A 69,579-nucleotide genomic window follows, 5' to 3' on the forward strand; every position below is an offset into this window, starting at 1 on the left:
ACGCTCTTCCACTAACAAGGCTGGTCCTGCAGGCCTTCAAATTTATTGCCACACAGTGAACTCATGTCATTCACTTATTTTTGAATCTCTTCCTGTCAAGTTATAACTCCTTCCATGTTGCATATTTTGCTTTGGCTGCCACGCCCCCTTTTTTTCTTTATTAGGCTTGCCTGAGTTTTATCTACTTTGTTGGTCTTTCAAATAAATAATAATAGTTTTGTATACTATCCATATGGAAGAGTATTTCCTAATTTTTCAAGTCTTTGAGTATTTGGGGTCATCTTTTTTGGTTATTTTTTTGTTGTCTTAATTTTTTTATTGGATTACGATCAGGGTGGCAGCCTGTAAATTTTCTACTTTTGGCATCAAGATTTGCAGCCAAACACATAATTGATCTTTGCTTACATTTTGTGTACATAAATGAAGATAGAATGTTCATTAAAAGTAAAACATTCTGACAAAAACCAACCAAACAAAAAAAGAAAAACATTCTGTAAATGTTAAGAACAGGTTATTGTTTTGATAGCTCAGATTTTCTCTGTTTTTGCTTATTTTTTTGTGTTGAATATGCAAAACTTGGGAAGAGGAGCATTGAAGTCCCCCAGGCTAGTTGTGGTTTTATAGAGTTTCTCCTTGTCTTTCGTTTTTGTTTCTGTGTTTTGCTGCCCTTGCTCCCAGGCATCAGGGTCCCTGACTCTCAAAGGTTCTTTGCAGCTTCATTATTAAACAGTCCTGGACCCTCTCTCTGCCTTTAGCCCTAATTCTGCTTCTCTTGATGTTAACAGTGCCGCTCCATGTTTGGTTGGCTCACCCCCTGGTCTTTTTTCCACTTAGTTGGAAGTCTGTTTTTTCACTTATTTTAGGTATGCTTGTTATAAACAGTAAATAACAGGCTTTTGTATCTCTTTAAACTCAGACGCAAACTCCTTGTTTTGAAATGGGGTAACTGTGCTATTTGGATTTTCTTTCATTTGTAGTTTTATTGTCCCTTGTTTTCTTCTTTTCTGTTGGATTTATCACATTTCTTTTCTTCCCTTTTTTTTTTTAAATTAATTTTATTTTTGGCTGGGTTGGGTCTTCATTGCTGTGCGCGGGCTTTCTCTAGTTGCGGCAAGCGAGGGCTACTCTGTTGCGGTGCGCGGGCTTCTCATTGTGGTGGCTTCTCTTGTTGTGGCGTGCAGGCTCAGTAGTTGTGGCGCACAGGCTTAGTTGCCCCGCAGCATGTGGCATCTTCCCGGACCAGGGCTCGAACCTGTGTCCCCTGCATTGGTGGGCGGATTCTTAACCACTCTGCAACCAGGGAAGTCTCTTTTCTTCCTTTTTTTTTTTAAACCTCTGTTAATTTGGAAGTACTGCTATTCATCTTTATTCCTTTGGTAATAATATTATCTTTAAATGATATCTGTTTTTTTCCCTGAGTTAATAACTATCAAATTTTTAATAGCATTAAATTAATAATCTTCTCCCTTATTATTAACACTGGTATTTTGCTCACTCTCCTTCCCCCCTCCCTCTGAGATGAGACCTTTAAAATATTTCTTCTTCTGTACTTTCCTGTCATTTCTACCCCATCTCTTGTGTCTGCTGAGATAGTTTAGAATTTTAGTTCCAGATTGTTAATTAACTACATTGTTAGTTATGTATAATTAAATTAATTAATATTAAAAACACACTAATGTAGGTGTCTTTTTGTTCGGAGAATCTTTTCCTCACACTTGGATTACAGATGCACTGTTATGATTGCAGGCCACTCGGATCTCACAATAGACGTGACAGAGTCCAGTGCTAATCTTTCCATCCATCCTTTCCATCTCCCCTCATCTTGAGATCCTTGCTGATTTAATTTCCGTTGGGATGTACTTTTCCTTGAGTAATTACCTCAGGTACTATGCGTAGGTGTTTTTCTGAGTCCTGTTCCTCTCAAGTTGTCCCTTTACTTTCACATAAGATACCACCCAGGTCAGATACGTGAGTCTTGGAGTCCAGCTGCAGCCCGAGTCTCTCCCCTTACAGAGTAACCCGTTATTGCTTATCAGGGTTCATGAGGTTTCTCCTGTGTCCCTGGAATTCAGGAAGCCCGGGGAGGGGCGGTGTGTGTATGTGTCTTTCTTGGTAGATCTTGCCTGGGACTGGGAGAGGTGCCTCCTTAGCATCAGTTTCTCTGTCCTCCTTCCTTAACAAGCCCTGCTTTGTGCCATAGCCACACCTCCTGAACTTGAGACTTTTCTGTACGTCCCAAGTTGCCTTCTGCCAACACGTATTGTTATGATCAGAAAAAAGGAGAGAGTATACATTTTCTTTCAATTACTCCATTTGGCCGTGAGAGTTTAACAATTCTGGCAGAGCCATCCCTTTTCTCCTCTGGGACCTTAGCTTCCCCAGATTATCCTGAGCGGAGTGGGAGCTGTGTGTGCACGTGTGACCTGATGCTACTGTCATAGCCCTGTGCACTGTGACCTCTCCTCTCTTCCCAGGCTGGTCCTGCACTTCGGCGGGGGCGGCTTCTTGGCCTTCTATAACTGTCAGATGGTGTGGAGCTCCTCTTCCCCGGCGGTCAGACCCACCTCTGACATCTTGTCAGAAAAGTTCCATCGAGGACAGGCCCTGGAAGCTCTGGGCCGGGAGCAGCCCGTCTGCTATACACTGTTGGACCAGAGATACTTCTCAGGCTTAGGTATGGCTGATGGCAGAGGGTGGTCCCACTGACCGACTTAATGAAAAAGTCCCTCGTCCAGGAGGCAGGAAACTGGCACCCACCGCAGGTGTCAGTGATGCTGGACGATCACCTGGGCTCCTCGGCTCCACTTCCCTCGTTTTTAAAATGAGGGAGTAGATCAGGCCACGTCTAACTTCTCTCCTACACTAATTACATTATCAGTCGTAGTCGGCCTGATAGCCACACTGGAGCATGACCTTCTAGAGTGCAGGGGTCACGTCCCCGCCATCCTTTTTTTTTTTTTTTAATTTATTTTTTAATTTAAGTACAGTAGGACAAACGCAGACCCTGCACCCAGAGGAGCACAGGCTTCCAGGAGCGGCCTTGGGGGTAAATTAGCAAGAGAAATGCTGTGTAACCAGCTGTTGTTACAAACGATAATCAGAACAGCTGACATTTTTCAGGTGACTCCACTGTGCCAGGTACGTGGGTTCATCCTTACTGCTCTTCCCCAGGATGGCCACTTTACTAGTTTTCCCTTCATTCAGATGAAGAAACGAAAGCAAAAGACACATTGCTCTAAGGGCACAGCTGAGATATGAAGCAGGTAGTCTGCTGGCGAATTGTAGAGAGAAATTCTGTGTGACTGTGAAGCTCTTGGAAAGAGCAGCCTTTTCACCCGTCCATCCATCTGCTGCACACGTGCCGAACGCCTGGCCTCCACCGAGCCTCTTCTCTCCTGAAGGAGAGTGTTGTTAGTGACCCAGCAAGCATGGACTCAGCCCCCTGGAGCTTAAGATAGACTGTGATAAATGCCTGGTAGAGGTTAAAGAAAGTGCACTGTTGGGATATTTTGAAGAAACTTACTGATTCTGGAAGGAGAGGTCGAGGTTGACTTCACAGCAAATGAGGCAGGAGTAGGAAAGTAATATAATAATACCTCCTAAACACTTTCTATATTTCAGGCGTCATGCTTGACATTTTAAATAATCGTAACAGCTAGTATTTATTGATTCCTCTCTACATACCAGCACGGTGCTCAGCATTTGTATGTGTGTGTGAGAATTCTCATTTACTGCCCACGAAAACCAGGGAACCTCCCCCGCGCTTTACAGACCAGGAAACGGAAGCCTCAAGAAGGCAGGGAATTCACCAGGGTCAGGTAGCCGGGATTCACAGCCAGGCACTCGGGTCCGGAGCCCCTCTTGTTAATCTCTTTGCTGTAACATGGGCCACGCGTGAGTTGTATGTCATTTCGTCTTCACAACAACCTAAAGGGTAAGTGTTAGCAAATACTTCGCAGACGGGCCGGCTGATTCAGTACGTGACTTGCCCGAGAGCTTCTCAGCCGCGCTGGATCTTCCTGAGATGCTCCCCGCTGCCATCGTATCAGCTGTGCTCTGTTTTGTTAATTTTGTGGCCAGCTTTCCTTATGGATATGTCCTTTTTCCTTCCCTTGTCCCCTCCCTGCCTTCTTCCAGGGAACATCATTAAGAACGAGGCCCTGTTCAGAGCTGGGATCCACCCGCTTTCTCCCGGCTCGCTCCTGGGTCTTCCTCGCCTCGAGGCCCTGGTGGACCATGTGGTGGCCTTCAGTGCAGGCTGGCTGCGGGGCAAGTTCCAGGGCAGACAGCAGCACACGCAGATCTACCAGAAGCAGCGGTGCCCTGCTGGGCACCAGGTCGTGAAGGAGGCACTGGGGCCTCCGGGGAGCTTCCGGAGGCTCACGTGGTGGTGCCCCCAGTGCCAGCCCAGGTTGTCACCGGATGAGCCAGAGCAGGTGGAGCCCTCCTAGGGCGCTCGGGCCCCTTCTACGCAGAGCCTTGCCCTCGAGGGACCGTGAGGCCTGAGTGTCGCCCGAGGGGTTGTGGGCGGGGTTTGGGACTGGGGACAGGAATTGGGGGGGTGGGGTCGGGACGCCAGTACTGTTGGTGTTCATCTCACCGGAGTTCAGGCTGAGGCAGTTTCCACAGGGTCCGATTTTGTTCTTTTCTAGTTTTGGTTAATTGTTCCTATCTAATTCCACCACTGTTGACAGATGAGGCAAATCGTGATGGCAGTTAAGGGGAAACCTCCCGGAATGACAGTGGGGCAACGAAAACGAGAGCCAGTGGAAGAAAGCTGTGCCAGCATTGCTTTGCAGGTGTTTGGTTTGGTTTGGTTTTGGTTTTGAAACACTGGCTGGTGTTAAGACCCTCCATTTGAGAACCAGGAAAAGGGAGTTATCCTTCTTGGTTCCCCAAGAGGGATCCAGGGATGAGGAGGGAGTAACAGGAGAGTAGCGCTCGGATTCAGCCTCCTGCCTGGACCCTTCCCACGGGACAGAGACGCCAGGCGAAGGAGGGGGAACGGGGGGACCAGGGAGCTGGCCACCTTCCCGGTGTGTCCATGGGCTTTAGAAGAAAGCGACTTGTTTCCTCCCCAAGGTGATGTGTTTGTGACTGTTGACGTGCTCAACAGTGCAGGAGTCCAGGTTGTTAGCAAAACCTAGAAGAAACCAGGACATGAAAATAAAGCTCTTTGTTACTTTATGTTGTCATCTTTATTTGGCAGTAAAGGTTCTTTCACCGTACGTAACTGAGCTCTTTGTGAAGGTGCCGTTTAGGACTTGTTGGGTTGGTTGGATGGATCCATTTAAAAGGAGCAGGTCAGGGAGAAGGGTGAACATGCGCCCTTATACTTGTCTGTCTTAAGTCACCGGGAGTTGTCCACAGCGGGGAAAGCCACCTTATGGCAGGCATTAGCTCAGGGCCAAGATGGTACCCAGACAGGCCATTTCCCGTAAGTCAGCATCTGCCAGGGTCTGGAGTACAAGAGGGGGGTGGGCTGGACAGGCATCACAGCCTGCGTGCGGGTGGACACCCACTGCGATTGGTAGAAACGGGGAAATGCTGTTGCAGTTGCTGAGAAAAGCAGCGACAGGACTAGAAACAGCCGTGGGTGTGGAAAGAAGAAGAGATGGAAGGGTCACCATGGTGATGGGCTCGTACGCATCATCTGACTGGATGTGGAAACGAGGGAGGGAGGGGGCTGAGAGCTGGAGGAAGCTGCCCCCACCTCGCCATTGAGACAGAGAGTCACGGGAGCTGAGCAGGTTCCATGAGGAGACAGATCCTGAGTGCTGAGCTTGAGGCACCTGCACCTAAGTGGGGGGACAACACAGCCAGGAAATGGGCCTGGCTCCCCGCAAGTGCAGGCTTGCAGGTATGGATTTGGGAGCTTTCCTCAGAGCTGAGGGTCGGTTCGAGAAGGTTAACAAGGTGATCATGCGGCATGAGAAGGATGGAGATCACAGGGGAACCTTTAGAAGGTCTTTTGTTCAAGGGGCAAGAGAAGACAAGCCAATGGAAGATCAGATAAAACAGGAGGAAGGAACTTCGGGGGCAGCCAGTGGTGCACACGTCAGAGAAGAGGCCTTCGAGTTTGACGGTTGGTCGAATTTGAGGTCATGACCTCAATTTGGTCGAATTTGAGGTCATGACCTTAAAGAGCCATTTGTGCGGAGTGGCAGCCGGTCTGCAGGGGCTGAGGACTGGGTGGGAGCCCAGGGGGCAGTGAGTGTGCTCTGCTCTTCAAGAAGGTTGTCCTTGAGGGACTTCGCTGGTGGTCCAGTGGTTAAAACTACGAGCTCCCAATGCAGGGGGCCCAGGTTCAATCCCTGGTCAGGGAACTAGATCCCACATGCATGCTGCAGCTAAGAGCCCACATGCCACAACTTAAAAAAAAAAAAGATCCAGCGTGCCGCAACTAAGACCTGGCGCAGCCAAATAAATAAATATTTTTTTAAAAAAAGGTTGTCCTTGAATGAAATGAGAAAGGGGGTCAGGGAGGGAGAGTGATGAAAGGATGGATGTGATGTGAGGATTCGTGTGTGATCAGGTGAGGGGAAAACCAGGAGGGAGAGAGACACCAGCGCCAGCACTTAGAGATGCCTGGGCTCCGGTGGGGAAAGAAAAGTAGACCCAGAGAAAACCAGCTGGCACAGAGTAGGAGTGGGGAGGTTTGTAACAGCTATGAGGGGAAGTTAGAGCCGCTTAGGGCTCAAGGGAAGGTTATAGAGCCACACTAGAGACCAGAGTAGTCGCTGCATTTCCCAACTTTGTCCAGCAGTCTCCAGTAGCTTAGGGTCAAAAACAAAGAGGGTTGCTGGATGAACCCACAGTTGAAGGTCGTCAGGGTATGAACAGTAGAAGGCCAAGAGGGCAAAGGAGAATCCTTATTAAGTTGTTTAAAATTATTTTTAAAAATACATCAAAAGATTCAAGCCATACAAAAGATTATAGAGCAAGACATGGAAGAATAATCCTCAGTCTCCTCTGTCCTCTTGGGAGCTGACTTACCATTTCTCTGACTTCAGTCTGCATTGGGGAAAATAGCAGCACCTAGCAGTTGAGTTGTAAAGGCTGATGGCCGCACCATGAGTTCTGCATCGGAACTGCATAGACTGGGTTCCGCATGGAAGCAGCGGGGACTCGGAAACGTGGATTGCCGGCGGAAAGCACAGCTACTGCAGCCCTCTGCGAGGTTATCGTTCATCCTGGCAGGAGGCTCTCGGCAGAAAGTCTCAAGTTAGTTCTGCAAAGGGGAAAGGCAGGGATAGCAGAGGGACTGAATGAAGGTTAAGAGAAGAGGATGGTGGTACAGAACCTACAGGGCTGGCGAGGTGAACAGTGGGAATGACTCCTGTGGCCTGCGTGCCTGCCTGTTGGACGTAAGGAAGGGCTGCAGTTGAGGGATGGGGTACAGAGTCAGCGAGTCCCGGTTTCACTTAGAAGAGAGGTGAGGCATTTGGACTCAGCAGATTCCAGGGTAAAGAGCTACTTATGAGCTGGAGTTTCATGATAACTAACGTTGTAAAAAACTTGCAATTTTGTGTGAGGTTTCAGTGGCCTTAGCCATCTAATAAATATTTTTTAATGCCTCCTAAATGCTAGTTCTGAGAATACAATGATAAACAAGACAAGAAAACTTCTGTACTAGTAGGAGGAGGCCGGCTTGTTACAACAGAGTGTTAGAAGCATTTTAGTAGGTTATTGTAAAGTGCTTTTTTTTTGGGGGGGGGGGGCGGGGAGGTTGGATAAGTGACTGCCTGTCTTGTGTTCTAAAAGTTCCAGTACAGTCCCTATTTCAAGCCCTGATATTTAATAAGAAGTAATGGAGACTTCTTAAGTGGCAAGTACTGTGCCAGGTGCCCTGTTTAGACACGGTCCCTGATCTTGAGGGGTTCAAGGTGAGGTGAAGAGTCAGACAAGGGATGATTAGCATATAGAAAGTTCAGGCTGAGAGTGACCACTGAACATCATTGAAGTACTGAGGTTTGTGGAAATACCACCAAAATAAGAATAAGCAAGCGAGGCCCTTTATTCAGAGCTTGCTATAGCAAGGGCATCAGCCCCCATCACTTGCATGTGGCAGAAACTCAGAGGCAGGCAGGGAGTGGGAAGGCTTTATCGTCAAAAAAAAAAAAAATGAAATCATTGTGCTCTGATGGGAGGAGGTTGACAAGGGGATGCTGGAAGCAGACTAACTCGAAGTGGGCTGTCTTACGTGATTGGTTTGGGGAGCATATTTGGCTTTCTGTGGTTGGTCCTGAGTTGGAAGTGGAGGCAAAGAATACAGAAGTAATTGATCAAGTCCTGACCATCCCAGGCCAGTTGGTGCAGAGGCTGTGGGACAGAACTGTGATACTGTATATGCTCTGGACACTGTCCGTTTGTCCATTCCCACAGTCTCTGGCTGGGCACCTAGACCCGACTCCGGAGCTGGAGGAGGCTCCAGCTGTGCCTAGTAAACAGCAGCACCGCGCCAGACGCTTCTGTCTCTCCCTCTTTGGGATGGAACCTCATCTACTTTGTTATTTCCAGTGTCTGCCACGTTGTCAGTGCTCAATGGGTGTTTGTTAAATCTGAAGAACAGATAAAGGAGAGGCCAGGGAGCTTCAGAAAAGGGTTCCTGAAGCAGGGGAGTCCACCTGAGCTGTAATGAAGGTGTGGCAGGTAGCTTGGTGAGGACGGAGGAAGGGCATGCAGGGCAGGTGAATTCCTTGAGTCCTGGGGTATGAACTACTGTGGCCTGTGTGGGAAGTGCTGCCAGGGCTGGATCAGGGTTTGAGAGTTGTCAAGTGACTGAATAGGAGGCTGAAATCCAAAGGGAATGTAGGTGACAAATGATGGGAGGATTTTTATTCTGTGCCAGAATTCTCAGATTTTATCTTGAAAGGCATTTCCTTTGTGCAATTTAAAATTGAAAGAAGGGAATGTTTTTTTACGGGGTCCTTTTAACAGGCAGGGGAGTGCTAAAACTCTTAGCTTTATGTCTTCTGGCCAAAAGCAGTATGCAAGTAGAGATATAAAGTTATAACTTGACAGAGTTTTAAAAAGGACCAAACATCAGATACAACGAAAAGAAATTGTAGGTAAATGAGTCAGTTCTCAGTGAAGCTTCTTTCAGTCTGTTTTTCTGTGTTGCCAGACTGGACTCATGGAACCAAAGTCTAGAAGCCCACAGGGCCTCACCTTAAGCTAATTAAAATCATAATACCTTATAAAATAAAATAAAATTGAAAGATTGAGATTACTTGAGATTACTCAAGCTGTTACATTGGAATGGATGGAGAGAGAGAGATGGGAAACTGACTTTTAACAGTTTGAGAGAGAAGGTGGGGCTTGAACCTTGATGGAGCAGAGAGGAGAGATTAAGAGGAGAGATGTTTGTTTCTTGGATTCCAGAGAATTGATGAATGACTTACAAAGGGCAGGTGTAGGGAGAGCAAGGAGGAGTTAGGGATGACATTTGGATCTTTTAATTAGGCAACTGGGAGGCTGTTACTGCCATTCGCAGGAGAAGCAGTCTCAATGGGAGAGAGATTCCAGTTAGGGCAATGTTAAGTTTGCAATGCTGAAGGGACATCAAAGAGTTGCACTGTTCTGGAGGCTTGGGGGTATGTGAGCAAACAAAACAAAAGGTCTGTCGTCATTGAACTTACATTCTAGCAAGGAGAAACAGACACTAAACATCGTAAGTAAACTATGTATTTTATATCAGAACGTGATCAGTACTGAGATAGGCTGCGACCTGAGACCCTTTACTGTAGTTTTGCACCTGGACAAATGAGCAACAGAATACAAAGAAACTATAAGGGACTAAAAATAACTGCCTGCGTGGGCAGTTGGGGCAAATTATGAACAATAAGATACAAAAAGACCAAAACCCAACTGGCACTTCTGAGGTGCCAGGAACAAAAGCAGGTACTACATGATCCCTGCACGCAGTACCACCAAAGGGGTGGGCAGACCACCTAAGCCACCCCTCCGGCCCCACCCACCACCCACAGATCTGCCTCTACCTTACCCCCATTTAAGGGACAAGCTCGCCCCCCCTTCAGAGAGTGAGCAAGGGAACCTGTTACTTGTCTTCACTCCCTGGAGTCCCAGTAACGCCTTGCCTGAATTGCTGATCTGGCTTCATCAATTTCTACTGACTAAAGCGTCCAAAGGCCTTAGTAACAATAGGACGGGAAAAACTAGAGCAGGCTGGGGCGTCAGCAGTGGTGAGGGCGGCGCAAGCTGTAGCATAAAACAGTGTGATGGGGTGGAGAAGGTGAGAGTTCAGCAAAGACATGAAGGAGGTGAACGAGTTAGCCAACTGCATATCCGGGGGCAAAAACATTGCAGGAAGAATGAAGTGTAGACAACAAGTCCTGGGGCCAAGGAGGGAGGGATTGAAAATGCAGGTGAGAGAGGTAATGGGGATGGAGGGCTACTCGTGCAGAGCTTTTAGACCCTCGTGGGGACTTTGGCTTTTACCGAGTGAAATGGACAGATATTGTAGGGTTTTTAGGCAGTGATCTGAGCTGCCTCTATTCTTAAAAGGATCACTGATTGCGGTGTTAAAGTAGATTTGGGGGTTGGGGTAGCACGTATTTTTCCAGGGCTTGTGAGAGCTCTAGGATCGAGATAAAAATTAACACATCGCCCTTTGATAGGCCGTAGAAACGCTTCAGATCCTTTTTTGGGACTAAATTTACGTGCTCGGAAGCCTCAGACTGATTGCACCCACTCGAGGCGCGGCTGTGAGCCGAGCGCGTCCCGGAAGAGCTAATCTGCCTGGCAAGACAAACACGTGGAGGGCTTAGCGGGCTCTGGCCCGCTGGGCTCTCAGCGAAAGCCGGGCCGGAGCGAGCCTCCCACGCACTGAGCTCCGCCTCGGGGGTGCTTCTCAAAGTCTGGGTTCGCTCCTCCAGCCCCGCACTGGGAAAGCACAGGAAAACGAAGGCCCGCCTCCATTAGGAGCACCAATCCCGCTCGCCTGCCTCTTTCTCTTCTTCCAATTAGCTTCTAGGATGTGGCCCTCACGCCAGACACATCCCACCGCCGATTGGCCGGCATCTTGCTGGTGCGAGCGGCCCTGGCCAATCAGCGCCCGTCAGTCCACCCCGCGAGCCCGCGGGCAGCGGCGCGAGAGACTGAGGCCCGTTGAAGTTGGTGGGGAAGTGGGCGCGGCGCCGCAGCGCTGGGCTCGCCTCCGCCGCGCTGGGCCCGCCTCCGCCGCACTGGGCCCGCCTCCGCCCCGCCCCGCCCTCCGCCTAATCTTTCTTTGGTTGCGGGTAGGGGCCAGCCCAAGGTATCCGCGAGGTGAGCTCCGAGGTCCGACGGTTCGCTGCCGCCAGCATGGAGTTCGTGAAGTGCTTGGGGCACCCCGAGGAGTTCTACAACCTGCTGCGCTTCCAGATGGGGGGCCGGCAGAAGGTGATACCCAAGATGGACCAGGTGGGCCGAGCATCCCTGCATCCCGGCGGAGCGGGGAGGCTGCGCGCGAGCGCCGGCTTCTGGGCCTGGCCGGCAGGGCCCAGAATCGAGGGACAGGGTTGCGGCCAGCGGGTGCCAGACGCCTCGGGCTCCCTCCTTCCCTCGGGGGAGCAGACCCCTGACCCCTGTCAGGCGGCCCCACCCTCCCAGCCTGGTTCCCCTCTCCTTAATCAGATGTCGGGCCCGGCTGCCCTTGGTCTCCTAGGCATCCGCCCCCATCCCCAAGTTGTCTTGCTGCCTAAAATGTTTCTGTTCGTTCACAACATTGGTTTTTAAGTAGTTTTGCTTCATATTGCGTTCTGTCCCTGAGATTGATGTTTTTCTGGGTTCTAATATGTGGGTTACAAAACTGAGACCGCATGGGTAGATTAAGTGGGAGAGGACGTGTGAAAGAATTTTGTGAACATAATGAACTATGCACATGTTGTCACGAATACCTTTTCTGGAATGAAACCTTATTCATTCTTCCAGTTTTCAGTTACATCACCTCCATAAGCTTCTCCCCCTTTCCTGCAGTCTGATCAGTCCCTTCTTTCTCAGTGCTCCCTGAGGTTTTTAGGACACTTGTCTACTCTTGCAAGTTCTTATTAATTTTCTCTATGTCTGTTGATTAGCTACCCTGTTAGCTGCTTGAAGGCCAGACTTGGTTTTATTTATATTTCATCTTCCTCACTCCTGTACCCTTTGTTAAATGAATGCTTACAAAGGTATTTATTCCAACAAGAAAATCATTAAGTGATTATTGAATGAATAGACACATTCAACTGAATTAGTGGGGTTATATCAAAAGTTCTAAATTCTTTTACCCAATGGAAATAACACAAATACCGTCCTGTGTTTAAATATACTCTTAGTTGTTGTCCTTTATTAAAACACTTTAATTTCCCATCAGAAAGAAAAGTTCTCCCTTTGTCTTATAACTCAGAATCCTTCTCATCCTTCAGGGTCTGGCTTCTGTGAATGCCACCTCTGTTCACCATTCAGCAGGTATTTATTAAACATCTGTTCCACTTTAGGCTTTATACTGGGTGCAGAAGGGCAGGATAACATGTATAGACAAATAAGACACCCAAAGAGCTCATTGTCTTGTCAGTCGATAAAATGTTATAAAATTGTTCATAGAAAGCTTAGGAAGTCACCGTAACGAGATGCCTTTTAATGTTAACCTGTGACCCTCCCTCGACCATTTTCTCTAGCACTGTTTTACCTTATATCAGTCCCATAGTCTTGTATTGTGGTTATTTGTCTATGGGTTTTATGTTCCCAAAGTCCCTTTCAGATTTAAGATTCTATGTTTGATTCTGGACTTTAAGCTATTTGAAAACAGGAGTCTTGTTTGATGTACCGTTAGTGAGTTAATGAACAAAAGGTGGATGCAGTGCCCTCGAGATACCTCTAGGTTTTTAAACAAGAGAAACTTAAGTATCTGTGGCAGAATATAGTAAATGCCATAAGGAAATTCACAGAAGGGAAAAATCACCTCTGGCTGGGATAGGGGATTAATCTTTTGAGAGATGCCTAAAGGAAATACAGCCTTAAATTTCTCCTGTGCCTTGATCAATAGATATTTGTTTAATTAGGAGATTCTGGCTAAGAGTTCTTACTTGGCCCTTTCCTGAAATTATTTGCAGATATTTATATTACTGTATATTTGTGTGTTTTGGGGGGAAAAGAGTTCTGTTCACTATTATCAGATGCTTCCAGGGATCTGTGACCCAAAACAGAAAAATAGTCACTGCTTTACAATCCAGGATATACAGTTTCCTGAACACCTCCTGTGACAGGTAATTCACTACCTCTGGAGACCGCCCATCTCCAGACAGTTCTGGTTTTTAAGAGGTGTTATCTTACAATGAGGGAGGGAGCCTGATTCCTCCAGCTCCATTTTTCTTTCTCAAGATTGCTTTGGCTATTCAGGGTCTTTTGTGTTTCCATACAAATTGTAAAATTTTTTGTTCTAGTTCTGTGAAAAATGCCATTGGTATTTGATAGGGATTGCATTGAATCTGTCGATTGCTTTGTGTAGTATAGTCATTTTCACAATATTGAGTCTTCCAATCCAAGAACATGGTATATCTCTTCATCTGTTTATGTCATCTTTGATTTCTTTAATCAGTGTTCTACAGTTTTCTGAGGACAGGTCTTTTGCCTCCTTAGGTAGGTTTGTTCCTAGGTATTTTATTCTTTTTGTTGCAGTGGTAAATGGGATTGTTTCCTTAATTTCTCTTTCTGCCCTTTCGTTGTTAGTGTATAGGAATGGAAGAGGTTTCTGTATATTAATTTTGTATTCTGCAACTTTACCAGATTCATAGATTAGCTCTAGTAGTTTTCTGGTGGTATCTTTAGGATTTTCTCTGGATAGTATCATGTCATCTGCAAACAGTGACAGTTTTACTTCTTTTCCAATTTGTATTCCTTTTATTTCTTTTTCTTCTCTGATTGCCATGGCTAGGACTTCCAAAACTATGTTGAATAATAGTGGCGAGAGTGGACACCCTTGGCTTGTTCCTGATCTTAGAGGAATTGCTTTCAGTTTTTCACCATTATGAATGATGTCTGCTGTGGGTTTGTAGTATATGGCCTTTATTATGTTGAGGTAGGTTCCCGCTATGCCCACTTTCTGGAGAGTTTTTATCGTAAATGGGTGTTGAATTTTGATGAAAGCTTTTTCTACATTTATTGAGATGATCATATGGTTTTTATTCTTTAATTTATTAATATGGTGTATCACATTGATTGATTTGCATATATTGAAGAATCCTTGCATCCCTGGAATAAATCCCACTTGATCATGGTGTATGATCCTTTTAATCTGTTGTTGGATTCTGTTTGCTAGTATTTTGTTGAGGATTTTTACATCTATTTTCATCAGTGATATTGACCTGTAATTTTCTTTTTTTGTGATATCATTGTCTGGTTTTGGTATCAGGGTGATGGTAGCCTCATAGAATGAGTTTGGGAGGGTTCCACCCTCTGCAATTTTTTGGAAGAGTTTGAGAAGGATAGGTGTTAGCTCTTCTCTAAATGTTTGATAGAATTCACCTGTGAAGCCATCTGGTCCTGGACTTCTATTTGCTGGAAGATTTTTAATCACAGTTTCAATTTCATTACTTGTGATTGGTCTGTTCATATTTTCTATTTCTTCTTGGTTCAGTCTTGAAAGGTTGTACTTGTCTAAGAATTTGTCCATTTCATCCAGGTTGTCCATTTTATTGGCATAGAGTTGCTTGTAGTAGTCTCTTAGAATGCTTTGCATTTCTGCGGTGTCTGTTGTAACGTCTCCTTTTTCATTTCTAATTTTACTGGTTTGAGTCCTCTCCCTTTTTTTCTTGATAAGTCTGGCTAAAGGTTTATCAATTTTGTTTATCTTCTCAAAGAACCAGCTTTTAGTTTTATTGATCTTTGCTATTGTTTTCTTTGTTTCTATTTCATTTATTTCTGCTCTGATCTTTATGATTTCTTTCCTTCTGCTAACTTTGGGTTTTGTTTGTTCTTTCTCTAGCTGCTTTAGGTGTAAGGTTAGGTTGTTTATTTGAGATTTTTCCTGTTTCTTGAGGTAGGATTGTTTTGCTATAAACTTCCCTCTTAGAACTGCTTTTCCTGCATCCCATAGGTTTCGGGTTGTCGTGTTTTCATTGTCATTTGTTTCTAGGTATTTTTTTATTTCCTCTTTAATTTCTTCAGTGATCGCTTGGTTATTTAGTAGCGTATTGTTTAGCCTCCATGTGTTTGTATTTTTTACAATTTTTTTCCTGTAATTGATTTCTAATCTCATGGTGTTGTGGTTTGAAAAGATACTTGATACGATTTCAGTTTTCTTAAATTTACTGAGGCTTGATTTGTGACCCAAGATGTGATCTATCCTGGAGAATGTTCTGTGAGTACTTGAGAGGAAAGTGTATCCTGCCACTTTAATTATATAAATATCAATTAAGTCTGTTTGGTTCATTGACTTTTTTAGTCAGTCTCACCATGCTGTGGACTTAGAATCGTGGTCAGCCCAGATCCCTTCAAGGTCTGTTCTTCCATCTCGATGCCCTCCTGAAAGACGTTTTAAACGTAGATCTTTACCTTTTAGGTAAAGGGTGTCATAATAATGGCTAACATTTATTGCGCTCTTACTGTGTGCCCAGCGCCTCCTAACGTGTATTATTTAAACCTTCCAGTAACCCTGTGAGGAAGCTATTATTATTTTCCCTGTTTTTATAGATGAAGAAACAGGCACAGAGAGGTTAGTTATTGCCTGAGGTCCCACAGCTGTTCACTGGTGGAGACCACCTTTGACCCTGGCAGTCTGAGTCCAGAGCTCACTCTCTTGACCCCATCATGCTGCTGGTCATTAAGGTGATGGGCCAGAGAGTCATATTAAGCAGAGGGTCGTCCAGATTCAGCTAAAAGCTGAACACGCTTTGTACGATGGACACAGACTGGAAACTGTGTATCCTCAGTCGGTTCCCAGCCTGATGGAGAGCAGGTGTACAAAAGATACCTAGGAAGTGCCAAGTCATCTTAAGTACATTGAGATTTCAGGAAATTTTAGTGAAGTAGAACTGTTTTACAGTGAAAAGTTTTTAGAAAGCACAGAAGTGCTTTGCAAAGTGTAGGGCCTTGAAAAGAGGTATTAGATTTAGATTAGTGGGGGAGGATCCTCTGTGGGGAAAGCCAGTATGAGCCAAGTCATGTAGGTAGGACTAAGCACAGTGTGTGTGGCTGGAATTGAGTGCAAAGTGCAGTGGGTGCATGTGGGAGTCCAGGAGCTGAGCTGTATTCCGTGAAGCAGGCAATGGTCAAATGCACCTGTAGCACTATGAAAGCAGTATTTTTGGAACAGTAGTTTGGAAGGTGAATGGAATTAGGGGATTAAACTGTGAGAATAATCAAATTAATAACGATAATAGTAATATTAATAGACAGCATTTATTGAGTTCTGTGTTCCAGGCACTGGCGAAGCTCTTGAAGTCTGTTATCTCAATGTTATCAGTTAGCTTTCGTTGGGTAACCACCCCAAAACGGAGTGGCTTAATTCTGGAGACTGGATGCACAACAGTGTGACTTAACACTCCTGAAGTGCACGCTCACAAATGGTCAAGATGGTCAATTTCATGTTATGTATATTTTACCACAATTAAAAAACCAAACTCAGTGACTTAAAATAACAACTGTTATTTAGTTCACAGTTCTCTTGGAGAGCTGGGGAGTTCTGGTCTGAGCCAACTTGAGTGATTTCTACTGGGTTTGCTCAGCTGGCTGGTTGGCATGTGGCTGGACCATCTGATTAGCAGGCTATAGGCTGGAGCGTTGAGGGGAGGTTGGGCCCTGTGTGTCTCATCCAGCAGGCTAGCCTGGGGACTCTCCGCTCTTGACTGGAATCATGCAAACCCCAGTGTGCACGCACTCGTCCGCTTTCTGCTTGACTCACAGTTGCTACTGTCTAGTTGGCCAAAAAAAGTCACAAGGGGAGCCCAGATGCGAAGAGGTGGAGATAGACTCCACCTCCTGATGGGAAGAGCCGCAAACTTTATGGCCATTTTGTAACTTACCATACTTAGTCGATCTTGACAACAACGCTAAAGAGATAAGTGCTATTATTACTGCCATTTTACAGATTAGGAAACTGTAGCATAAAGGAGTTGAATTTGGAAGCTCTCAAGTGGTGGTTCCATGATGCCATCCCTGGCCTGTCTGAAGACCTTCATGCTTCCACCCTGGAGGCCACCCAGAATAAAGAGCACAGGCTTTGACTGGCCCCAGAGAGCGATCACATTCCAGTGCTGTCACGTGTGCACCAGACACATCACAGGCTCACAGCAATTTCTGGCTTCTGTCTGCCCTTCCCAATTCTGTTGTGCACTTCCTCCCTCCCTCCCTCCTTCCTATCCTTCCTATATTCATTGAACAAACATCTGGCCACTGGTTGCGTGCTTGATATTGTTCTAGGTGCTGGGATAAAACAGTGAACCAAATAGGTGAAGACCTTGCTTTTGCTAATCGTACATTCTAATAGAAGAGAGAGAGAAGGAAAAAAAAGCAAATATACAATATTTCAGGTGGAGAGAAGTACTACAAAGAAAAATGATAGCAGGGCAAGGGAGCTGAGTGTCTGAAGTCAGGGGACACAATTTATAGGGTTGTGATTTGGGTCCAGAGACTTCTCTGTGTCACATTTTCTTCTCTATGAAATGAGACTTGGAAAAAATGGTAGCATCGGATACCTCTAGAGAGGCGAATGGGTGGCCACAGTAAGGGGTAGGGGTGAGACTTTTCACAGTATAATCTTTTTAATTTTTTAAGAAGTGAGACCTGGGCTACTCCCTCTCCTAGCTCTAAGATTTGATGAGCAATGCAGTACAGTATTATTTTGTTAGTTGTAGTTTTCCTGAGCCGTTTTTAACCCCCATGAACCATTTTTTAAAAATAGCTGAGTATACCTCTAGTTAGAGGAAACATAGGAAAAACTATTTTCCTTCACTTAACATTATCTTAGTTTCTCTCTTAGAAACAAAGAAGCTGGGGGAATAAATTTACACTTAGCAGACATGGAGGGCTGAGATTATTTCAGTCACAGAAGGATTTGGCTGTAGGAGTTCAGGGTTCCCTAAATTGACTTATCCTGAATTTTTAGGAGCATATCAGTAAATCTGGCATCATACTGCCACCTGCAAGTTGTGTGACATCACTAAGAGAGCACATAATGGAAAAACTCGGTGTTTTGTAATCATGCAGTTCTGGCTTCTATCAAGTCTAAATCCTATTACTTAGACTAATGTCTATGAAGTTTAATCCTGACTCTATTCCTTTTGGTGACTTAACCTCCAGCAACAGGTTCTTCCTCCATAAAATAGAGACAGTGGATCACAATCTGTCAATCACAATTTCCCAACTCCAAAATGGTCTGAAAACAAAGAGGTTTTTAATAAGTCTGGCTCAAGGTCACTTGGCAGTACAATGTGCTCTGATATATAATAAAGTGATCCCACTTAGTATAACTATTCAAATGTTTTGCTGAAGAAGTGTCGATAATCAGTTACAGGGAGCCATTCCACAATGACAGGCTGTATGTGCATTTCATTGCCTGTCTTCTAAAACACTACGATTCTGAATTCTGCTACACATCTGGTCATGGAGACCTTGGGTGGATTGCATGTCTGTATTGTGTCATCTTTAAAAGGTTGCATAATGTTTGTATTGTGCTTGGCATGTAGTAGCTGCCCAGTAAGTGGTAGTTATTACTTTTGCTGTTACGTAACTTCATTTCTCAAGTTTGTGGGGTTTTCCCTCCCTTCTGAGGGAGCCTGTGTTACTTAATCTGAATGGAAGGCCGTGGGGAGGGTTGGTCGCCGTCCACTTGTGGAACTGTCTTTCAGGTGGAGCCCCAGTCGTGGGAGGACAGTCCTGCACCTCTCACCCCTGCACACTCTTCCTCTCAATGCCTTTCATCCCTGTTTTCTCTCACTGGAGAGTTCTTGTGAGCACGCCCATCTCAGACAGCAAAGAAGAACATCAGGAGGCTCTAGGGACGGGCCACAGTAGCTTTAGCTTTTTATTTTTTTTTTACTTTTTTTCCCCTTAGCTCATGGGAAGCAAGCAGTGGAAATGTTTTTAACAGTGGTGTTTTCCATAGTGTGTTTCATAGTTATATCTCCCTGTATCTTCTTGGCAATTTGAGGAAATTATTGTTACAGAATGAGGTATTGACACAAATAGGTGCCAGGAAAAAAGAATGACGGGGTAAGGAGATGCGAAGTGATTTCGTGACCTCGTTCCAGTGGTTAAGAACCCCCCTGCCAATGCAGGGGACATGGGTTCGAGCCCTGGTCTGGGAAGATCCCACATGCCGCGGAGCAACTAAGGCCGTGCGCCACAACTGCTGAGGCTGTGCTCTGGACCCTGTGAGCCACAACTACTGAGTCCACGTGCCACAACTACTGAAGCCCGCGCACCTAGAGCCCATGCTCCACAACAAGAGAAGCCACCGCAATGAGGAGCCCGTGCACCGCAACTAAGATTAGCCCCCGCTCGCCACAACTAGAGAAAGCCTGCACGCAGGAATGAAGACCCAACGCAGCCAAAAATAAAATATATAAATTTATATTAAAAAAAAAGACAAGGATGACTGCTTTAAAAAAAAAGAGTGGAGAAGGTGTGTGGGAAAGGAGGGGGCGTGTCCTTCAAGATTGTTGCTCTTCAGAACCAGTGCAATGAACCTTTTTTTTTAATATATAAATTTATTTATTTATATTTATTTTTGGCTGTGTTGGGTCTGCGTTGCTTCGCGCGGGCTTTCTCCAGTTGCAGCGAGCAGGGGCTACTCTTCGTTGCGGTGCGCGGGCTTCTCACTGCGGTGGCTTCTCTTGTTGCGGAGCACGGGCTCTAGGGGCAGGGGCTTCAGTAGTTGTGGCGCACGGACTCAGTAGTTGTGGCTTGCAGGCTCTAGAGCGCAGGCTCAGTAGTTGTGGTGCATGGGCTTAGTTGCTCCGTGGCATGTGGGATCTTCCTGGACCAGAGCTCGAACCTGTGTCCCCTGCATTAGCAGGTGGATTCTTAACCACTGCGCCACCAGGGAAGTCCCAATGTATGATGCACCTTTGACATCAGCCCCCAAACCCTTAGTTGTAGCCGGGGATTAAAACATTTGGCAGTGCAGTGAAAGGAATCAATGTGGCCTGATAACAACAGTTGTATATGAAGGGTGGCTTAGAGCTCAGAAAAGAGCTGTTATTCTGTTCTTTCTATTTTATTGTGAAGTCTTGCCTCTCCACATTTTGATAGGAAAGGAGTTGGTGAATTGTTTTTAAATACTCTTTGAACTTATTCATTTACGCATCAGACCTTCACTGAGTATTTTTATATGCCAGACTGTATGTACGAAATGATTTTACTAATATATGGTGCTTAGTAAATGTTAATTTTTACTAATTTTTTTTATTGAACTTGGCAATAATTTCTCATGATTATGTGACTTAAAAAGAAAAGCTTTACCCTCTTGACAGAAGAACATGTATCCATGGTAAGAAATAAACACATATGAAAGGAAGATAGTTCACGTGGACCCCAGCAGGGTCCCAAGGTTCACTGTTATCATTCCAAAATGACTATGGGATTTCCACATACATACATATATATATGTATATGTGTGTACATATATTTATTTATTTATTTTAAACCATCCCCCCTGTTGTTAGATATTGCAAATGTTTCCCGTTTCTCTCTTAAAAAGAGAGTGGGGGAGGCTGGGGGGGGTGGTATATGGGAACTCTGTGTTTTCCACTCAATTTTCCCTGAACCTAAAACTGCTCTAAAATATAAAGTCTCCATAAAAAAATATACAAAACAGCCAGCAATTCTTTCTGATATGCTTGTATATCAGAACATGGCTTTTTTTTTTCTGGAAAAAGTTTTTGTCTTCCTTAGGGAAGAGTAAATAAGGTTCGTAAAGATCGTTACAGCTCACTGATTTGAAAGGGAAAGATGATTAGAAATCTTAAAAGGAATAGCTAGCTTTCCAGAGGATAATAGAGGTTTAACAGGTGTTCAAGTAAAACCAGAACTGGACAGTAGTTAAAGGGGTAAAAACATTTCATTCAGAAAAGTAATTGCAATAGAGGAAAGAGACCTCAGTATAGAACTGGGCTCGGTTCCGAATACAAGGAGCAGAGTGTAGGTGTGGGTGGATGGAAAAGTACTAAGAGGAAACATCTGGGGTAAGGGGCATTCTGCTGAAACGACCTACCGGGATTCTTGCTGGAGGCAGGTCAGGGCGCTGGGATGGTGGTGGAAGAGGAACGGGCCAGATGGTGCGGGTGATCATACATGGCGGATGGGGGATTCTGGCTAAACCAATTTAGCCGGGTTCTTGCTAAAGCTGAGCGACGCAAAGATAAACACAGAAGTACAAAGGTGGAGGATTTAGGAGCCTGACTAAAGTTTGGCCAAGGAGAGATTCGGGTTCCGTTAACAGCCTGCGGGTTCTGGGGAGAAGGGGAACAAGGTGAGGAAGGCAAGGGTGGTGAGCCGGAGGCCGCGGGGCGGGGCTCGCATCTGGGCAGGGTGGGCGGGGCTGCCGCGGGGCGGGGCTGGCCGCGGGCCCGCGTGCGGGGTGCGTGGGGCTGGCGGCGGGGCGGGGCTCGGCTCGCATCTGGGCGGGCGGGGCGGCGGACGCCCGCTCCCTGCTCCGCCGCCCCAAGCCTATTGCGGTGGAGCAAGAGCTGGTCCCGCCCCTCGGTGGGCGCCCCTCCGCTCCTCTCGGGTCTATGGAGGAAAAACTGCGCTGGCCCCGCGATTCCCATGGCCGCAGTCGCCTGCGGCACCAAGGCCATGTCCCTTTTCAAGCGGACCTTGGTGCTGAGCCCCGGCGCGGCGCCCAGGGGCGCGGGCACTCCCCCGCGCGGCTGCCCCTTGCCCCCTGCCGCCTGGCCCTCCAAGGACCGGCCGCGGGGAGAGGGCGTGTGCGGCCGGCTGCGGAGCCCCGCGGCAGCTGGCCGCCCGCCCCAGCCCCACTCCAGCCCCTCCGCGTCTCCCACCGCCGTGTGTCTCCTCTGCCCGCAGGACTCACTCAGCAGCAGCTTGAAAACTTGTTACAAGTACTTGAATCAGACCAGTCGCAGTTTCGCAGCTGTTATCCAGGCGCTGGATGGGGAAATGCGGTGAGTGGCGCAGGCAGCTCTTTGTGACCTGGGGGAAGAAAACTTTGCCACGGCTCGTTGGAAGCCACTTTTTGACACAGCCCCTCGCATTGCTGTCTCCGTGCTTGTGGCGTAGCCTGAACAGGCCCCTGTGGGTGAAGGAAATGTTCGCGGTTGAAACACGCCTGTGTTTACTTTAGAATGCCCTTCCAGGCACCTGGCCATCTCATAGCGTCCCTGCAGGCCCAGCTCTTTCAGGGAGGGGGAGGGGGTGTTTATTAACTTTTTTTAGTGCTGGCAGCTGGACCTGTCTCTGAGCGGCTCATGCATTTTTCTTGGCTTCACTTATGCTACTTTGCATTTCTAGTATATTGGGTTAATTCTTCTGAAGTTGCCTCTGTGCAGATTATATACGTGACTTAGCCGTTAGGTATGATAGTATTGATAGTGAGAAGTTATTGTGTGTTTTGACTTTATTTTATCTGCAAAATAATAGTTCCGTCTAAATGGTCTGCTGGTCTTTCTACAGCTGTGCTGCATTAGTTAAATGTAACTCATTGTGGGAGTAGTAGTGACGTCCAGCTGGCAGGTTTTTTATTTATTTATTTATTTTTATAAATAAACTACAGAAGTCCATTGCTCCCATCTCAGAAAGAGAAGCCAAGAAGTTGCATTAAGTACGATAAGTTTTGGATATCCTTTCATAGTTCTGTAGAGTTAAGGGTGTAGGAGGGTTTAGAAAATGGCCCAGCAAAAATGATGAGATGTGATTTTAAAACACATATCTTTGAATGTTTGTTCCAGTGTATTGATAGTTATTCCTTTCTTACAGCCATGCAGTATGCATATTTTATCTGGTTCTCCGAGCCCTGGACACTCTGGAAGATGACATGACCATCAGTATAGAAAGAAAGGTCCCCCTGTTACACAACTTCCACTCGTACCTTTATGAGCCCGACTGGCGGTTCACGGAGAGCAAGGAGAAGGACCGACAAGTCCTGGAGGACTTTCCAACGGTAGCGGGACTAACGGGACGCAGTCGTGCGCATGATTGGTGGGGTGGGCGTCAGCCGGCCCGTGTGCCTGGAGGGAACTGCAAAACCAGCAGTCTCAGGGCAGTGTAGCATAATGTGGCAATGGTGCGTCTCAAGCCAGACTGCCTGGGTTGGCGGCCCCATGCTCCCACTCATTAACTGGTGCTGCGTTACGTAGCCTGCCTGTGCCTCTGTTTCTTCATCGGTAAGACAGAGAGAGTAATGGTCCCTGCCTCCTAGTGTGGTTGTGAGGATGGAAAGAGTTAACGTAGGTGAAGCTCTTAGGTGTTAGCTGCTACTGTCATTACCAGGATGTTGTTGGGAAGTCCAGCCTTCCTTCCTGTGGAGAGAGCACTCCAGTGCCAGTGTCGTGAAAGATGGGTTCTCCAGCCAATGCACCCGAGAACGCAGCCTAGGTGTGTCGCGCTGCTGGCCTCTGGGGCACCCTGAACCTGGTGGCGTGCTGTGCAGCTCATGATGGGTGGCAGCTGTGGGGTAGGGCGCGGGCTCTTCGCAGCTGAGCTGAGGACTGAAGCAGGATGATCTCTGCCACCCACAGCTGTGTGAGCCTGGACACACCCCTTAACTTCCTTGTGCCTCAGTTTCCTCATTTGTAAAGTTAGAGCTCCGAGGCCTGAATGAGTTCATACATGTAGAGTACTTAGAATAGTGTTCTATAAATATTAGGTATTTAGTCCACTCAGTTGGAGTAAAGTGGGTTCTAATTAAAATCTTGAGCTTTAGAAGATCCCACAAATTTTTCTTGTGCATGTGACTAGGTCCTACTCTTCTGGGATTTGCATGTCTTATCACATAAATAAGTGGTTCTTCCGTACCTTATAAATAAAGGTTTGATTTAGCAAAGTCTCATGTTCCCTAAGAGCCCAAAGGAGCCCTTCTTTTTGTACACAGTTGCCAGAATTTGAGGGGAGGAATAGTCCTTAAGTGGCTCCCTTACTATTGAAACAAATCTATATTCTTCAGCGGGGAGGGGAGGAATCCAGCCATTACAGAAGAATGTTTGAGAAGGACTCCTTCGGAGCAAGGGCTGTTTCAGATTACTGAGATCACACCTTCAGTGTCAAAGCCAAAAACAAAATACAGTACCATACAAACCAAGAGAAAAGGGCTGTGAAGAAAAATTAGGTGGAGTTCGTATAGTACAATACAAAAGAAGAAAAGAGAAAAATCTGGAGAAGAGTTAGGCAAGGAAGTAGAGCTCTCACATAGGGAAGGTGCTGGTGATTGGTTCTCATGGGACACCTCTCACAAGACCAGAGCAGGTGGCGTCTGCCTGGGAATCTGTGGCCATTTACCGGTGAGCTTTTGAAATTCTGCCAATGCAGAGAAAGTGCCGCAAATAGGGTAACATCCCACTTGTAATTGAAGTGTGTTCTCACTTAAAAAAAAAATCATACATTGTTCTAGCTGGAGCCTCCGAAAACAAAAGCAGTCTCCCAAACTACTTGAATCTTCATAACAAACAATTTCTGGTCATGGGATAAATGTCACATGTATTTTAAAAATCAAGGCGGCCCTATCCACTCAACAAAAATGAAAGAATATGAAAATAAATGCCAAAATAATTTCGGAGGTATAGCTAGTAAATTTTGAGACAATATTCTAATGTGCGTATGAAACCTGAGTCTATTTCTTTATAAAAATGACACTTTGTTCTGGAAGGGTTCAAGGTGAAGACTAAATCCATCTTTTGCTGTACTGGGTCGTAGGGTCAGCGCACAGGTGCTACGCCCTCAGAAGCAGAGACTTGCTCCTGTGGAGTGAAGGGGACAGAAAGTGCAGGTGTCGCTACTTTGCCGTTGTTAACCTTTTACATCCTTGTGAATGTGAAATACGCGGAGCTGTGTGTTTTGTGAGAGTGTGTAATTTTAAGACACTTGCATTGGCGGTCCTGTCCGTCTGTGGTTCAGCTTGAGAGCGGAGTGTGTGGAGACGCCTCCTGCCTCACCTTCAGGAGCGCTTTGTGTGCTGGCCTGTCCCAGCAGCTCCAGTTTGAAGGGTGAACCGGTTGCCGAGGGTTAGGTGTACTGTGGGTTTGGGGCGAGGGCCTCCCTCACACAGCACTGCTCTCAGATGGGGGCAAGAAGGGCCCTTCCCCCTCCCCTCACTTATTTTTTTAAGTCCATCGTTTTTTTTTGTTTTGTTTTTTTTTGGCTGCGCGGTGCGGCATGCGGGATCTTAGTTCCCCAACCAGGGTTCGAACCTGTGCCCCCTGCATTGGGAGCCCAGAGTCGTAACCACTGGACCACCAGGGAAGTGCCTTCCTGCCCCTCACTTTAGAGGGTCCCCCTCTGGACCACCTCACCCTCAACGGGGGCCGTGGGAGCGTGCCTGCCCCGAGCTTGTGCAGCTCCCCTTGTAGACCATCTTCTGGGGGTCTGGGATTGCGTGCCCCCAGTTCCCTGAGACACCCCACACACACGGGCTTGCAGTCCGTTTCCGGGGGCCCGTCTCCTACAGGGTGGCCTGTGCACCAGTGACCGTGCCCCGTGGCCCGAGGGCGGCTCTTCAGGAGGGTCGTGGGTGAAGCTTGACCCTGCTGTCTGGGGTGTCCTTACACACGAGTGTGAGATTCCTCCTCCTGGCAGTCTCTGCACTATTTAATTTTGGAACAGAAGCCTGAGGGACCAAGAATTTTAAATTCACACCCGAGTCTTCCAGGTGGTTGTGAAGGTATGCTTGTCAGGGCGGGAGAAGAGAACATACTGCACTTGGTAAGTTACTAGCTCGCTTGATGGTTTAAGATTTTGAGCCACATGGCGTGTGGCCACCGTTGTGCTCTTGCCCCAGGCCCGGTGGAAGGTGGGGCTGAGCCTCCACGGGGCCTTCTAACCAAGTGAAGCGGCTGAAGCCTTCCTCCGGTCAGCATTGACATGGGACCTGGGGCTGTAATAAGGCTTCAGTGCTCATTAGTTGGTACTAAGCTTTCTAGAACACTCATTGTATATTATGGGTTAAATTAGAGTACATCTTTTTCACCTGGTACTAGTGGAGACTGGTAGTCTTAGAACTCTACCTCCAAACACAGCTTGAGAAATAAGAAAGGGTTACTTTTAAATGATAATGGCAATAATAGCGTACATTTATTGAGCTATGAGTTACGAAATGTATTTCATTATTGGTTTATCATGTGCTTTATTTAATATTAATATAGTTTTAACATGTAATGGATGTGATACACTGTTAACGACGTGTGTATAGATAAGGAAACTGAGACATAGAGATTTAATCCCCTTGCCTGAAATCACCTGTGAAGTTAAGTGGCAGAACCAGGATTCAAACACAGAAGGCCTACATCCAGAACCCTTGTGCTTAATCCCTGGCACACTCTACTGCCCGTTTAAAAAATGGTTAAAAATAAAACTTTGCATATAAGTGAAGGTAGCATCACCCAGTGTTTTGGTGTTTTGTTTTGGTTTTTTTTTTGGCTGTGTTGGGTCTTCATTGCTGCGCGCAGGCTTTCTCTAGTTGTGGCAAACGGGGGCTACTCTTCATTGTGGTTCGCGGGCTTCTCATTGCGGTGGCTTCTCTTGTTGCGGAGCACAGGCTCTAGGCACGCAGGCTCAGTAGTTGTGGCTCGTGGGCTCAGTAGTTGTGGCGCACGGGCTTAGTGGCTCTACAGCATGTGGGATCTTCCCGGACCAGGGCTCTAACCCGTGTCCCCTGCATTGGCAGGTGGATTCTTATCCACTGAGCCACCAGGGAAGCCCCACCCAGTGTTTTGATCATAACATCCCAAGGTTTATAATCAGGGAGATTTCTGTGTACATGCTCCCCTTGCCCCTGCTTCGGGGCTGGCCTTTCTCCATTGTACCAGTGGACTCCCCATGGTGTCCTTCCTTCTCGTACTTGGAATCACTAGAGAGTGACCCCGGGACCTAGAAGTGTACTGTAGCTGGGAAACAGAATTCTCTGGAGGGACAAGGAAAAGCCCCTCCTGGCTGACCTCGCGGGCAGAGCTGCCTGGGGGAGTCGGACCCCTCCCTCCCCACCCTCCCTCAGGTTTCTGGGAGAACGGAGAGCTCCTCATGGTCACTCCTCCCTAGATATTTTTGTTTTCGTGTTTTGAATTATATAATGATGTAGTGAGTACCAAAGAGTTGAAGTTGGTTCACATCCAGCAGTGAAGTGTTTATTTTGGAGCCTTTGTTTTCAAGCCTAAGCTGCTCCTCCCCCAGCTGGCTGGCCTTTCCCCTCTTATAAATAGAACTGACCGAGCCTGGGATCTGTTGAAAGACCAGGTCCTCGGGAGATTCAGGGATTCAAATGACCTTTGGTAGAGGTGTTCGTTTGCTTCAGTCCACGTGGGAATTACCTTTTGGCTTTGTCTTGGAACAGCTGTTCTGTAGAGAACAGTTCTGGAGAGATCAGATTGGTTTTATGGAATTTGGGGGTTTAACAGTTGATGTTCATCAAAATAATCCTAAAGGATCTTAGGCTTCTGAACCCCTTCAGTGCCTTGCAGCCCTCTGGGTTTCCCTCAGGTCCTTAAATTTAGGTGTTTCCTGAGGGAGTTTTTCTAACCTTTCTGTAAACATAGACCAGGTACTTCTCACACTTCGGAAGCTTAGCAAAGTCTATTCACTGTTTTCAGTATTGTGTGTTGATGGCATATTATTTGAGAAGTTTCATGGTGTTTTATTGGATTGGCCCAAAAGTTCGTTCTGGTTTTTCCGTAAGATGGGATGAAAAACCCGAACGAACTTTTTGGCCAACCCAGTATATTTTATTTTGATAACCTACAGGCACTTCTTTGAACTTAAGCAAGATACTTGTACAGTAGCAGTGACTTTTAAAAACATCAATAATACTTTTCGACATTAAAGCTTGGGCTATGAAAAAAAATGTTGGATAGCCTGCCGCAGATTGAACTAAACTGAGTTGTTTAAGGAATTAGAAAGTGTAGCCTTATAGTAGGGAGACACTGTAGCTTCATGGCATGAATTTGGGAACTGGGGATAGACAGTGGTTGGCTGGTCTCCTTGCTAGAACACAGGCTCTGGGGGCGGAGTTTCTGGTCATCTTGCGGCTGTGCGTCCCAGTGCCCAAGACATGTTTGCACAAATGAATCTTCATTATCATGAGGCTTGTCTGAAAATGAGGCATTCTTCCTAAAATGCTTACACTTATGTCCAGTTTTATGTTGAAGTATCTCATTTCTCATTAGGTGGGAAGATGAGCATATGATAAGACTATGAATCTTCTTTTTTTGTTGTTTTTTTTTTTTGGGCCGTGCCCCGAGGCTTGTGGGATCTTAGTTCCCTGACCAGGCGTCGAACCCGGGCCCTCAGCAGTGAGAGCTCGGAGTCCTAACCCCTGGACCGCCAGGGAACTCCCTGAATCTTCTTTTGAGTCTAGAAACTTCAGCATTTCTGTACCCTTCTATTTTAATATTTATGAAATTTGCCGAACTTATTATTCAATATGTAGAAAGCTAGCGTAACCTAGATGTTAGACTTATAGCTGGATCGTTTGGGAGTCTTCCCTCATGAGTTCTGTTGTTGCTTTGCTTTATGATCTGTAGGTACCCTGTTGGTTCCCAGTTTTAATAACGTATTTCATATTTTCTGTTTTTTATGACCTCCATTTCAGATCTCCCTGGAGTTTCGAAATCTGGCTGAGAAATACCAAACAGTGATTGTTGACATTTGCCGGAAGATGGGATTTGGGATGGCCGAGTTTTTGGATAAGCGTGTGGCGTCTGAACGGGAGTGGGACAAGGTTAGTGTCCCTGTGGAGCGTTCTCGGTGTGAGTGGCACTGATGAACTGGCGGTGCTCACCATGACATCCGGGCCGAGGGACAAGGGGTGGTTTCACAGCCCAGCTGTAGTGTCTCCACATAAACACTTAATAGGGGCTTAGGTGTAGTCATACCTGGAATAATCCTTGCTCTGGGGAGCTTATCGTCAAGTTAGGCTAGGGGTCCCCAACCCCTGGGCCGTGGACCGGTATCGGTCCGCAGCCTGTTAGGAACCGGGCCGCACAGCAGGAGGTGAGCGGTGGGCAAGCGAGCAAAGCTTCATCTTCTGCTCTCCATCGCTCGCATTACCGCCTGAGCCATCCCCCCGCACCGCCCCCCCCCCACCTCTGTCCGTGGAAAAACTGTCTTCCATGAAACCGGTCCCTGGTGCCAAAAAGGTTGGGGACCACTGAGTTAGGCCAAAGCAGATATAACTCGTCCCAGAGGTGCAAACATCAAGCTGATGAAAGTGTCTCTGACTTGCTGTGAAATTTGAGGTTAATGACCAAATTATTGCATGTAATATAGAGACATCAGTAGTTTTCACATCTTAAAATGTGTCTTCTATTTTTCTTTACTGAGCACGCGTGTGTGTTTCTGAGTCATTTCCAGTTCCTTCATAACACAAGCTTACTTTTTTTTTTTAATGAAATTTGGGTTTCTTTTTGTTTTTAACATTTCTTTATTTAGGCTGTGCTGGGTCTTACTTGTGGCATGCTGGGTCTTTAGTTGTGGCATGCGGGATCTAGTTCCCCAACCAGGGATCGAGCTCAAGCCCCCTGCATTGGGAGCGCAGAGTCTTAGCCACTGGACCACCAGGGAGTCCCCACGAGCTTACTTTTAAATTCAGTGCCACCTTGGCCCCATTTACTTAGGAGTAGGTATCAGACTGTTAAATTATATTCTGTGTCTGTTTCCTCAGAAACAAAACTGTTCACGAGGATCCCAAGGCACTAACTTGGATCATAGTTGCATTACGCTGAGGAGTGAGTGCCTTTCTAATACCCACTCCTCCTTCCCCATCATCTTTTCATAGAAATAAGACGATGCGAGAGGTTCCAGGTTTCTTGACGTCCGCCTACCTCTTTTTACGGTGCTTATAGATGCACATACGTGGAGGTACACTGCAGGAGCCCCTGGGGGGCCCAGGTTGTCTTCCTCTAGGGACAGAGCAGCTGGAAAGGGCTGTGAGAGCAGATGATGTGGCAGATACAATTACACTGGCTTTCATTTGGCCAGAGGTTATCCCTGACCAGCAGCTGTGAAGGCCAGGGGTTGAGGAGAGCGTGCTTCTCTGGACAAAGTGACATAATTGACTACGGGGACTAAACTTGACTCAAAATACAAGATAGGAGGGGAGGGGGTCTTGCCCATTTTCCATAGGAGTGGCCTCTGTGAGACTTACTCATCACCTCAATGGAAGCAGAGACATTTTAAACGTCTAAATTATGTACATATTTTGTGTCTCTAATAGTGTTTAGGTTAGGATCCCAAAAGAGAAGCTACTGCATATTCATTGAGTGAGCGTAGGTCCAAGGTCTGGCCCCTTCATTTTTCACGACTCAAAACTTGATGACAACATCTTTGGAACTGGTGGTTTATGCTCCACAAGTTGGCATGAGTGTGGCTGCTGCTAGAATATCAGTTTATGAATTTAAAGTTAAAGCTGAAACTCCTGGCCACGAACCAGCGCTGGTTATCAGCACAGTAACTTCCTTTTCTGCTGTGCAGATCTATTCAGGAAACTTAATTATAGGCTGTTGAATAGAAGTTCTGATCAGATAAAACTGAATACTTGTAAAGATTTTTATTTTCCTTCAACTTTAGAGGAAAATGAATACCTCCATCCTAGGAGTATTTCTACCCAAAGAACTATTATCTTAACATAAAATATACTTTTCCTTGGACAGCAGTGTGGGTGTTGTAATGTAATATGTAATGCTTTTATTAATTTCTAGTTAAGTCTTTTAAAAATTTGTTGTCCACAGCTGCTTTCTCTCTGATTTCAGCATATCTTTACTCTTTCCAGATCCTTCCTCTCCTAGAACATATTTCAAGTGCTTTTTCTATCATTTCATCGTACCTCTTGATTAGTCTGTGACTTTGTATTACTTTCCTTTTTTAAAATAATTAATTAATTTTTGGCTGCGTTGGGTCTTCGTTGCTGCACGCGGGCTTTCTCTAGTTGCGGCGAGCGGGGGCTACTCTTTGTTGTGGTGCGCGGGCTTCCCATTGCAGTGGCTTCTCGTTGCACAGCACGGGCTCTAGGTGTGCGGGCTTCAGTAGCCGTAGCACGCAGGCTCAGTAGTTGTGGCGCATGGGCTTAGTTGCTCCGCGGCATGTGGGATCTTTCCAGACCAGGGCTCGAACCCTTGTCCCCTGCATTGGAAGGCGGATTCTTAACCACTGCACCACCAGGGAAGCCCTGTATTACTTTCAACCAGAGACACTCTCTACTCTGGTCTTTGCCTAACTCTGCTGCAGAGGGTACCTTCTTTAACTCCTCTTCACTTCTTAAGTTGTCTAATGGACATTCATTTTATAAACGTATTGCTTTAAGTAATACAATATTGTACATCAACTGTATTTCAACTTAAAAACAGAGAGTATTCCATTGAGTTGTCTTGGAATACTCTTCTCCGGGGAGGACAGCTTTGACAAACCACTTGTATAGAAAAAAACTTCTTTGACGATTAAGATTTACATTTACTCAGATTTCATTTGAGAGAAAGGCAGAGTTTTAGCAAAGTTGTTAAACCCTGCCTCTGAAGCCATACGGCTTGGCTGAGAATCCCTGGCCTCTGACTTGCCAGATGAGTGATCTTGTGCAAGTTAAGTGACGTCTCTGTGCCTCAGTTTCTGCATCTGCACAATGGTGATAATTATTGAATGTGCCCCAGAAGATGTTTGTGAGGACCGAATATGCAGCATGCTTAAAACACATCCTTGGGGACTTCCATGGTGGTCCAGTGGATAAGACTCCACGCTCCCACTGCAGGGGACCCAGGTTCGAACTCTGGTCAGGGAGCTAGATCCCACATGCATGCCGCAACTAAGAAGTCTGCATGCCGCAACCAAAGATCCTGCATGCCACAACTGAAGATCCCGAGTGTCGCAACTAAGACCCAGTGCAGCCTAAATAAATTAATTAAAAATTTTTAAAAAAAAGAGTGAATAACTTAGGAAAGTATATTTAAAAAATAAATAAATAAAACACATCCTTGTTATGTAAAAAAACAAGGTACTACCACTACGTTCTTTTACATAATGAGGATTTTGAGACACTGCAAGATCTTAAAATGTCTTCAAGATTAAATTCTACTTAGTATTCTAGTTTCTGTTAGAATATTCCTTATTCCCTCATGGTGTTCACTCCCAATTTGGGATATCAAAAAGTTTACTAGTTTATTTTTTCAATAACCTTTTATTCTAGAAGCAGTGCATGTGCATTGTACAGATATAGAAAATACAGTAAAAAAAAAATAAAATAAAAAAAATAGAAACATCACATGAGCCAGAGATCACTTTTGTTAAGTCTTTTGTGCATATCCTTCTTGGAATGTTTTTTACTCCTTACATGTACATGGTGTATAATGTGGTTTTTTTTAAGCAAAATGAGATCTTTTACATTCTTTTTGGAACCTGGTTTTTTGTAGCTAATGATCTCTGGCATTTCTGTTTTAGTAAAAGTTTCATTATTAAAGTACTTTAAAAATCATCTTTTACAGTACTGTCACTATGTTGCTGGGCTGGTGGGAATTGGCCTTTCTCGTCTGTTCTCGGCCTCAGAGTTAGAAGATCCCTTAATTGGTGAAGACACAGAGCTTGCCAACTCTATGGGCCTGTTTCTGCAGAAAACAAACATCATCCGTGATTATCTGGAAGACCAGCAAGAAGGAAGAGAGTTTTGGCCTCAAGAGGTAATAGGTTCGGGGGATTTGGGGAGAAATAATTTTGAATGCTCTCTGACAACAAAACATTAAACCCTTTTGGTTGCAAGTGACAGAAACACAAATCAAGCTCCCTTAGACAGCATAGGAGACGGTGTAGACTAGGTTAGGATTTAGATTGCTTCAGGGGGACGGGCTGCATCCAGGGATTCAGACTATGTAATAAGGCTCTGTCCCCTTTCCTCTTGGACAGGCTTTGTCCACTGGGGGGTATAACGTCCCATGACTCCCTCATAGGCTTGGTTCCTATGCCCGTCCCTTAATCAGTTAGTAGCCAGAGCGTTGAGCACTCAGCCTAGACCTGGAGTATGTCTGCGCACACGTGTGGATGGATTTCCCCCAGGAAAGAAGGACTCGGTGGCAAGAAGGGGCACCAGATGGGCACCCACTACAGATGTTCATTATCAGAGACAAGAGTGGATCTTTGACTTAATTTAAAATGGACAGGGAAAGGAAGGGCTTTGACATTGATTTTTTTTTTTTAATTAATTAATTAATTTATTTATTTATTTTTGGCTGTGTTGGGTCTTCGTTTCTGTGCGAGGGCTTTCTCTAGTTGCGGCAAGCGGGGGCCACTCTTCATCGCGGTGCGAGGGCCTCTCACTATCGCGGCCTCTCTCGTTGCGGAGCACAGGCTCCAGATGCACAGGCTCAGTAGTTGGTGGCTCACGGGCCCAGTTGCTCCGTGGCATGTGGGATCTTCCCAGACCAGGGCTCGAACCCGTGTCCCCTGCATTGGCAGGCAGATTCTCAACCACTGCGCCACCAGGGAAGCCCCTGACATTGATTTTATTCAGAAGGAAAGCTAGGAAATCTTATGACTATCTCCTGATTTTACTCCAGCATTTACCTTTTGTTTTAATCCATAAAATGATATCCTAGGGACTTCCCCGGTGACGCAGTGGTTAGGAATCCGCCTGCCAGTGCAGGGGACACGGGTTCGAGCCCTGGTCTGGGAAGATCCCACATGCTGCGGAGCAACTAAGCCCGTGTGCCACAACTACTGAGCCTGCGCTCTAGAGCCCGCGAGCCACAACTACTGAGCCTGCGCTCTAGAGCCCGTGCTCCTCAACAAGAGAAGCCACCGCAATGAGAAGCCCATGCACCGCAACCAAGAGTAGCCCCTGCTCGCTGCAACTAGAGAAAGCCCATGCTTTCTCAATGAAGACCCAATGCAGCCAAAAATAAATAAATAAATTTATTTATTTATTAAAAAAAAAAATGGTTTCCTAGAACCAAGTGCTTTTAAGGTGAAAAAAGGCAGGTGAGAAGGTGGAAAAAAATATTTGGAGTTTATACTGCAGATAAAGAGTTAGTATTCCTAATGTTAAAAGAACTGCCAAAAGTTAAGTAAAAGACCAACTGCACAGAAAAAATGGGTAAAGGGATAAGAACAGGTAGTTCACAGAAAGAAAGATGCAAATGATCCTTAAACATCTGGGAAGGTGATCAACCTTACTCCTGATAGGTGAAATTCACATTACACCTCCCTTGACCTCAGACATCACAGGTTTTCAAGCCTCCCAGGTGACTGTGGTGTGCAGCGAGGTCGAGACACAGCTCTTGACAACCCCTCCTTTGACACCAAGGCTCAGAGAAGGGAAGGGGCTTGTCTCAGGACTCCCAGAAGGGAAGCTTCTGTCTCCTGGGTCGCAGCCCGGTGCCTGTCCAGGAAACCACACCGCCTTTCACACGAGACTCTGCATCCCTGCACGTGCTTCACTCCCCACTCTGCTATAAGATAGAATAGTTTATACCACCAGGCAGTGGTGTGAATAAAATGAGAAAAACTTCTAGCACAGAGTGCTTAGTAAATGTCAGTTCAAGCAGCTTAACAACAACAAAAAACGATCCTGAGATACCATTTCCTGCATCAGATTGGCAAAATGTTGGAAGTTTGATAAGCCGTAAGCCATGCTGGGGAAATGGGTGCTCCCATGTGGGGGGTGAGCCTAAGCTTGGCCAGTGACAGCTGTGGGAGGTTACTGACCACAGCCATTGTTTGTAATAGTTACAGTTTATAAACGACTCAGATGTCCGTCCGTACAGGACGGAGTGAATGAACTATGGTCTGTCCACGCAGTGGAGCACCAAAAGAGCGATCCTGCTGTGGAGTGAGCTCCAGGTTATATTACTAAGTGAAAAAAGCCAGGTGCCTAACAGTATGTGTAGTTCAAATGGAAGGATAAACCAGAAAGGAATAAAGTTTTCAGTAATTATGTTGTGAATAATAATATTAATATTGAAACTATTATAGAAACTTTACAGCATAAAGAAAATAGATAATTTTGTTCATATCATTAGGAAGCAAGATTTTCAGTCTAAAATAAAAGTTGAAAAGATAGAAAACACTGAAGTTAAGCAAAAACGACAGAGATCCTAAACTGGATTGGAAATATCAGTATGAACTCATGATATCGTTTCTCTTAGAAAATTCTAGCTCCATCTACTAAGAGTTGTATTGTAGAAAGAGGTTCAAGTGGCTCCTGAGTCCCCTTGATGGGACCCTAATAGTCTTTGATGGCTGCCTTGCCATTTGGTATGTCAAGATGTTCCAAGCTCATTTTGTACATTTTTTGACTGGGATTTGGACTCACCTAGCTCTTCAAGAAGCCTAAGCTTTGTGTTAATGGGAAGTGGTGCCTCCAGACCACACTTGGGCACTCGGGGTGGTCATTGCTCTCGGAGTAGTCGTTGTATATATTTAGTTTTAAATCTAAAATATTTACCTTGTAGTTTATATTGATATTTCCAGTTCAAACTCAGGACCGTTACATAGTCTTTTCTACATTACATCTCTACCTCTTCCTCCTCCACAGTCGTATTTCTCAAGGAAAATAGATGATAGAATTAGTATATCCCATAATGACTCATTTGCTTTTTTCCCACATTACAGATGTAATTACACGTTACCGCAGTCTCTGAATAGTGACTCTAGTGCTACTACTACCAAGTATGACTACTGAACACAGTTGAAAATATGTTTCGCATATGCTAGCTAATTCCCTAGTTTTATATTGTATTTATATCTAAATTGTCAGATCAGATAGCCATTAAGACTGGACTTCCCTGGTGGCGCAGTGGTTAAGAATCTGCCTGCCAATGCAGGGGACACGGGTTTGAGCCCTGGTCCGGGAAGATCCCACATGCCGCGGAGCAACTAAGCCCGTGCACCACAACTACTGAGCCTGCGCTCTAGAGCCCGAGAGCCACAACTACTGAGCCCACGTGCCACAACTACTGAAGCCTCCATGCCTAGAGCCTGTGCTCCACAACAAGAGAAGCCACCGCAATGAGAAGCCCACACACCGCAACGAAGAGTAGCCTCACTCACTGCAACTAGAGAAAGTTGTGGCTCGCGGGCTCTAGAGCGCAGGCTCAGTAGTTGTGGCGCACGGGCTTAGTTGCTCTGTGGCATGTGGGAATCTTCTCAGACCAGGGCTTGAACCCATGTCCCCTGCATTGGCACGTGGATTCTTAACCACTGCACCACCAGGGAAGTCCATTAATATTTATGAATTTTGAAGAAAAAAAAAGAACAATACTTCCTTATGTTTATACATATTGGTAATAGTTTGTCCTTTATGCTTCAAGGTCACTTTTTCTGGATATAAAGTTTTTAGCTCAGATTTTCGAGTTTCTTAAATGTGTTACTCCATGTTCTCCTGCTTTAAGACTGGCTGTTGAAAATCTAATGATAACTTACTTTTCTTTTCCATATATGTTATGGGTTCTTTTTCTTCTCCTTGGTGGTCACTGCCTAGATCCATTATCAGCGGAGATGCTAAATAGTGCTATCTTAATTCTGTCATCCTTTCTGCATTTATTAGCTGGAATTTTGGATTTTGCAAAACTGTGATGGTGGCAGCATCATAGTGTTTGGATTTTCCCAGATTCTCACAAAAAAAAAAAAAAGATGAAAAAACTCAACCAAAAAACTGAAACAGTTGTACCCAAAACAATGGATAGCATGTCCAGAAGCACAAGTGACAAAGCATCCCCAGGAACTCCAAAACACTAATGGGTGCAGACAAAACACCAGCTCCGAAAACAAAACCTGCAAAACCTGTGCAGGACAAAGCCAAGGTGGCTACAGGGTGTCTCAGACCTGAGAGCAGGAGTGGATGGTGGGATGGACCCATTTGAGAAGAGCAGGTGAAACAGGAATGGGTGTTCCTTCTCTGGCTGTGGGCGAGTCCACGGGAGCCATGGGAAAGCCTGGAGGAGCTGGAGTGCATTGGCCCCCTTGAACTGGACGTGGACACAGACCAGTCAGGATTCTCTTCCAGGATTGGGCCCACATTGAGGGGTGAAATAAAAACTGAGCAGCGAGACCTGTGTGACATCAACCAGATGCAACATTTGAATCTTGTTTAGGTACTTACTGGAAGAAACCAAGTGGAAAAAAAATTAGACAGTGGGATAATATGACTGCTAATTGGATAATTTGTATTAAATATTTATCATTAACTTTTAGTTGTGATAAGATATATGTACAAGAAAGGTTCCTAGTCTTTTAGATATTAATAATGAAGTATTTGTGGATAAAATGATATATTAGGGCTTTAATTTAAAATAATTTTGGGGCTGGGGCCGCATAGCTGGAACAAGATTGGCCAAGTGTCAGTAACTGTTGAAGCTGGTGGATGGATACGTAGGCGCTCGTTAACGTTTTTCTCCAGGTTCTGCAGGACGATCTAGTACCAGCAATCTGAGTGGGTTTAGGTGCAAATTAAGAATGGATAACAAATGTGACTTTCCATAGAATCTCTTAGTCCTTTTAGGCCTAGTCATATATTTTGGGGAGTGTATAAAGTTACACTAAGCGTTATTATTTAGGAAGCTTAAGAATACCCAAGGATAAAAGTAAATTATTTGCTAGCTTCAGAGAATCCTCTAAATACTATTAAAGATCATCAAACCAATTCTATTGTTGGGGTTGAGGCTGTTATTTCATTTTCAGGTCACTAAGGTCAAGGAGGTAATGTTCTTACAGTAGAGACTCAGCTCATTTCCCCAGATACGCTTGTTCAGCAGTGTTCTTATCAGAACTGGGAATGTAATGTTAATCATTAATTATTTTGAGGCCTTGGCCGTCTTGAGAATGTTTAATGTTTAGCTTGCAGTGCTGTTGTAGCTGATTTTGTTATAGCTGGTTATTTTTTCAGGAATAGACCAATGCCTTGCAAATAACAGGAGGGCTCTTTGGCCTGAGGTCATCAAAGTATTGCTCAGTACATGCTGCACTAATTGTCCCAAAGGGACACTTGCCCAAATACTTAACTTACTCTTGATTATGATTAGATCTTGATTGTAGTCATAATAGACAGTGCATAGAGGTTAAAACGGACTTGGTCTTGGTGAAAGATGAGGCAGCAGCTAAGAAAGGCTTTGTATATCATAGTTCTTACACACAAAGATCCTTTCATGTGACTTGTACACTGTTCCCCTGGGCATGTGCTGACTTGTCTTTCGATCTTCTTATCTGCCTAGGCTTGGAGCAAGTATGTGAACAAGCTGGGTGACTTTGCCAAGCCAGAGAACATGGACTTGGCCGTGCAGTGCCTGAATGAGCTCATAGCCAGCACGCTGCACCACATCCCTGACGTCATCACTTACCTTTCACGACTTAGAAACCAGAGCATATTCAACTTCTGTGCTATTCCACAGGTGTGGATCGGGGAGGCCGAGGGGTCGGGGTGGTGTGCTGGGGATGGCATGCCTAGAATGTGTGTGCTGTTTTGGTCTGTGTATTCAGGAATGTGGTTCCTTAAAAAAATGACTCTAGTGTATTTTCTTCTGCCAGGGGCAGGCACGTTCACAACACCTCCCCTCTGCCCCATGGCCATCACACTCAGGTCAACCTTGAGGTTAAGCCTGCTTCTTTCCAGAACCTTCTAGAACCCTTTTTTTCCTAAACGAGTTAGTTTGATGCTTATCCTCACAGTTAAATCTAGGGCTTCGAGTCAGATTTATGAGGAGTGCTGGGTGAAACACAGGTGAAGCTGTTACTAAAAAGTCTTATTTAAGCACCTAATTTTGGCTGTCCTTTTCCCAGATCTTGGGATAACAGAACCTGATCCTGTGGACCTAGGAGCTTACACTTTTTAAATGCCTTTACCAGTTATTTCCGTTTTTAACTCAAATAAAATGAAGAAAGTTATAAGATTTAACTGATTTGGAAACTTGGTTTCGTCTTGTTCTAATGACCAATCTGACCAGTTGATGGAACTAAACTCTTTATGCCAGACTTATGTTTCCATCTGTCCTAGAAATAATTTACCTTTGAGCATCGGAAACTACACGGCCCCCTTTCTTTTGTCCCCTGCCACCCCCATACTACTTTTTTTTTTTAATGTGTAATGATTATGTTCATTGTAGGAAAAATAGGGAGAAAAAACAAAATAGAAAAAACTTTCCAGATATTTTTTTGGAATATCTATTTTTCAGATCTAATAACCCATTGCCCCAGCATGGAAAATGTTACATTGGCTTATGTTTGTTTTTTCCAAATAAAAAGGAAATATCGTGACTAAACTATAGAATTATTCAAGACTGCAAAGGGCACTTGATTCTGTGTTTTGCTGAGAAAGGGAAACGTGGGAAAGGGAGAAGTCTTGACATGCTTTGTTTATGGGTATTTTCTCTTGGTTAGTTGCATCTTAGCCCTTTGGCACTTTCTCCCGAAGGTTCTCTTCCCTTCTCATGATGATCGCTTACAGTGCAATTTCTCACTTCGTTTCATGAAATGAGATGAATTAGTGTTTTCTCTCTCTCTCATTATCTGTAGGTCATGGCCATTGCCACTTTGGCTGCCTGTTATAATAATCAGCAGGTATTCAAAGGGGTGGTGAAGATACGAAAAGGGCAAGCAGTCACCCTGATGATGGATGCCACCAACATGCCAGCTGTAAAAGCTATAATACACCAGTACATGGAAGAGGTGGGCTTTCATTTAATAATATCACTCTTTAAACGTTTCGTATTTGGATATTAGATGATCTAACAACTCACAGTGTTACGGCCTTGGTGTTGGACGGGTTGGTGTCCTTTATTTGGAAGAATAGGCACCGAGAGCCGACTGTTGGGCGCTGCCCGGTACCCTGGTCAGAGGGGACAGAGGAAGCCAGGCCTTAGGATGGCGCTCCCAGGAGAATCGCATTTTCTGAGCTGGAAGATGAAGTTAGAGGCCAGCCAGGCTTCTTGTCTCATGGCTGAGGCGTGTGAAGCCGAGGCTCTGGCTGCTGACGCAGCGTCTGACTGAGTGGATCCGGGACCCCAGGCCGCACTCCCGACACCCGGTCCAGTACTTTCCACTATGGCAGGCACCTCAATTGAGAAACCATCGTGGGGAATTTAGCAAAGGAAAACCATCAAGCTGCAACTATTTCTAAATTTTCTAATGCAGATCTCATTTCAGATGCCCAGACCATCCTGTAAAACAGAACGTACTTGTTCTAGTCAGATCTCCAACTCTGGAGGGTGTAATACATGACTCGGTTCAAAAGAACTTTTTCTTAGAGGCTAGAACCCTACTCGCCAGGCCCTGGAGCAGGGCTTCTCAAGTGGAGGTGACTTGGCTTCCCCCTCCCCTGGGGGACACTTGGCAATGTGTGGAGACATTTTTGGTTGTCACGCTGGGGTGTGAGTGGCTCCTGCCATCTGGTGCGTAGACACCCGAGATCCTTAAGTTGGTTCTTACTGAAGATTGAAATCCTGCAGAAGTAGATGAAAACACAGGATCCCCCTCCCACGGGTCACTGCTGCCCCTGGTTTTCTGATGCCTCCAGACCCCGGGTTATGCTTTGACAGGGACGAGATTTGTAACAGCAGTTTCACCTAAACAGAATTCTACAGAACAAACTCTTCCCTCTGATTTCCATCGCATATTGCACCTTCTCCTTGTATTTCCTCCCTGTCTTGCACCTGCCAAGTTTTGCACCTCAGCATTTCCGCCCGAGGCACCTATAGAAGGTGTAAGAGAAAAATCAGATTTTTAAAAAATCCTAAACTTCTTTTACTGACTAGATGACTATGTTCAGCCATTGACCAAAACACTGCTACTGACGAGACTCGGGAAATTGGGGTTCACTGTTTAGCCAGCACTTATTTGAGGCGTACTCTGTGCTTGGCATAGCAGCCAAATAGGTGGATGTCAAGGAAGTTTGAGGCCCTAACCCCATGGCTGGGGCCAGAGTTTGGACCCAGGTCTGGCTGACTTCAGAGCCTACACTGTTCACCACGATTCTAAGGGCTTGAATTACCCTTTCTAAACTGAATAGTGCCTTTTTTAGGCACTGTTTCTCCATTTTATGTAAATTAGAAACATTCTGTATGGTTTGTAGTTCAGAGCATATTTTAGTTTTGCAGTTTTATTCTGATCACTGATTTTAGAAAACGATGTTTTAAAAACTGTGGTAGGCAGTTCCATTACTATATTAAACTTCAGACTTTATTAGGTATTTTCCTTAACTACTGGAATTAAATCCTAGTTGTGATTCACAGTTTGATTTAGGGCAGGGCTGGGCAGACTACAGTTGTGATTCACAGTTTGATTTAGGGCAGGGCTGGCTGACCCCCTGATTCTGTAAATGCCTTTTTATTAGGACATAGCCATGCCCATTTGTTTCCGTATTGTCCGTGGCTTCTCAGGGCTCTACAGCAGCAGAGCTGAGTGGCTGTAACAGGGGGGCCCACTAAGCTGAAAATACTTTCTTGGACCTTTAAGGAAAAGTTTGCTGACCTCTGATCTAGGGCATGAATTATTTTTGTTTAAAATTACTCTAGGGACTTCCCTGGTGGTCCAGTGGTTAAGACTCCACGGTCCCAATCCAGGGGCCCCGGGTTCGATCCCTGGTCAGGGAACTAGATCCCACACGCATGCCGCAACCAAAAGATCCTGCATGCCGCAACGAAGATCCCACACGTGGCAACGAAGATCCCACACGCCGCAACTAAGACCCGGCGCAGCCGAATAAATAAATGAATTTATTTTTTTTAAGTCTATAAAGCTACTCTAGTGAAACTCAGGGTATTTTGGAGGAAATACTAATAAGTTGATTTGACTCAAAAAACTGAAAATTTCTAAGTCTCAAGTAATAGAAAGTGATAATGGTTTTAATATCAGCCTTAAGGACATTTTTTTTTTTTTTTGGCTGCATTGGGTCTTCGTTGCTGCACGTGGGCTTTCTCTAGTTGCGGTGAGTGGGGGCTACTCTTCGTTGCAGTGCGCGGGCTTCTCATTGTGGTGGCTTCTCTTGTTGCGGAGCACAGGCTTCAGTAGTTGTGGCACGCGGGCTCAGTAGTTGTGGTTCTCGGGCTCTAGAGCGCAGGCTCAGTAGTTGTGGCGCACGGGCTTAGTTGCTTCGTGGCATGTGGGATCTTCCTGGACCAGGGCTCGAACCCGTGTCCCTTGCATTGGCAGGTGGATTCTTAACCACTGCGCCACCAGGGGAGCCCAAGGACATTTTGTCAATACAATTACAAATGAAGACTTTTTGTATGAAGTCCCTAGGTTGTCAGGCATTTTGCTGGTGGCCAGAGGTTAACTCTACTCCTGTGTCTCCTCACTGAGCACGTCTGTCCTTCGCAGTAAGACGGGAAGACATTTACCCCTCAGGTCCCTGGTTGTAGCAGTAACGCACCTGCAGGGGACTTCAGAGTTCTCCTCTTGCAACTCTAAGGTGTAAAGGACGAGGTGGAGCGAAGCCCGGATCCTCTGAGCAGGGGAGCTGCTCCTCAGGCCCTCATCCTCTGGCGCAGCCTCAGCTGGAAACCAGTCTGGCTACCTGGCAGCTGGTGAGAAGCTCAACCAGCTATTCCGGGACAGAAACAAATGCTCAGGCAAACAGCCAGAAACTTTTGATTTCCTTCTCTGCCAAAGATGATTCCTTGGCAAGGGCCAACTTTTTCAAGCGGGTGGAGCTTCCCGTTTGGCTGTGGTCGGTCTAGAGCGGCGCTGTACTCTCAGTCCCTGTGGGTCCTTGTGACTCAGAGTGTGGTCCTCCGCCCGGCTTCTGCGTCCCCTGCCGGCGTGTGAGCGTTTCAGTCCTTGAGTCAGAATGTGCCCATAGCAGGATGCCCAGGTGGCGCCTGTGAACACAGTTTGAAGAGCACGGCTCTAGCTCCCCACCTCGTTCTCAGCCAACTGTGCATTTAACCCTGTGAGCAAGTACGGAATTGGATGCTGTGAATTTGGGTTTGGATGCTGTGAACTCAGGATTGGATGCTGTGAACTTGGGATTGGATGTCTGAACTCGCTGCACTTTTGTCTGTGTCCTGACCCCCGTCTAAGCACTCTTTCCCTCCTGCCCTCTTGCCTGAGCTCCTCCGCCTTTCTCCCCCGCCCCTGCCTCTCGGTGTATATCTGCGCTCAGGTCAGTCCGTGCAGACAGCGGGCACATCCTAACTCCTCCTGGGCTTCAGCTCTCTCTGCCTCCCCGCTCCCTCTCCTTTCCTTCACAGCTAAGCTTCTTGAAAGGGCAGGTGTTCTTCTTCTTTTTTTTTTTAATATTTATTTATTTATTTAATTGCTTGCGTTGGGTCTTAGTTGCGGCAGGTGGGCTCCTTAATTGGGCTCAAGGGCCCCTTAGTTGTGGCATGCGAACTCTTAGTTGTGGCATGCACGTGGGATCTAGTTCCCGGACCAGGTACTGAACCCAGGCCCCCTGCATTGGGAGCGTGGAGTCTTAACCACTGCACCACCAGGGAAGTCCCAGGGCAGGTGTTCTTAATGGTATTGATTCCCTTTTTTTTTTCTCAGCCTACTTCATTGTAATTTTTGTTTCCTACCTTTGTCATTAGAACTTTTCTTACCGAAATGATTTGATGACCCCCCCTAGCGTACAAATCTCGTGAGCACTCTCTTTACTCTTCACAGATCCCACTGTAGCATGTGACACTGTGGGTCTCTCTCCTTGAAGCCCTTTCCTTTTTTGGCTTCTGTGACACTTGACCCCAGTTCAGTCTCTTAACCCCTCTGCCCGCTCCTTTGTCTTCTGGCTCCTGGTGCTGGTGTTTGCTGGGGTTCGTTCTTTTTTTTTTTTTTTTAAATTTTATTTATTTATTTATTTATTTATGGCTGTGTTGGGTCTTCGTTTCTGTGCGAGGGCTTTCTCTAGTTGCGGCAAGTGGGGGCCGCTCTTCATCGCGGTGCACGGGCCTCTCACTGTCGCGGCCTCTCTTGTTGCGGAGCACAGGCTCCAGACGCGCAGGCTCAGCAATTGTGGCTCACGGGCCTAGTCGCTCCGCAGCATGTGGGATCTTCCCAGACCAGGGCTCGAACCCGTGTCCCCTGCATTGGCAGGCAGACTCTCAACCACTGCGCCACCAGGGAAGCCCCTGGGGTTCGTTCTTGATTTTCGTGTTTTCTCACCACGTAAGGGCTCTCCGGCTGCCTCATCTGCTGCCGTGGCTTCCTTCTTCCCCCACCACGTGCTCTTCACGCTTGACCTGATGGCTCCAGCTCAGGCCTTGGTCATTAACTTCTTTTTGTTGTCTGATGACATTACCTTTCACCTAATCGTGGAATCCAGGTAATCTGGAGGCTGTTGCATGCCGTCCTCTGTTCTCCCTAACCCACCTCCGGGATCTCCACGTCCTGGCTGTTCTGGTTATGCTTTCATACTTGTCACAATTTTGTGCGCTTTGCCCTCTGACCGAGCACTTCTGGAACTTTACCTACAAAAAATAACCAGAAAATGTGCAGCAATGCTTATTGGAGCATCTTGTCCTCATGCGTCGTTGGGAGTGAATTGATTAAATTGTAGTACATTCATACTATGCAGCTTGTGTTTAAAAAAAGAATGACATTATTTTGTGGGTTCTAGCATTAAAAAATGTCCATAAAAAATTGTGTGAGTGAAGGAAGTCAAATTATAGAACAATATGTTTGTAACCTAATTTTTAAATAAAATTGTGTGTATAATTTGATATGGATAATATAGAATCATATATAGTTGTACATTATATATAATCATATATAGTACGTATAATATATAATACATCTTTATGACGTTTTGTGTTTGTATAGAGGCTTATATGGGCGTAGCAAGAGGTATAAAAGGAACTACACCGGTATATCATTATTACATTAATATATGTATTAATATGTGACGGTTTGTACGTTTATATGTATAGGCTTATAAGGACAAAGTGAGGGGGAATAATGTAAGGGAATTTTGATTTTTTTTTTTTAATTAATTAATTTATTTATTTATGGCTGTGTTGGGTCTTCGTTTCTGTGCGAGGGCTTTCTCTAGTTGCGGCAAGTGGGGGCCACTCTTCATCGCGGTGCGCGGGCCTCTCACTATTGCGGCCTCTCGTTGCGGAGCACAGGCTCCAGACGCGCAGGCTCAGTAATTGTGGCTCATGGGCCTAGTCGCTCCGCGGCATGTGGGATCTTCCCAGACCAGGGCTCGAACCCGTGTCCCCTGCATTGGCAGGCAGATTCTCAACCACTGCGCCACCAGGGAAGCCCTGATTTCTTTATTTTTGTTTTGCCTATTTTTATAAGCATAATTCCATCATCTAAAATTTTTGAGAAGAAATTATAGTTTCATCCCCATGTGGTCTTCTCTCTGTAGCTGTGCTTCATAGCATCGTGTTAGATGTTAGATGTCATTGGCGTATTCCTGTCAGCGTGTTCTTTTATTTCCTCGCTATATTAAATTGTAGCTGTGCTTTTTAGGGTGAGGGGGGCAAGAATATAAGAGAACGTTTGTGGGAAAAACATACCCATTGTGTAATGGAAAATTGAAGATAATTTTATAAATGCCTGCTCCGTCCTCTTCATCCACTTTGCCTCCGTCTGGGCTCAGGTCCCTGTCGCTTCCCTCCTTAGTGACCTCTGGGTCGGTTGGTTTGAGGCAGGAAACGTTGATCGAGGGCCTGCTGTGTGCTGGGCAGAGGGCTGGGCTGGAGATGGAAAGGCAAGGAAGCCGCGGTGCCTTCAGGCCTTTGGTCTATTTAGGGAGACGCGCAGATGGTGGCCCGGCGTGGGCGACGGGGGGAGTATATACCTGAGGGGGCCCTCGGCCCGACCTGGGCATGCGGGCTGGGTGCCGTAGAAGACAGCTGCCTAGGCCGAGACTTGGGTGGAGGTGGGACTCCGCCCGGCGACGGCACGTGGGAGGAGCGTTCCTGGGGGCAGCGGGAACGGTGTGAGCGGGGAGGGAACGGGAGAGGCAGCGTCGCACATGGAAGACGATCACAGGCAGCTGTTACTGGCGTGCGCGGGGGGCCTGGGCAGGGCCAGGGGCATGCTCGGGAGCTCAGGCCTCGCCTGGCCGAGGGTAGGGAGCCCCCGAGGCTGCCACGCAGAGGGGCTTGTAGGTCTCTTTGGTGACGGCGTGGTGGGGCAGATGAGTAGATTTTAGGGTTCAAGCACAGAGGCAGGAGCTCGATTTGGAGGCTGGTAAAGCTCCAATGGGAGGGCCTAACCTAAGCAGGAGCAGCGTTTGCAGGCATGGGGAGGAGGCCTGGGTTCAGCAGGGATTCTGGAGCTTTGGGAGGGGAGGGTGTGCGGGGACGGGGCGACTCACGGGGGCCCTGCTTTGTTCTCGCCTGCCGCGCACACCTCCGAGTCCATCTCGGTCTCCCGAGTGCCCATGCCCGGTCTGTGCAGTGTGTTTCCCTCCTCCGTGTGGCTCTGCTGTAGCCTCAGCAAGCAACGTGGACGTCACTGGCTCTGCGAGGTTCTGAGGGTGGGGCTCTCGGGGGCCACCCTGCTGCTCCGGGATGGCCCGTGGGATCACACAGGCCCCGCTGACATCCTGCCTTATTAGTGGAGTGACTTTGGGTTATTACTTCTGTGTTCTCTGAGCCTCAGTTTTTCTCATTGGTAAAATGGGCATAAAATGCCTAGCTGTTTCAGGTTGTAGTAAGAAGTGAACACAGATGTTTATAAAGTTCCCAGGACTTACTATTTTCTTCTCTTCCTTCCACAGATTTATCACAGAATCCCCAACTCCGACCCATGTTCTGCTAAAACAAGGCAGATCATCTCCACGATCAGGACACAGAATCTTCCCAACTGTCAGCTCATCTCTCGGAGCCACTACTCACCCATTTCCCTGTCGTTTGTCATGCTCCTGGTGGCCCTGAGCTGGCAGTATCTGAGCGCCCTGTCCCAGGTCACAGAGGGCTGTGTTCAGACCGGAGAGCACTGACTGGGCTTGGGCGGGAGACTGGACACCCTGGGAAATGGACTGACCTTCTCTTCAGGGATGGATGTGGGCTTCCCCCCTTTTTCCCTCCTGCTTCAATCCCTCAAAGAACTCTGTGGGCCTGGACCTTTAGAAACTGTGACATGTGGTGAAGATAAGATTAAAGGGAAAGGACACTTCAGCCTCGGCCACCTGTGTTCACCTGTGCCCACCTGGGTGGGGTGACTGAGGGCTGAGCGTCCACTGCTGTGGGTCACAGTCAGGGCTGCATCCGGGCCTGCAGAGAGATCATACTTAGTGTGAATACGGGCTAGAATTATAATTGAATGTATTTAATTTGAAGCAACCTTTGAATACCTATCCTAGTAGAAAGTGAAGTGCATTTTCTTTCTGTTCTGTTCCTGTTTTTCTCATCCTTTTGTTTTCTTCAGTGGACTTGAATGTAGTAGATGCAAATGTTTAGAGTTCTATGAATATTCCCATGTTTCCTAAGGATGCAGACTGTCTTCTGCACGTGAAGGCTAGGAAGTAAGTTCTGGGTGGGGTTAGCATTATTTCCTCATTTAAAGGGAGTTTAGGTTTCAGGATTGCCTTTGGCCCCATTGTAGCAGGTTGGTTTCCAGTTAAGGCTGACGTTTCTGAGATTTTTATAATAAAGAACTGAATTACTCGGCATTTGTCAAGGGCAGTTCACTTGAAGCCTGATGAGCGTGGCAGGTGCGGAACTCCAGGCTGGAGTTGCTGGTTGAGGGACGGTGGCCACTGCTGCCACCGGGAAGCAGGGACCTGGCCTCCCCACCCCGCGCTGTGCCTGCCGGGAAGGGAGCAAGGCCATCACCTCCGCCAGCCTGCTCTACTTCTAGCTAATTCTCTTAGCTGCATTCAGAAATTTTATTGCATTCGGAGGGTATTTTCAGCTTTGGGGTTTGTTTCTGTTTGTTTCTCAAGAAAGGCAGAAGATGTTTTCAGGTGATTGGCTTGAAAGCCAAGTGGCACTTAGCCCAGTTCCCCCAGCACGGTGGTCCACCTCCCTCTTCCCCCCAGCATCGCCGAGGTTTGGGCTGTGCCCACCCACTGACTCCCTGAGAGTCTCAGCTCAGAGGGGGTGTTTGAAAAAGCCCCTCAGGCTGAGAATCTGTCGCAGGGCGTTAAGTACTTTCCCGAAGCTGTGCTCTTGGTGTGTAGTGTATAGGCAGTCCTCTTTTGCTGCAGCTCTCTGTGTTGTGACTTAGTCACTGAAGGAGCTATGTTCCAGCAGTAACGTTGGGTTTGCACTGTGACACACGTACTCACACTGATTCTCCTCGTGTGGGCCGCTGCTGCCGTCTGACCATGGACTGTTTTGGTTCATTTGAGACTCAGTCCTGGATGAACCAGTCACCAGTGACATTGAAGCCAAAGTCACTTACCACTTAGAGCACAGCTCTAAGCCAGACTCGGCAGTGAGTAATTTAAGCATCAGAACTTGGTTTGCGATTCCAAGGTGGGTGTTAAGATTTGTGTGTTGAAATCTATTCTGCTGTAGTTCACGTAGGACACGGGACAACCAGGCGGAAGGAGCCTTGGTCTGAGGTGGATGCGTTGGAAGCTTCTCTTCTGGCTCAGCCGTGGGCTGTGGGGCTTTCTGAGCTTCTGGTGGTTTGTATGATCTTTTAGGTCCCTCCCAGCTGTAAAGCTATAAAGGTCTTAGCTCGCATGTCCACTCCTTTGGAAGAACATTTCCCTTCTAAATGTTTTCTCTACTGCAATTGCCAGATAATACAGGATACCCAGTTAAACTTGAATTTCGGATAAACTGGTTTTTTAGTATAATTATGTCCCAAATACTGCACAGGACATATTTATACTAAAAAATGACTTCTGAAATTCAGATCTGATTTGGCATCCTGTATTTTTATTTGCTGAATCTGGCAACCCCACCGTCTACTCCACACTTTTAAGGTAATTAATTAAATGTACAGCATCCCTGGCATAGTCTACGTGACTCCTACTTACAGTGGGAGATTTTAAGTTTTCCTCAGAGGAATATCTGACCCATCTGAATCCAGGGCTTTAAATCAAGAAACTTAACAGAGCCTAACCCCATTTGCGGAACTTTCTGGAGCCCTAGCTGAGACCTGCACACACACCCACACCCTGCCCTGGGAAACAACTACCTGGAAGCCCCACTCTTCTATCTACTGAGCCCCTTCTCTGCGGCTGGGGGTGTAGGGGGAGGAGGAGGGGTGGCTAGACATTTGTTAATTAACAGGCATTCTAGGTTCTTTTTTTTTTCTTTTATTTTTGGCTGCATTGGGTCTTCGTTGCTACGTGTGGGCTTCTCATTGCATTGGCTTCTCTTGTCGCGGAGCACGGGCTCTAGGGAGCATGGGCTTCAGTACTTGTGACGCACGGGCTTAGTTGCTCCACTGGATGTGGGATCTTCCCGGACCAGGGCTCGAACCCGTGTCCCCTGCATTGGCAGGCGTATTCTTAACCACCAGGGAAGCCCTAGGTTATTCTTAGTTTTGGAAACAGAGCTCTAAGGCTGGTTCTTAAAGTTTAGTGAACTGCTTGAAGGTTCCAGATTGCTAGGACCATGCTTTCTCAGTGGATCTGGGGAGGTGCCCCTAAACCTGCGTTTTTAACAAGTTCCCTGGTGACACAAATGCTGCTGGTCAGGAGACCAGCTTGGGAACCACTGCTATAAGGCGTTCCTCAAACCACCGTGAATGTGAGTCACCTGGAGTCTTGGTTAACTACAGATGCAGATTCAGGTCTGGCCCCAAATTGTGCATTTCTTGCAAGAATGTAAAGAACGAAAAGGCACTGTCACTTCCAACTGTCATCTTGTTTGGAGGCACCCAAGGAAAACTTAGCACCTACTGAATTGAGCTGAGGCGATGAGGTGGTGGTAGTAGGGTAATTTGTTTACTGAAGTGACATCAGTCCCAATCATAAACATTGCTTTCTGTTTTCTAACAAAGACTCCTTAGGCCAAGCATGAAGATGCCCCGAGGTCCAGTTCGGTTCACTCAGTGCATCTCTGCTGGCTTCCGGGTGAGGATGGGAGAAAGTAGTAAACAGAATTATTCAACTCAGTTTGGGAGTAGGTAGAACATGTTAGAACTTCACTGAGCTTATGAATGTATCCTGGTTGAAATTGTACAGATAACGCAATGATGAATTTGTAGCTTTAACCCTTGTTAAACGTTCTGTAAGTACTGTGAGTTTCACCAGTTTCTCCTGCAATGTTCACCACGTGTTTAAGAGCGTATTTGAGGTAGTTCTGATGCTAATTTCTGGGGCACATCAGAAGTTAAACCTCCTGTGCTTCTGGGAAGAGCTGGTCCCACTCCCAGCTGTGGAAGGGAAATGACGGGGTATTGACAGGCCGGGGTGCGGGCAGAGGTGGAGATTCTAACAGTCTCCTGTTCCCTCGAGAACTGGGGTCCTCCCGTTGTGTACGGGTAATTAGGATGATGCAAAGCAGCAATTCTTAACCAGCATCCCAAGAGACAGGAGCTCATAACACTGCACACGGGCTCTGCCCCGACCCGGGAAGCTGGTCTTCCAGCAGGACTGGCTACACCACCAGCACACCACGCCTGCAGGAACCCTCAGGTCACTGCTGGTGTGCAGTTGGTAAAATAAAAAAAGAGGTAAGAGTTCTTACCTCTTTAATTAAGCAGGAACAGAGCTCATCGAGGCTTGGGGCAGTGTGGGGTGGTAGATTTATAGAAAAGGGTTGATGAGAATGACAGGAAAGCAAGGAGAGGAGGTGCTGTGGTTTGTAAGTATGGCTGCAGCAGCGAAGTTAAAAAATTAGGTATTTATTTTGTTCCACTCAACCCAGGCAAGATATCCCTGGTTAGAGGTTCAAGGGCACCCAGATCCATGGGAACACGATTCCTTCTGGGGGAGAAGGAGAGACAGCAGCTGAAAGTCTACAGACAGTGACAAACAATCTTCGAGATGCCACCAGGACGCAGACTTCACATTGAAGGAGAGGCATTTTATTGGCAGTCATTCCTTTCTTTGTTATATTAACAGGGTGAAGCAGTGATTTTAAAACAGTAAAAGCCGGCTTCTCCCCATACTAGTTTCGCTGTGGTATCAGAGGGCAGCAGGTCAGAGAAACCTCAACCACCGAGTTTGAAGGAGACAATCTGTACAGCTAGTACAGCTCTTCCAACTAGCAGACTCTCAGTCACGTGATCAGCCGAGGAGCACAAAACAGAAAACCTAAGAATCATGCCAAGGACAAGACCAGAGAGGGTTAGCAGCACTGCAGACCTCAGCAGATGCAGGGCCTGGCAGAGCGTGGCTTTCTCCGAAGGGCTGCCCCACTCTCTCTCTCCCCGCAGCCTATTCCGGATCGAGAGCCGCCTGCTCGGGTGGGACTCCATCGAGCTGGGCGAGCTCTGCTTTCCACCCCTCTGGGAAACTACAGACCCTTCAGGTCTGTCTGGCTCCCTGGCGATGCAGAGGCGGGGGCAGCAGGCACTACACAGCTGGTCTACGGGAGAGGCTTGCTCTGCTGCGGCCGCGATGATACGTGCCCAAGTGCTTGTGTCGTGACGGCAGTCCGTCCACTGGGCTGGCCTTGGCTGCGTCTCCTTGGAAGACAGTGCGGATGGCAGACATGAGGCTTGGCCTGACCCAGTCCTTCAGGCCCTGGCTAAAAACCCTTGTATCTCATCCTAACTCAAAGAATAAAAGACATTCCTACCCCCCCCCCCCCAATCTCACCCCCAATCTGAATGGCAGTATTTAGGGAAAAACTGGCCCAGGGCCGGCGGACAGGCCCACAGGTTACATCTTCTAGTACTGACGAATGCATGGGATTCCAGCCACAATTTCCGATTCGATTCCACAGTGATCCTGTCCTCTGAGGATTTTAAAGAAGCCTAGAGAGCAGAAGACAGACGCCTTTAGACTGTGCTTGGCTTTTGACCTTTGCCGACATATCCAGACCCACCCCTGAAAGATGGGGAAGCGGAAGTCACAGACCAGCCCCAAAGCTGTCACCAGCCGGCCCATAAGGTGCTCGGCCGGCTTCCGTTCACCCCACAGCCCAGCCCCGCATCCGGCCCCTGCACCTGGTGCCCTGGGGACCCGGGCCGAGCACACACCCTCTCGGGGTCAGAGGCTGCCCTCGTGGAGGCCAGGACAAGACGCCCGCTGTGCCCTGGCTCAGGGGGCCCTGCTCTTAGCAGCAAGGGGCTGCGCTCACCATTGTCACCCCAGTCGGTGTTCCAGGAGTTGCCGACCAGCCAGTAGGGGGTGCTGTTCTCCACTCCCCAGCCCAGGATGCGGATGGCGTGGCCTCCCATCATCTCTCCTGTGACATGCTGGTACACCCCTGGGAAAGGAGAAAGCGGTCAGACCGAGACCGGGCGGCCGCCCCATCTGCCACAGCACCCCTCCAGCTCGGCTGGTCACCCCGGGCAGGACGGACGGGGCCGGAGGAAAGGATGGGCCCTGGCGTTCCACGAGAAGGCTCCAGGGCTTCCCACAACATTTGGGAATTACTTATTTTTGAAAGCCTAACACACTCGAATATAGGGGGGTAAATATTAAGATGGAGGCCAATCAAATGTGCTTGTTGGTTGCCTTTAAAACTAAAGTTGTAAATTCGAATAAAAATACCAACAGTTAACTGTGTTACCTACAGGGACTCCACGTAATGATTTGTCGAAGGGGTTCCGTGGCTTAGTTTTAAACTGCTGCTCTGGGGCACACCCTGCAGAGGTGCTGTGAGAGAGGGGCTGGGCTGGCAGCTGCCAGAAAGATGCTGGCTAAGGTGCTCTGAGGGCCCCCAGGCTGCCGCCTCACTGGTGAATCACTTCGTCAAACTGGAAATGCGTCCTCTCATATAATATTGGTGGAGACTGTTAAGAACTGCCAACTTTATCATTTTTTTTCTTGCCAGGCACCTTGGTTTTTTTTCTTATAAGACTGGAGAGCTTTGGAGTTTTCGATCTAGCAGCATATAAAATGAGACAGAAACCCTCAGCACAGACTGTTCGTCTGGAAAGGGGGATTTCTAAGACAGCTCTCAGGCGGGGACCATCCTGTCCCCGGCCGTTTGAATCCCCATAGCAAGGTGCTCCCTCTTTCCTCATGCACTGGGTGCTGGGCATGATGCTTAGACTCTGCCAAGACAAAGATGAAGGAGGAAACCTACTGTTACAACGTGAATGCGATGAGGAAGCAATGGAGGCGGATGGAGGCGGGGATGGAAAGGCTCCCCAAGGAGATATTTGAGCTGGCCTTTCCGGGAGGAGTAGGAATTGGCCATACAGGAAACCTCTGGAGATGCCAGGGGGAGCCAGAGGACAGGGCAGGCAGGAAGCTGCCGAGAGCTCTACCACCAGCCAAGGAGCGGCCAGGGGCGTGTGGCACCGCCTCCCCCTGGAGGCCCGCCTCCCACCCAGGAGGTCCTGCCAGCCGAGAACCCAGATCTCCCTCCTCTGCCAGCTGCCACCAGGGGTCGAGACACACCAGACTTGTACAGCAGGAAGTCCGAATACACGGAGAAGGCCCCCTCGACTGGGCCGTTTTTGTAGATCTCCGCCATGATCTCCTTCTCGCTACCGGAGACGCTGTAGGAACTGCATCCTGCAAAGGAACCGGCCAAGTGGGGCAGGGCGCCTCCCACAGAGGGTCGGTCAGTCACTCACTGATGCACGGGGCTTGCCCCGGCGCGTGTGCGCAGTGAGCCTGAGGCCCTGGAAGCAGGGCAGGTGGCCCCCAGAAGGATTCTAGGGCAGACTACTCCCCCATGAAATGAGGGCTCTGGTCTCTTCCTTCCAAGCCTGAAGGTCTAAGACACCATTCCCGCAGACTTCAGGGTGGAGACGGGCAGAGAACGCAGTGCGCTGCTCCCTCCCGTAAGACAGGCTCCATTCTGTGTTCCTGACCTAAGACCCCACAGCCCTGGTCCTCCCTCCTTGGCTTCCCCCAGCCGGTGCGCTGGGTCGCCCGCCCCGCTTACCAAAGTGCTTGTCTTCTTTGTAGGACGGGGTGTAGCCGGGCTCACAGATCTTGCTGCACTTGGGGGTGTCGCCCTCCCCCGTGCACGGGGGCCGGGAGCCGTTCACGTGGTGCTCGCAGGGGGGGATGGAGTAGGGCCTGCAACCTGGAGGGCCAAGGACAAAGGTGGGTGTCAGGAGAAAGCCCCTCAAAGGCCCCTCGAGGCCAGAGAGAGGAATCGGGGCGACGGCTCGCGGGAACAGAAGTCACCCTCAAGTCTGCGGCACTGACACCGTCGTCCTCCTGTTGCTACCTCTGCCATACACAAGGCTGCCTTGTCTTTCTACCTGAAGTTTCAGCCCAGCATTCCTGCCCTCAACCCTTAACCTCTACTTTATATGGGAAAATGAGACCACTATTATTCCTGCATATAAAATCCATCTGGCCAGATGGGGGCTGAGGGCAGACACTCACCCACATGTGAGTTATAGAGGCCCCCGGACACCAGGCCATGTTTTGTCCAGAAGTTCCAGGCTCCAGAGGGGAAGCCGCCATTACAGCTGAGAAAAGAACCACTGGTTAAACTCATGGTGAGTGGTTCTCGCTGCTCCCAGACCACAGCCCGGTACACCACCACCGCCTTCAGCAACTGGCCCAACGGTTCTCCCAGATCCCCAAACGCCCCATTCATCCTCCCGACAGTCACTTCTTGCAGGGACTCCCCCAGGCCTGCCCACCAAGATCCCCCAGGAGACAGAAGTACTTTCATAATCACGTCCACACCAGGCTCTGTCTTCTGTCTAGACAGTGGTTCTCGAAGGGCAGTACGTTAGAATCCCCTGGGGCTCTTACAAAACACCAATGCCGGGGGTTCCCACTTCATTACTGTGGGGTGAGACCTGGGCACTATTTTTTTTTTTTTTTTGAACTCCCAGGTATTGCCAATCCGCAGCCGCATCTGAGAACCGCTGTTGCAGAACCAAGGGCAGAGTTGGCAGAAGACAGGGATCTGGTTACTCATGTGGCTTACCTGGGAGCCCATCACCCTTAATTACAGAGAAGGAGACAGGCCCCAGACCACTACATTTCCTCAAGCAGCAAAGGGGAACCAGCACGACAAAACCCAGAAGCTACGCCGCCTGTGCCGAGAACACGTGTCTGGCCTGGACCCGCGGCCCACACCCAGCTCTGCGCGGCCGACCTGGCTTCCGACGCCCCGGGTCCCCATCGTGTCTCAGCAGAGGCGTCGTCCTGCCTGAGGGAGCTCCCCGGCCAGCGCCCACCCGCGGGTCTGCTGAGGGGCTCCGACTCACCCATCCCCACACTCGTCGCCACAGCAGGTCAGCATGTCCTCGGCGGACACCTCCACGCTGACACGCCCATTGCTGCGGATGCAGAGCCGGTCAGAGATGGCTTCCACAGCCCCGAACGCCTGCAAGAACCGGCGCACTGAGCCCCATCCTGCACTGCGGGCCCTCCAGCCTCTACCCGGGGGGCGACGTCGGGCACCCCGCGCCCTCCTGGCGGCTGGGCCCTCTCCACGGCAGCGGAGGGGCCTGGTGCTCAAGCTGGGCATTCAAGCAAGAGAGCAGTCCACCCCAAACCTCTACCTGGGCATTCAGTTCGCTGCTGAAACATGCGGTCTTTGGTTTCTGACATAAAAATATAGCTTGTACGAAGGACGAATACTGTATGATTCTACTTACATATGAGGTACCCAGACTAGTTAAAATTGTGAGAGACCAAAAAAAAAAAAAAAAAAAAGGCTTCCCTGGTGGCGCAGTGGTTGAGAATCTGCCTGCCAATGCAGGGGACACGGGTTCGAGCCCTGGTCTGGGAAGATCCCACATGCCGCCGAGCAACTAGGCCCGTGAGCCACAACTACTGAGCCTGCGCGTCTGGAGCCTGTGCTCCGCAACAAGAGAGGCCGCGACAGTGAGAGGCCCGCGCACCGCGATGAGGAGTGGCCCCCGCTTGCCACAACTAGAGAAAGCCTTCGCACAGAAACGAAGACCCAACACAGCCAAAAATAAATATAAATAAATAAATTAAAAAAAAAACAAAAAAAAAAACGTCAGGGGTGGAGCACACAGCTGTTAGCGTAACTGATTCCACTGTGGCCCCTACAGCTCCTCCGGTCCTTCTGCTGACCCTACCCAGGGCTGCACGGCGCAGTCAATCACTTCTGTGTCATCAAAGGCTTTAGTATTTACTAGATTTTAATAATCACTAGGACCTGGTAGCCTCTATGTTCTGTTAGTCCCCAAACAATGATGAAAACCTTCGCTGACATATTCCTGGTACCCGTGAAGCAGGCTAGTTACCCATTCATGAATCTTAAGCATGTACTTTCCCTTTCCAAGCACCTACCTACCCCCCACACCCTGGGTGAGCTATAAAACTGTCCCAGAGGCTCCTCAGCAGTGCAGCAGGCGACGGCACATGCTTCCGGACTGCCGTCCCCACTCACACCCCTCACCCCGATCCCACCCTGCGAGTTACCCTGGAATACACTGATTCACAGATTTAAAAAAAGAAAAACCACAAGAGACAGAAAGCAGAAGAGTGGTTGCTGAGGGTCGGGGAGAGGGGAATGGGAGTTAGTGTTTCGTGGGGACAGAGTCTCAGTTCTGCACGATGAAGAGCTCTGTGGACGGAGGTGGTGATACCTGCACAGCAACCTGAATGGACCCAACGCCACATGTCGTGTGTATTTTACCCAAACACACACAATTAAGAGAGCTCATTGATACAGAGGGGATGCTTCTCCAAAGTTAATGGTATTTGCTGATGGCCTGGGACAGCGTGTCAAACAGAAATAAAAACCGCTTCACAACCCATACGTGGGACACGCCCTGTACAGGGCATTCTGCACGTACGGATTCTTCCGCCTGGTCCTGCAATGATTCACGACCTCGGATCCTTCTTGTTTTTATACTGGTGGACGCTGAGACTCGGGAACCTTCTGTGACTTGCCTAGTCACAGCTGGTCTAACCTCAACTCCCCTGGTCTCTCCCACCCAACCTGTCCCCTAGCCCCAGCCCTCCCGGCCAGCAGGGGCCTCACCCAGCAGGAGCCACAGGAACCCTGGTCTCTGATCTCTCTGATGGTCGGGCAGTTTGGCCACTGTTCCCGGGCATCGAAGCTTTCAGGCAGAATCATGCCCTCAGCAAATGCAGCTCTGGAAAAAGGAAGGTCTCCGTCACAAGCTGTCACCTTAGAACCCACTCTCCCATCCCCGCAAAGGCCAGCTGACTGCCATCACCTACAAGGGGAGAGGCAAAAGGATATGCAAAGGAGGGTGTATGCAAGGGTGTCCCCTTGGAATTTATTTATTTATTTAAACACTTCTTTTTTTTTTTTTTTTTTTTTTTGGCCGTGCCGTGCGGCTTGCAGGATCTTAGTTCCCCGACCAGGGATCGAACCCGGGCCCTCAGCAGTGAGAGCGTGGAGTCCTAACCACCGGACCACCAGGGAATTCCCCCCTTGGGATTTTATAAAACAAAATAGGTTCTACTGCGCCACGTAACTTGCCATTCTGTACGTTTCTTTCTACACCCATTGTATGGATATTTTTGAGGAGTTTTCGCCACAGGGTCCAGATAATTGTATCTCTTGCTTCCCCAACCCGACCCCGAATCAAACATCTGCCCAGGTTCATCATTTTTTAAATACCTTCACAACCGTGTAACGGTCCCCATAACCTAACTATCCCATCCTCACCGTTAGATTTTTCTAACGCTTCCTTCAAGAGTAATATCTACATGAAAATAGAAACTGCAGACTTTTCTAGAAAAAATAAACATTAATGGCAGATCATATGGCTTTTCTTAGATTTTTCCTTAAATTATTCAAGATTGGGTCCATTCAGATCTTGGAGACCCAGACCTGGGGCCTTTCCCACTGCGGCTGGGACGCCTGGAGAAGCACCGTAGGAAACTCTGGCATTGGTGGCTAGGCCCTGTACCTCAGGCAGAGTCCCTGCAGCTCTGGGGGCAGTGAGGCCTACGGATGCCAGGGAAGCCTTCTTGCCTCCCCCTTCCCTCTGCGCCAAGCATCTCTGCTCCCATGGCAGTGGTGCTGGTGTAGCCGTGCGTCCTCCCCAGTAGTGGGCACTCACCTCTGGGGCAGCTTGGGCCCGCCCAGGAAGGTGCCACACAGCTTCTTCACGTAGCTCAGGTCCACGTTGTAGAAGTTGTGTCCAGCCTGGAAGACAGCCGCACCCATAGCAGTCACCCACCAACACGGGGCGGTGGGGGGGTGGGGATGTTTCCAGAGACGGGGTGGAGCATGCATACCACCCACACAAGCCCTGGCAAGGCCAGGGGTCCCCTCCACCTCCGCAGAGCAAGGGGGCTGGGGCACTGCTACAGAACAAATGTGTCCCCCCCCCCCAAAATTCATGTTGCAACCTAACCTCAATGTGATGGTGTTAAGAAGTGGGGCCTTTGGAGGTGCTTAGGTCATGAGAGTGGAGCCCCCATGAATGGGATCAGTGCCCTTTCATAAGGAGACTCCAGAGAGCTAGCTTACCCCTCAGGCCAAGTGAGGGCCCAACAAGAAGTCAGCCACCTGCAACCTGGAAGAGGGCCCCCACCAGAACCTGACCATGCCAACACCCTGATCTTGGACCTCCAGCCTCCAGAACTGAAAGCAATACATTCCCGTTTACAAGCACTGATCCACACGCTTTTGTTACAGGGGTCTGAATGGATTAAGACAGGCATCTGCAGACCAGGCGGGGAGCAGCCCAGAGTGACCGCACGGGCAGTGGGCAGCTCTCAGACCAGTGGGTATCTCCTCCAAGCTGTACCATTTGCTGACGTCACGAGAGACCCTCCACTGCCCTGAACATGGCTTATTCCTCATCCCCCTGTTCCTGTAGCCTCGGGCCTCAGGGCTGGGCAGAATCACGGAGTTGGTGGTACTGATGGGCTGTGACACCTACCACGGTGGGGTTACAGTGTCTACCCGGTGGTGAACTCTTCCAGAGCTGGTTTACCCCCATGCGCCTTCACACACTCTCACACACATACAACACACACACCAGGGAAAGGGACAGGGCAGTGCGCGTGGGCCTCAGTGGCCAGGTCTATGAATCAGATCAACTGTCTAGGACACACTGTCCCGTGGGCCACAGCTGCAGACCCTCCCTCGGGAGTCAGAGTATACAGAAGGGGCCCCCAGCCCACCTTCCACGTAGTGTTTTGCTTGTTAACAAAGTTGACCAGCTCATCCGACAGAGGCGGGAAATGCACATTGCTCCAGGCACTGGTCAGCACCACCAGGCAGCTAAGTGTGGCCAAGAGCCGCCACATTTTGGAAACTGGATCCTAGATTAACCTGGAAAGGAAAGGACACAAGACATCAGGATGCTTCTTCCCTCAGTTCAGGTGCTTGACACACACAAGGTGTCACCTCAGGTACCCCTGTTCTGGGGCCACAAACAACGCAGTGGTCAAAGGGATCCCATTCCGTCCTGGCTCTACCTATCTGCCCCCTTGTGCTCCTCAGTTTCCTCTTCTGGAGATGAGGTGTCAGCAGAGAGACTTCAAGCCTCGGTACCCATGTGCTCTCAGGCCTTGTCTCAAAGTCCCAGCCCATGCCCACAGCATGCAGGACTGTGAAATGGACTCATGTTTGTGTCCCATGCCCCCAAATTCAAGTTGAAATCCTACCCCCCAAGGTGATGGTGTTAGGACGTGGGGCCTTTGGGGAATGATGAGGTCATGAGGGTGGAGCCCTCATGAATGGGATTAGTGCCCTTATTATAAAAGAGACCCTACAGAGCTCCCTGGCCCCTTCCTCCATGTGAGGACACAGGGAAGTCTGACCAGGCAGGGGGTCCTCACTGGACGATGCTGGCCCCTGATCTGGGGCTCCCAGTCTCCAGAACTGTGAGCAGTAAGTTTGCTTGGAAGCCACCATCTGTAGCATTCTGTTGTAGCGGCCTGAATGGCTAAGACAGACTGTGTGCTCCTCCTCCAGGTGGCTGGGAGCATGCACGAGAGAGAAAGCCAAGAAAGGGCTGTGCTGTGTGTGTGAGGCCCCCTCGGATGCCGGCAGGACACCATGTCACCCAGTCTCTAGAGCTGCTGCAGGGCCAGGGCAGGGCTCACAGTCTGAAATGATGCTGGTCACTGCATGGCTTGTGGATCAACTATCTTGTGAGCTGTGAGGTCGGGGCCGAGGCCGCTCTGCTGTCTGTCAGAACCCACCCCAGGGCCCAGGTGACAAGCAGTTCCAACAAGTCCATCCCAAACAAATGGACAAACCCGGATCTTCAGGCAAAGTCGAATCCAGTGCCCTCCCCACTATGGCCAACCTGCCTCTCCATGGGTTCCTGGAACAAAGTTTGTGACTTCTCCCAAGTTTGTGCTCCCAAGAAATAAACAGCCTTTTCCTGTGATCATGTCTCAAGTGGAAGACCAGTGGGATAAGAAAAACGCAAGAGAAGATAAATCCCATGAGCCACATTCTGGACACCAAACAAGCAAACACAAGCCCACCTCCAGCCCCGCATATGCTGTCTCGAGAGCCGGGAAGCAGAGCTGGTTTGGCCGGTGGCACAGGTCTCCTGGGACTGTCCGTGGCTTTTCCAGTCAGCCAAGAGCTCTGCTTCCAGTTTCAGAGACGGGGCTCCCGAGAAGGGAAGCCATCCCATCACCACCAAGGCCTTAGCTCTTGGATTGGCCTGCAGGTCAGGAGACTGCCAACTTCCAGCTCAGCCTCTGAGGCACACTCTCAGGCAAGAAGCTCTGATGAGAGCAAGAAATGTGACCTGGGCGCCACAGCACTGCGGGGCCTCGTGAGATGCCCACTCAGTGAGCGAGCGTGTGTGTGTGTGCATGCGTGCGTGTGTGTGCTGGGACCTCCTGTCCCTGACCTCAGGGGCTGGCACAGCAGGGTCACTGGGTCACCTCCTCAGGTCACAGGTTTTTGTGAGGGGTACATGAAGATGACGTAGGTGACAGCACTGAACATGCTGCCTTCCACACAGTGAATTATATTCAAGGGAAAAGCTAACTTAATTGTTGCTTAAGCAACAATTCACTTGGAGGAATCCATGTGTGAAGATAGCCAGACGGTTCTGGAAAAGAACAGTGATGGAGGCCTGAAGGTCTGGGGTGGGAAACGTATGATAAACCCTGGGTGACGCCAGCCCAGGAAGAGCTGCATCAACTAAACAGGCCATTTGGAAGCACATCCTACGAGGGAGGAAATAGCACATCTTGGTGGATGGTGCCTGCACAACTGGCTGTGCATTTTGGAAAAAAGAAAAAGAAGACTCAATCTTTACCCTCAAGTCCTTACTATACAAAAAGTGCTACATGGAACAAAGATCTTGAATTAAAAACAGAAGTTGTATGAAGAAAATAAGGGTACTTTTAAAAATGTAACATTGGTGTGAGGAATGCCTAAGATTGACATAAAACAGAATCTTAAAGAGGAAAATGATTACATGAAAATAAAGCCTCTCTTCTAGAAAAAACAAAATACAAAGTGACAAATGGACAAAAAACAGTCCTTACAAATACTTAGGGCTCCGTTTCCCTAATACGCAAAGGACTCAAAAAATCAGAATAGAAAAAGCATAATAGAAAAATGGCCAGAGGACATACACAGTAAATGTACAGAAAAAACTATAGAAGGCCAACAGATACTTAAAGATGCTCAGCAAAGAGGTATGTATCTTTCAGACTGGCAAAGGTTGCAGGGTTGGAGAGTTTTCAGCTGGGGTTAGATGTGTAGGGAAACAGATGCTGACGCTGATGAACACCCAGTGGCAGGTATGACCCAACCTCTATCAATTCTCCTAACTGCATGCCCTTTGACTCAGCAGTTTGACATTTAGAAATTTATCCCACAAGCCTCAAGACGAAAGATACCGGTACACGGGCGTTCACTAAACATTCTTGGTGTTCGCAAAAGACCGGAAAGAAAGCATCTAATAACATTAACTGTAACAGCTGTGGTAAATGCTTAAATAATAGAATACAAAAGCAGCCATTAAGAAATGAACTAGTTGAAGTGAATCACACTGTACTGATAAAAAAGACCAAAATAGACAGTAAGTGAAGGAGAGCAAAGCAGCAGGTGAGTCATGGCAAGTGTGAGCCCATCAAGCCACGTACATGTTTATCCCTGTCACTCGTGCAAAACATTGAGAAAAACATACACAAGTCCCAAGAAACTGATTTTCACTATATAGCCGCCTTTTTTTTTAAATGAGCGTGTTATATATACATATATATATATTTTTTATATTTTAAATGAGCATGTTATATTTGTGGGGTTTTTTTTAAGGAAGAATAATAGCTGGTGCTACCAAAGACCCAGAGCCACCCAACTGAAAGAACGCTTGTTCTGATGAGCCCCCAAATGCTCTGTTTCCAATCAGATGCCTTCTCCCCAGTGACTTTCTGCTCAGAATGCTTAACCTTCCCATTTTCAGTGACTCATGGGGAAGCTGATGCTCAATGACCCCGTGTCAGGGAGCCTCCAAACTGTTAGGAAACGTCTTGCCGTGTCCGCGTGTGGCAGGAGGGGCGACAGAGCTCTCTGGGGCCTCTTTTAAAAGTCTTCTGGGCAGAGACGCAAAGCAGAGGGTTCCTTTGTATCGACACCCTGACTTACCCCTGGCATCTTAACACCGCCCCAAGATGGGAGGTGTGCTCCCCACACGTGGGCGTCCGGACCCACCTGGCAGGTGGAGGCCTGGCCGATGGGCCCGTCAGAATCGCACCTGGAAGGGCGGCCACCCTCGGCTCTCACCACTACCTGTCCCGGTGTCAGGAACATGGCAGGGTCCTCAGGAAACCAGAGGCCATCCGCGCAGAACACTCCCTGTGTGTCAAACAGGAGCGTCCCCAGGGCCCCTGCGGGCTTAGCTGGCCGCTCACGTGGAGCACGGGGCTCTTCCACGCAACCGGATTGCACAGATCTCTCTGGTGTCGGGAATTCCCTGTTGGTCCGGTGGTTAGCTCTCGGCGCTTTCACTGCTGAGGGCCTGGGTTCGATCCCTGGTCACCCCTGGTCCGGGAACTGGTATCCCGCAAGCTGCATGGCGCAGCCAAAAAAAAGGGGAAAGGATTCTCTGGTTTCGCGGGGGCGGGGAACGTGGGCAGCTCCCAGGTGGTTCTCAGTTGCCGTGCTGACAACTGCCCCACGTCCCGCTCTCCTTTCCTGCTCCATGGCTCCTGTCAACTGTTCTCCCTGCTCATCCCTGGCCTCAGTGAGAACCGGGCCCATGAGCCTGGGGTCAGGGCGCAGTATGAACCACCACTCCAGTCTGGTCATGGGCCCTTCCCTGCAGCCGCAGCCCGCCCGCTGGGGCCGCAGCATCACAGGAGAGCATCCGGGCTGGAGTTCAAGTGGTCAACAGCCGCGGGAGCCGCTGGAGAGGATGAGAGTGGGGCTTGGAGTCAGGAGACCTGGATTCCACTTACTTCCCAACTGTGTACCCGCCTTCACTGAGCCTCAGTCTCACCACCTGTAAAATGGGGCTAGTGACCACTCGTGTCCCCGGGTGGAAGTCCAGAGTGAAAGGAGGGTGCCTGCCAGTCAGAAGGCAGCAAAGGCCCCACCCTTCTCCTCCTCCCTCTCTCCTCTCCTTTCCCCACTTGCGGTCCGTGCCAGACAAGTCCAGTTCACTCAAACCCGCCCAAAATACCTCCACGTCACAAAAAGCCCCAATTAAAACTGAGATTTTAACTCCAATCAATCTCCTAATGGACCTCTCCTTCTGAGGGTCCGGGGGCTGTTGAGATCCCAGAGCATACGGAATCAAATTTCTCCTCCTATGGGGACAGAGAGATGCTCCTGCATTCCAGTGGACACCACCTCTTCCTTTCTGTCCACATCCACATGCATCCTGAAACAGGACAAACTAAGCACAGATGGTTTAAAGCACGGGTTGTGCTGTTACCAAGCCAGTCACGGTCCCACTCGTGGCCTCAGCACGAAACACCACCAGCTTTCACTTTCCCTCTTTTGAACAAACATTTCCCTTTTCTCAATTCTGTGGGGGGTTTTCCCCCTTAAAAACCAGAGAGAAAGGCCAGAAAGTCCTTATTGTGAGGGAAGAGGGCCCCAAACAGGATTAGGACACCTGCAAGTCACCAGATCCCCATCAGGGTGTGGCCGGGAGGCAGGACAGCTGTGGGCAGATGTGACTTGCAGCCCTCAGTCAGCTGACTTCCTGGGAAGACCCTGGGCTCCACTACACTATCTGGCCCTTTTCCAAACTACTCTCTGGCTTTAAAAAATGGGCTCTCTCATTTCTTTCCGCTCCAAACCCCTAGAGCACTTGACTGTTTATATGAAAGCACATTCCGCTCGAGCTCCGCAGAATGTTGTCCTGGGCAAAGTAGGGCCTGCGTCCAGGTGACTCTGTGAGCCTCCCCCAAGAACAGAGCTGCTCCCCACACCACCCTGAAGCCAGTCCTGGGCCCACCATGGGCCTCGGGGCTCTGGAAGGAGGGGAATGAACACAGGCGTCCTGACATCCCAGGGACGCACAGCCAGGCTTGATTTTTAAAACAGCTTTCTTACGTGGTTAAGAGCCCTCTGTAGACTGGATTCTAAATCTGATCTAAGGAGACAGGACACATGTACCTGAAATTTCCAAATCGGCCAGCTGCAGTCTTCTGGCTAGTCCAGAAAAAGATGGATGCATGTCCAGCCAGTCTTTCACCAGGTCCCGTGCTCTTCCTTACCCCCGGCTGCCGCTTAAATACTGCTGACCCCTTTCACTGTTGGCTCAAAAGAACTGAGTGCCTACATTTTGCCAACAGCCACAAATTAAGGTTGTTTCTTACATGTCAGCAGAGTGGCTCTAGGCGGGGGGGGGGGACGGTGGAACGGCTGGAGGGCTGTGAAGGTTCAGTGGGACCTTGCTACAGCTTGTGCTTCCTTCTCTTCCACAAAGACTACGCTTGCCCCTCGCCGTCACCACGGCACTTGCTCCTGAAGCTTGGGCCGTTCCAGCGCACCCCCACAGAAGCAGGCAGGCCTGTGCTTCCCCTCCGTGTCAGCCGCCCACTGACACCTCGATGTTGGAGCGGCACAAGCGCCTTGACCTCAAGAGTGCTCTGATCGACCCGAAGGGCACCCGGGACCTCTCCTTGAGTCTGAAGCACAGCCTTGATGTGGTCTTTCTGTTTTACGTCTTGGTTCCTAATGGAAACATGTGAAGCTGCTTTCTGGTTTATCATCTTTAAATCAAAACCAAAACCAAACAAAGACAGCTGCCAGCCTTCATCCTCACAGCTTTAAGGAGACAGACGGCTGGGCACCAGTTGGCTATCCAGCCCCTAGAGCCGGGCCCCCCGCAGCTGAACGCGCCCAAGCAAGTGCTGTGTGACCCAGAAGAGGCGTCCAGCGCGCCACCGCAGGCTCCCGGAGCTGTGAGAAGGCCCCGCCTGCCTCAGCCACCTGAACCCTTTAGGACACACACAGGGCCTCCCCTGCTCCCCATCCACCAGGCGTCTGTCTGAAATAAGTGACTGATTCCCACCAGGCTCGGCAGGGAGGCCTCCTCGAGCTGCTCGCTCGTGGTGCCTGGAAACCGTGCGGCTACACTGCCCACAAATGGAACACTGCTTAAGATCAGTCACAGCAGCTCAAAACCTGCACACACAAGAAAATTACTCCCCTAGGCCTAAAACAACGGACCCCCCCAAGAAGGCCCTCAGCGGTCAAAACATTTTGTATTTTTGAGAAACATGACCATTTGGGCAAAGTTCTGGAAAGTTCTGGAGGCTTTTGCTTGCTGGATTGCTCCCCGACTCCGACCCTGACTTAGTGAGATGTTGAAGGGGTACTTCATCCCCGTGCCTCAGCTTCTAAAACGGGCGTGCTGCCCGGATTCTGGAGGACCTTGGGGCTGCTTCATAAAAGCTTTCAGAAATCCCTGGAGGCTCAAATGAGATTAGTGCTCCCTGCCCTCCAGCCTGCGGGAACACAGCAGCTCCCTAATTCAATCCCCGGCTGGAGTGCGTCTCCCTGCTGGCTGGGCACGAGTGGGGGGGATTGGCAGACACAAGAGCAAGCAACAGAAAGGCCTCGCCTCTCCGGCTTGGTCCGGGTTTCCTCCCCTGGGGCCCTGGGAAGATACACTCCCCTCGCCAGCCTGCTGGGAGATGGAAGGAGACGTCTTCCCCGCAGCCTGGCTCGGTGTGGACGGCCCTACAGCCCCCAGAAAACCATCCCTCAGCACCAGCACCAGCACCAGCAGCGCCAACATGCCGCTCGCTGCGCACGGGCCAGTTAACTCCTGCCGTCCCAGGGTCATTCTTTCTATCCTCAGCTGTATCCCAGCGTGGAAGGAAAATCATGATCCCCCTGCTCAGATGATGGTTTATCCTGCTATCTTGACCACCAGAACAAAGCACCCCCCAAATACCTGCAGGATCAAGTAGATGGAGAAGGCGGGGCTGATGGCTCTCAGCTGATGTGCAACAAGGCCTCTACCCTGGAGCGGCTGAACCCCTTGGGCGGCATGCCTTCCCAGGTCTTGCGCAAGCCCAGAGGCCATGTGACTGGTTTGTTCCAGTGAGCACATCCTGCCCCAGGGCCTCTGGTCTTGATTAAGGCTTTTGTTTGCCTGGTGAGGGTAACTGAAGCTTGAGAAAAGACCCAAGGCAAGCTCTGGATGGTGTACCTGGGTAGGGACAGAACTGCCAAGAGATGGAATTGTAGAGATTCCTCCACAATTATCTGGGTGACACCTGTCATGTCACAAACGTGCAGGTGCCTCAGTTTTCTCACCTGTGAAGTGGAAGAGTCAGACTTCCAGTACCCAAAACCCACACGCATCCTCAAAGTTAAAAAATCAGAAAATATTATCTAATTGCAGACAAGTCCAGATACCCAGGTTAGGATCAAAAGAAACCTTCTTAAGTTCTAGCTGTGGACAAACACATTAAAACCCACAAACTATCACTGATCAACAACAAAAATAGAAAAACCTCATCAATGATTTCCTAGAGCAAAGAATTAAATTTGACTTCCCAGTCATGCAAATTAAAACAAGGACAGCATTTCAAATGCACCCGACTGGCAGAAATTAAAGTCCGATAATATCTGGTCTTAGTAAATATGAGAGACAAGAACCCTCAAGGCCACTGGGAATATACGTTGGTAAAACCTCATTGGACAGCACTGTCACAATCTAGAAAAATGGAAGGTGCACACACCTTAGGACCCAGCAACTTACTGACTTCTCCTGCTTCTGCCCTAGAGAAACTCTTGGAAGTGTCTGACAGACACAAGAATACTGCAGGCTGTGAGAACAGTGAAAAAGCAAAACTGTCCCTCAGGAAATAAACACACCGTGCATTTAAGATGAATGAACTTGATCTGTTATGTAGTAACATAAATCAATCTCACAGACACAAATGGAAAAAGGACACGTGCAGTATAATTAAAGCATGTTAATTTCAATAACATTATTCGCAAATTGATACAAAGTATTAAAAGAACAACAAGGAGAAAAAAACCCCAACCAGGCAGGGGAATCACAAAGAGAAGAGCAGACAGGAGTTACAAGGTCCCTCAGGCACCAGTAACAGATTTGCAGAGTGAAGAAGCTGAAAGCTGCTGCCTGCCTCCGGGGGCCATGACCAGCAGGAAAGGCACTGACTCTAAGACCCCACCCACCACCCCCGTGACCACACACACACATACACACCCGAGATAAGAAGCTGTGGGTGCTGCAGAAAGCAGGTGGGGATGAGGCCTGCGCTTTAAAACGGGACTGAAGTCTAAATATTTAATGGTGTTTGATCCCTAGATCCCCCTCCTACCCAAACTAGGGTGGGATGTGAACATACCAGGCATGGAGAGACTTCGGCGTCATCTCCCAGGCACCCTTGCTTAGGCAGCTCTGGAGTGTGTGCTGAGCGTGAACCAAGAAAGATGAAGCCATGGGACGAGGGGTGGAATGCCAACGGCCTCCCAAAACCCAGTGAGTCCAACACACACCTGCGTGTGCTTCAACTAGATTCGTCCCACTTACTGTCAATCCTGACCACCTCTACACGTGAGGCTGAACCACATCCAAGTGCCTGACTGCAATCCTCCCTGACCTACAAAAATTACCATTTCATATAGTTCAGCCTCACGTATTTCCAACGCTTTCCTTATGCTAAACTGCCCAAAACAGGCGGCAGACACTGTGGGTCCGCACCCTGAAACGTTTCAGTTCTTCTCTCCCGAGGACGGGGATATTCAACACAACCCCAACTCATCACCACATTTAAGAAAACCACCCAACAGACATCCCAAGGCTCAGCTGAAAGCACTCTTCCTTCACTTCCCTATCCAGCTGCCAATGGTAACACAAGGTATCTTAGCCCTAAAATGTATGCCACTTCCTACTCCAACTCCCAGGGCCGGCAGCTGGGGAAAGAAAGAGCCCATCTACAAGGAGGCCCGCAGCTCGAGCTGCTGAATCGGCAGCACACAAGCAGGTGCTTCCTGGAGCTAAAGGGCTTCCACACTCACTGCCTGGCCAGTTCAGAAACAGTCTGTCCTGACCCAGCAACAGGGGAGCTCAAGGGGAGCCAGGGCTGTGTCTGGCCCAAGTCGCCTTCCCCTGGGCCTGGGAAGCCCCCAGATAAGGGATCTGCACCCTTCCACTTGGCTGCACCCCAGCTCTGGGACAAAAATGCCCCCAAAGGTTTGAACGAATCCATTCTCCAGGGTGCCTTCAACTCTTTGGGAAAGCCACACAGGTTGCGGGCGGCCCAGCCCCTTTCTCTACGAAGCTCAAGGGCACTAGGTCACCATCACCAGTGCCAACGGGAAACAATCCTCCAGGAAGTTAAGGATGTTATGAAAGAAAAGGAAAGTAGTCTTTACCAAAGCAGACGCCCTGCTAAGGCTCTTCCTCGTATCATCCTGCATCTATAGATTCAAATAGATGAACGCACCTCAGCTGCATTCGCCTCTAGTGAGGCCCCTGAGAGTCAGTTTTTCCAGAGGTAACCAAAGGTTCTAGGCCTCCCTTTGAACCCCTCCTCCCCCCACTGGGTACGAGTCTCTCCTGGGTCAGGGGGAGGGAATCTGGAGCCTGGGCTACTGTCCTTCTCCCCGCGCCAGCCTACTGGCTTCCTCTGTGCCTGGGGAAGGGGTTGACCGAGATCCACGAATTAGACAAATCCAATTCACATCTACCTGGACAGCCGGAGGACCCCCAAACTCGGTCACCCCACAACGCTCCCTCTCCGAGGCCTCCAGGGTCATCAGCTGAGCGACGGGCGAGGCCCCCGGGGCTCTGCCCTGCCTTCGCCTCTCCCGCAGCACCCTGGGCCCAGGCCGGCTCCCTTCCTTAGCAATCCAGGGGTGGGCCCGGCATCTCCCTCCCCCCACACTCCCGGCGGGGGGGGGCGGGCACCCCGGGTCCTACAGTCTCCTGTCCCCCCCTCTGCTTAGTTTCTCCTCCCATCTGTGGATTTAACTCTTCCTGTGGGTCCCACCCCCCTCCCCCCAGTTCCAGGTTCCTGTTTTCCAATTTCTGTCTTCTGAGGGTCCCCGGACTTGGATGTGATTGTGTGCAAGAAACTGCCCAGGCAAACCCTTTAGAAAAAGAATACACCTAAAACTGATGCAGATAAATACT

The 69,579-nt window shown here is 48.4% G+C and overlaps 3 protein-coding genes across 9 annotated transcripts in view; 2 read left to right on the top strand and 1 right to left on the bottom strand.

The window, feature by feature from the left end:
* The window catches only part of NEIL2 (nei like DNA glycosylase 2), a 13,885-nt gene extending 9,346 nt beyond the window's left edge, over positions 1–4,539 (top strand). The window contains exons 4-5 of the mRNA XM_061199480.1: positions 2,475–2,674; positions 4,138–4,539. Of these exons, the coding sequence (XP_061055463.1) occupies positions 2,475–2,674; positions 4,138–4,451 (514 nt within the window). The 3' untranslated portion in view covers positions 4,452–4,539. The remainder of the gene's footprint in view (positions 1–2,474; positions 2,675–4,137) is intronic.
* Positions 4,540–11,240: 6,701 nt separating this feature from the next.
* Positions 11,241–47,177, top strand: FDFT1 (farnesyl-diphosphate farnesyltransferase 1). Of its 4 annotated transcripts, none has more exons than XM_061200763.1 (8): positions 11,241–11,424; positions 22,009–22,106; positions 22,918–23,101; positions 28,733–28,861; positions 32,610–32,801; positions 38,325–38,501; positions 39,622–39,774; positions 46,778–47,177. In XM_061200763.1, exons 1-8 carry the CDS (start codon positions 11,326–11,328, stop codon positions 46,997–46,999), a joined length of 1,254 nt encoding a protein of 417 aa, XP_061056746.1. In that variant the 5' UTR covers positions 11,241–11,325; the 3' UTR covers positions 47,000–47,177. The 4 variants fall into 4 exon arrangements, with proteins under 4 accessions (XP_061056746.1, XP_061056748.1, XP_061056747.1 ...); XM_061200764.1 differs by lacking the exon at positions 11,241–11,424 and adding an exon at positions 21,249–21,451; XM_061200762.1 differs by lacking the exon at positions 11,241–11,424 and having other exon boundaries at positions 21,612–22,106.
* A 3,611-nt stretch (positions 47,178–50,788) lies between these two features.
* CTSB (cathepsin B) overlaps positions 50,789–69,579 on the bottom strand; it is a 19,368-nt gene continuing 577 nt past the window's right edge. For 2 of the 4 annotated variants that reach the window (XM_061200766.1, XM_061200767.1), the window contains exons 2-10: positions 59,147–59,297; positions 58,075–58,160; positions 57,021–57,135; positions 55,267–55,385; positions 54,428–54,513; positions 53,976–54,119; positions 53,483–53,599; positions 52,212–52,340; positions 50,789–51,885 (exon numbers count right to left, since the gene is read on the bottom strand). In XM_061200766.1, coding sequence (XP_061056749.1) covers positions 51,800–51,885; positions 52,212–52,340; positions 53,483–53,599; positions 53,976–54,119; positions 54,428–54,513; positions 55,267–55,385; positions 57,021–57,135; positions 58,075–58,160; positions 59,147–59,272 — 1,008 coding nt within the window. In that variant the 5' untranslated portion in view covers positions 59,273–59,297 and the 3' untranslated portion in view covers positions 50,789–51,799. Of the gene's footprint in view, positions 51,886–52,211; positions 52,341–53,482; positions 53,600–53,975; positions 54,120–54,427; positions 54,514–55,266; positions 55,386–57,020; positions 57,136–58,074; positions 58,161–59,146; positions 59,298–69,579 lie in introns of those variants that run through there. The other 2 variants (XM_061200768.1, XM_061200769.1) reach the window with 2 other exon arrangements.

This window comes from Eubalaena glacialis, chromosome 9, assembly GCF_028564815.1.
Source record: "Eubalaena glacialis isolate mEubGla1 chromosome 9, mEubGla1.1.hap2.+ XY, whole genome shotgun sequence".
Classification (NCBI taxonomy): Eukaryota; Metazoa; Chordata; class Mammalia; order Artiodactyla; family Balaenidae; genus Eubalaena; species Eubalaena glacialis.

What these genes read in the sequence shown, in the direction of transcription:
- FDFT1 (XM_061200762.1), top strand. Translation starts at nt 21,748, where the DNA reads ATGGCCGCAGTCGCCTGCGGCACCAAGGCCATGTCCCTTTTCAAGCGG. An exon ending in GAGAGTTTTGGCCTCAAGAG is followed by an intron (nt 32,802 to 38,324) that starts GTAATAGGTTCG and finishes TTATCTGCCTAG; the next exon opens with GCTTGGAGCAAGTATGTGAA. An exon ending in TACACCAGTACATGGAAGAG is followed by an intron (nt 39,775 to 46,777) that starts GTGGGCTTTCAT and finishes TTCCTTCCACAG; the next exon opens with ATTTATCACAGAATCCCCAA.